This window comes from Halichoerus grypus, chromosome 5 (assembly GCF_964656455.1).
Source record: "Halichoerus grypus chromosome 5, mHalGry1.hap1.1, whole genome shotgun sequence".
Lineage (NCBI taxonomy): Eukaryota > Metazoa > Chordata > Mammalia > Carnivora > Phocidae > Halichoerus > Halichoerus grypus.
The window spans coordinates 34263030-34323977 of NC_135716.1; the positions used below are offsets into that span (position 1 = coordinate 34263030).

General features: G+C 45.9%; 1 long non-coding RNA gene across 1 annotated transcript; it reads right to left on the minus strand.

The window, feature by feature from the left end:
- Positions 1-10851: 10851 nt before the first annotated feature.
- On the minus strand, positions 10852-46085 carry LOC118553146 (uncharacterized). The gene is made up of 4 exons (XR_013447488.1): positions 45992-46085; positions 15152-15645; positions 12916-13002; positions 10852-11481 (listed from the first exon to the last, which is right to left on the minus strand). It is a non-coding gene; the product is annotated as an uncharacterized LOC118553146 (long non-coding RNA).
- Between the last annotated feature and the right edge of the window lie 14863 nt (positions 46086-60948).

Below are 60948 nucleotides of genomic sequence, written 5' to 3' on the forward strand. Positions count from 1 at the left end.
GCTCTTAGGATCAAGTCTAGGTCTCTTAACACGATCTAGAACAGTCCCGTCTAATAGCAATATAATGTGAGCCACATATGTAATTTGAAATTTTCTGGTAGGCACATCAGAAAATTTTTAAATTAATTTTAATATTTTTATTTGACCCAATATACCCAAAGTATTATCATTTCAACATAGAATCAATACAAACATATTAATGAGATACTGTATCTTTTTTTGCACTCATCTTCAAAATCCAGTATCTATTACATGTGCACAGCACATTCGGTTGGAACTAACCCCATTTCAAGTGCTCAGTTGCTTAGGTGGCTCGCAGCTGCTGAAGGCACTGAGCAGAGCTGGAAGACCCCGCACCGCTACGCTTCTCCCGACCTCGCACCACTTTCCACCTTATTCAACACACCAGGTCCAAGATCTGAGCCTTCACATACGCTGTTTCTTCTGCTGGAAATGTTTCCCTGCCCTTTCACTTTGACATTTCTGCTCTAATAATTACACTTTGCCAAAACTGCTTAATGTCTTTTTCCCCTTGACTGTAAAACTCCACAAAGACAAGGACCCTGTGAGTCTTGCTCACTGCTCTATCACCAGCATCTAACAGTGCCTGACACACAGCAGGGGCTCACTAAATTTTGTCAAACTGAAAACTGAACTGAGAGGAGGTCTGTGCAACTTTAGGGAGTGAGAACAATTAAGGAGTTGTTAAATGACATGCAGGGTACAGACAAAGGCGATGAAAAGCTGAACACTGCCTTTTCTTATTCCCATCAATCTCTGCTAGTGTTGGAGGGACCACTCACTACACCTTCTAAGCTCTCAAAGAGTTGCATGGAATTTAGGTTCTTGTCATTGTATTTTTAACTGGGCAGGGAAAAAGTCTGATCAAGATGTACATACGCAAGGGCGCCTGGGTGGCTCAGTTGGTTAAGCGACTGCCTTCGGCTCAGGTCATGATCCTGGAGTCCCGGGATCGAGTCCCACATCGGGCTCCCTGCTCAGCGGGGAGTCTGCTTCTCCCTCTGACCCTCCTCCCTCTCATGCTCTCTGTCTCTCATTCTCTCTCTCGCAAATAAATAAAATCTTTAAAAAAAAAAAAAAAAAGATGCACATACGCAAGGTTCACCAAAGCCCTCTCTGTGAGTCTAATTCCTCAGCCTGGAAGGGCTCAGGTCTCACCCCACCCTTTCTCTTTGGAGGATACTCAGAATGAGGCAAGGTCATAAATGGGGACATTCATTGAGAGCACTGGACAGTCAGCAAAACCTTGGAGTTAAGAGAAATCTTTTGGGAAATGAAGTCAAGGGACACCTTAAGGGAAGCCTTTTTTCTAGAGATGTCCCACTGATTTTGTGTGTGTGCACACATTTGTGTGTGTGTGTGTGTGTGTGTGAATCCAGTTCTGGCACTTTTCTGACTAACTTAAGAACAGTTTGGGAAAAGGCTTAGAGTTGATTCTGAAATAGAAATGCCTCTAATTTTCTACACAGGTAGCTGTGCCCTAGAGAAGGTGTAGGGGAAGAGCACCGGTCAAATTTTAAGACCTCGTGTATTAGGGTTCTCCAGAGAAAGAGAACCAATAAGATTTATATGAACAGATTAATGATAAGGAGTTGCTTCATGCGGTTACGGAGGCTGGCAAGTCCCAAGATCTGCAGTGGGCAAGCTGGAGACCCGGGAGAGCTGATGGTATAGTTCCAGTCCAAATGGAGGCAGTCTCGAGACTCGGGAAGAGCTGATTGATGTTTCATTCTCAGTTTGAAGACTGGAAAAAACTAATGCCCCAGCTCGGAGATAGTCAGATAGCAAGTATTCCTCCTTACTCAGTCTTTTTTGTTGTAGTCAGGCCTTCAACTGATTGGAGGAGGCCAACGCACAGTAGGGAGGGCAATCTGCTTTACTCAGTCCATGGATTCAAATATTAATCTCATATAGAAACAACCAGAATAATGTTTGATCAAATATCTAGATGCTCTGTGGCCCCATCAAGATGACACACAAAATTAACCATCACACCTGAATTCTAGTTCAGGTTATACTGATAACTAGTTTATTCCTTGGAAAAATTGCTTTATCATTCTGGGTCTCAGCATCTACTTTTTTTTTTTTTTTTTAAAGATTTTATTTATTTATTTGACAGAGAGAGAGACAGCGAGAGAGGGAACACAAGCAGGGGGAGTGGGAGAGGGAGAAGCAGGCTTCCCACGGGGCAGGAAGCCCAATGTGGGGCTCGATCCCAGGACCCTGGGATCATGACCTGAGCCAAAGGCAGACGCTTAACGACTGAGCCACCCAGGCGCCCCATCAGCATCTACTTTTAAGAACAGGGCTGAACACACCTGTCTTATTCAGCTCACAGAGCCGCTGGCAAGCTCAAACAAGGTTATGTATACAAAAGCTCTTGGAAAGTATAATACATTTTGCACTTGCTAGCACTGTATAGCACCCATGTCTGGGAACATAGGTACGGCAGTAAGTGGATGGGACTTCCCATGTAGGGTAACCACTCACAGCTGGGAAGATTAGAGAATTTTAATATCCAGGGTTTCCGTACTTCTACCTATGTATCTAATTATCTGGGTTATCCATTTACAGTAATTGTCATTAAATGAGGCCAGTTGAATGGGAAGGAAAACACGAAGAATTAAGGCCATGGCTATTTGCTGAGCATAGCTAAAGCACGGACACTTGTCATTTGATTATAAAGTACAAATTTGGACAGAGTTACCAGAGAACCATCCAGTATATGCACTAATTGCCTTTATGGAGTCCATCAGTTTATGGAGTTTCCTTTGTTTGTCTTTTTCTTTTCTTTCTTTCTTTTTTTTTTTTAAGATTTTATTTATTTATTCAACAGAGAGAGAGATAGCAAGAGCAGGAACACAAGCAGGGGGAGTGGGAGAGGGAGAAGCAGGCTTCCCCCCAAGCAGGGAGCCCGATGTGGGGCTCGATCCCAGGACCCTGGGATCATGACCTGAGCCGAAGGCAGATGCTTAACGACTGAGCCACCCAGGGGCCCCTACTTTGTTCTTCTTGTAGGTACCACACTGTCACAACTCAGATCAATCATGAAGACAGAAAAGGCTCCAAAGTTTCTAACATTAGTTAGAAATTGTGATGGTGTGGTCCCTCTTAGGAGGTCAAATTCCAAATGTCCACAAAAATGTTCACAGTTGGAGGCTAGAAGTCTGAGATCAAGGTCTCAGCAGGGCTGGTTTCTTTTGAGGCCTCTCCCCTTGGCTTATAGATGGCCCTCTTCTTGTATCTTCACATGGTCTTCCTTCTATATCTGCCTGTGTCCTAATCTCTTCTTTCAAGGACACCAGTCATATTGGATTAGGGCCCACTCCAATGACCTCATTAATTTTTTAAAGACCCCATTTCCAAGTACAATCACATTCTGAGGTGCTGAGGATCAGGACTTCAACATATGAATTTTGAGGTGACACAAAGCAACCCATTATATTGGTCAACCTATGTCAGTCTATATTGCTCCGTCTTAATACACAGAGAGCAGTATTTTCTAAACTGATTTTAAGTTCCTATTTCCAGTGTCTCGTAAATTTCCTATGAGAGCTAAGCATCCTCAACCCCCAACCCCATGTCACACAGTGACATCATGCCCAGCGCAATGTGTCACTCCTAGCCATCAGGGAGACATATTTTTCTGTGGTGCACTCAGGTATTTCTTAGTCATGGAATAATCTTTATCCTCAACAAAGTTTTCCTTCACTACATACTTATAAAACATTATTTGTAATGTAATTTGACAATCCCTTCTTTTCTCTTATCTCAAAAGATAAACTTGTTCTGCCACGGATATAATTCAGATTCAGAATTCTCTGCCCAATCCCAACAATATCATGAATGGAATAGGCATTATCATGGTCTTTTGATACCCATGTTTGGATTTGCTCAATTTTATTTTTTTCTAAGAGATTAAATATGCTCTTCCCAAATTTAAATTTAGTTCAAAAAGGAGAATTCAGTCAAGGCTAAAGTCAGCCTTGCTCGTTGGAGATATAACCTAGCCCTGTTGCCTTCCAATCATTTATCACATCCATTCTATTCTTTGTCAGTGTGATTCTAATAGCAGTAATCTTCAAACAGAAATCAAAAAGATTATCTCAAACAGTAATCTTCAAACAGCCTGAGGTGGGTGGGGGGGCGCCTGGGTGGCTCAGTCGGTTGAGTGACTGACTCTTGGTTTCAGCTCAGGTCATGATCTCAGGGTCCTGAGATTGAGCCCTACGTTGGGCTCTGCACTCAGCGCAGATTCTGCTTGTCCCTCTCTCTCTGCTCCCCGCCCGCTCCCCCGCTTTTTCTCTCTGGAATGGATAAATAAAATCTTTAAAAAAGAAATAAAAAAGAAAGGAAGCCTGGGTCCCCATCCCTGTAGGGGTCATAATAGTGAGTTCATTAAATATTTCAGGCTTTCTGCTTTTCAGACACATGCTAGCATTGCACTTCTCCCTTGTGGCTGGACAGGGTCATGCATTCAGGCCTGGTCATGTCAGGTCTGTGAACGGAAATGCTATGTGTCACTTCTTGACCAGAGTATGTAACTGCCCATGTTAGGCCCTCCAGAGCTGTCTTTTCCTCTGTTATGGTGACCAGCCAAATTCCAGCTAGTCAACCTTAGCTCTGGAATGTATAGGACAAAGAGTGAGAACTACCCCTTTGTAGTTTTAAGACATTGTGATTGGGGGGATTATTGGTTGCCAAGGCATAACCTTGACTTACAAATGTATACTGATACAAGCCCTTTTGTCCCATGAGGCTGCTTTGCTCTAAGTGAATTTATTTACCTCTCTCCAGGGATCATTTCACCGTATCATGAGGTATTGAGGGGTATGACTTTAAAGGGAAAAAAGATCTGTTACCCTTCCCCCCCATGACATTGGGTGCCTTATATTTGTGTAACTAAATGGGGCCATGTCCCAGTTCATGGATCCTGAACAAGGAAGCTCCTCCTGTAAGGTGTTTGGTCACATCTAGCTAGTCTACCTAGAGAGAAAAGCAAGCAGCCTTAGTCCTCCCCCATCACACCTGATGAAGACAAAGCAAAGGTTATAAACCACTGCTTGAATAGTACGAGGATACCATCCTAGATAATGCACAAGACATCCTGGAATTAATGCCTTAGTTTTGAGATTCACAAGTATTTAATGGGGACAGTCTATTCCTTTCCCCTGAAGCATCTTGTATGTAAGGAGGAAGGCTGGAGGGTGGAATCCTCTGGGAAGTGCGGAAGCTAACAGTGAAGGGTGAGCAGGTCTCTCCCAGCGTTTTGTTCTCAGCAGCTCTAAGGACTAGGAGAGAACGAGCATAGGGTGGACAACGCAGCTTTGTGTCTGGTTTTGATGGTGAGGATGTTACAGACGCTAAGTGGGTAAAATGCTGATCTTCTTCCCTAAATATTTTAAGAAGGCAGAGTATCCTGATGGCCCAAAGCGTGAGGTCTGGACGGTCCTTGACTTGCAAATCCTAGCTCTACCATGTAATGGCTATGTGACTTAGGGCAAGTTCAGATTAAGTATGAAGATGAAAGGAATTAGCATCTATAAAGCACCAAGAATGCCTGGCACCTAGTGAGCATAACCTTGAAGCGTTGATGAGAATGATGGTATTCTACACTTCAAATGCCCCAGCCACAGGGATCCTGTCCGGTACAAGATTCACCTATTTGAGATCTCTGCTTTCAGGGGAAAAACAAAGGCGGGGGAGGGTTCTAACGGAGAGCTTTATAGGCATTTGGACTAAGGGAAGGCTTTATAGGCATATAGTTTTTGCAGGACACGTGTGCTCTGTAGTTATAGATTCAGGTTAGGCCAGACAGCCGAGTGCCTGATTGTCCCCTACTTTGAGCTGAAGCTGGACCTGCAGGCCAGCCTCTTCTCCCCAGGCCTGTTGCTTGGGTGAAGAGGTGTTTAACCTTTCCCTCTGAATCTGAATGTTTTAGGGATTGTTCAGTTTTGTGTTCAGGCTTTCTTTGGCAGCCGTGAAGTAAACCCTTTTCAGCCGGGGTAAGTGTGGCTCTGCGCTAACCACCCTGCGTCTCTTGGCCAGTGTGCGGGCAGCCTGGGTGGCCTCGGCGCTAGCCACTGCTCACTGCGGGGGAGACTCGGAGCAAGGACCTGGCCCCGGCCTGGCTCCTCTGTTCTGCTTCGGCTGCCTCCACACTGCCTCTGCCCGGTGGCCCAGTCTGGGATGGGGAGAACAGGGAGGAAGACCTCAGGTTGGGCGGGTCCTAGAAGGTTCCGCCCAGCCCCAGGCTATACGGCCCGCAGCGTGATCCTAGGCGGGCCGGGGGATCAGAGGGAGACTTAAGGCCCCAGTTCCACTCTCCTGTGCTTGGAAAGTTGAAAACATTGTGATCTTGGGTTCAGACCATGGTTTTCTCCCTTACCTAATCTTGGGCATATTGTTCAACTTCTCTGAGCCACATTTTTCTCACGTGTCAAATGGACTGATACTAATACTTTACCTTGAACACATTTGTTTTAAGGACGGTTTGACACGGGAGGCCAGGGAGAAACTTCAGCTGGCCTTGTCACCTGCACTCCCGCCTCCCTCCCTGTTGCAAAAGCATCACATCGGTGCTCATTTCTGCTCACGTTACCTCTTTTGTCTCTTGTCTAGAAATCTCTCTCTCCTCTCCACTTTACATACGCAAGTCTCGTCCACTATGAAAGCCCATTTCTGAGCAGGAAAGGGAAGGGCCCATCCAGGAACCAGTTGGATCAAATCTGTATGAGTTTAACCAGGGCTGCCGTAACAAAGTACCACAGACCGGGGGTTGGAGGGGGGGGTGGGCTTAAGCGACAGAAACTGATTGTCTCACAGTTCTGGAAGCCACATGTCTGAGATCAAGGTGTCGGCCGGGTGGTTCCTCCTGGCGGCTTCCATGCCTCTCCCTGGGTGCTGGCGGTTCACTAGTCGTCTTTGGCCATCCTTGGCTTATAGGAGCAGCACCCTGTCTCTGCCTTCTCATGGTGTTCTCCCTGTGCATGTTTCTGGGTCCCAATTACCCCCTTCTATAAGGATGTCAGTCCTGTTGGATTAGGGCCGACCCTAATGACCTCATCTTAACTACATTGGCAACAACCCTATTTCCAAATAAGGTCACGTTCTCAGGTCCTGGGGATTCAGACCTATGAATTGGGCAGGGGGTGGGGGCCACAATTGAACCCATACAGGACCCCCCCCTCTAAACCCTGGGGTTCCTTCTCAGGATTCCCAAGGCTGGCCTCTGGGAACCAGGGACCCCACCTGCTTTCCTCTCCTGGGCCTGCCCCACCCCATTGTCCCTGCTCATTCTGGTGTGGCTGCAGACTGGGACTCTGGGGCTCCCCTTCCCTCCTTCTGTGCTGTCCCCTACAAGAGACTCGCAGGACAGGCTTTCCATGCAACTGAGTACTGAGGAACAGGTGGCTGCTGACAAGTCAGGAAAGACCTGAGCCCCTGGAGCAGCTGGGGATCCCCACAGAAGCACACCGGACCCCTGGATTCCTGATGTCCAGGCTCTCTTCCCTGGGGAGGAAGTAACATATAGGGTGGGTGGTATAGGTAGGAGTTGGCCACCCTGAAAACCACTTTGCTCCAACCCTGAGATTCTTTTGGAAAGGAGAGTCCAGGGTCTCAAACCCAAATGTCTATGGGAAGGGTTGGGTGGATCCTAGAGAGGAACCAAGCCTCACATGTAGAAAACGAGCAGAGATGGCCAAGGTACCAGTGTTGCTATGAGGAAAAGCAATTTTCAGAATAGTCCGATTTTTCAAAAAACCTGGAAATCTGGATTTTTTTTTAAATTGTGGGAAAATCTATGTGACATAAAATTACCGTTTTAACCATTTTAAGCATACAATTCAGTGGCCTTGAGTACATTCATGATGATATGCAATCATCATCACTGTCCATGGAAATCCAGATTTCTATATCAAACATCCTGATTTTTAACTTTTTTAACTTTGGCATCTAATTCATATAAAAATAAACCCTTTATGTTGGCACCGTAGCCAATCTGGAACTTCTAGGCCCACGAAGTGATTATTTGCTATTTTGGCCCTGGGATGGTGACATTGCCTGAATGGTGGGCAAAGGCAGGCCTCAAGCACAGCTTTGGGGGGGGGTCCTTCGGAGGAGCGGGCCCCTCCAAGAGCAGCTGCCACGTTCATGGGCCAGCACTCAGCACAGGTGTTAGGTAGGAGAGCACCGAGGTTTCCTGTGCAGAGTGGAGGAAGGGGGTCCCTGAAAGGATTGACTTCAGGTTTTTCCCCACCTTGGCAAGTAGAAGCTAGAATGGATTGCATTTGATAAAAGGTAACCTTTCTTGCATTCTTAGAGTCCTGGGGATAGTTTGTAGCCATTACAGGTGTGATGTTGGCAGGCGTTCACACTCGGTCTCTCATCTACGGCTCCTGACTCCCCTAGCCCCCTCCTGCTCCCGAGGTGGTCCCTAGCGGCCATTCGAACCTCTGTCCTCTGTGTTTATTTCCAAGAATGGAGCTCATCAGAACTCCCCCCTCTTTGTGTCCTGCCTGGAGAAAAGCCTAGAAGACTAAGCCCCTGATGCAGTCGTGAGGCAGGGGAAGCCGAGGTGTGGTCCAAAGGCGCAGTCTGGGAGTGGCAGCGTGTCTCCCAGAGGGCCTCAGAGGTTGGGGGAGAAAGCCAGCATTACAACTGAGGCAGACCACATTTAGGAACAAGGACTGCAGCAGGAGGTCAGAGTAAAGGAGTACGGAGGTTCTGGGAGGACGATGGGGGTCCAGAGCCCAAGCCTCATGAGCCAGGAAAGGATGGAATCTGAGCAGCTCTGGGTTTCTGTCCAGTGGGTCTTTGTCCCCACGTGGCCGTTTCTGACCTTCCTCCCAGTGGGGCCGGGGGCATCCTGGATGCCCCACCTTCTTGCCATGCTCGTGCTGAGCTCCATCCTTTCCATAGAGTTTTCTTTTTTTTTTTTTAAGATTTTATTTATTTATTCATGAGAGACAGAGAGAGAGGCAGAGGGAGAAGCAGGCTCCCAAGGAGCAGGGAGCCCGATGCGGGACTCGATCCCAGGACCCTGGGATCATGACCTGAGCCGAAGGCAGATGCTTAACCATCTGAGCCACCCAGGCGCCCCATAGAGTTTTCTCAGGAGTCTCTGCCCTCCCCCCACGTTCTCTCTTCCCCGAATGTCCACTGTCCTAAGCTCCTCAGCCCCTGGCTTCACCCTGTCCTGACCTATTGTCATCTAGGCCCATGACCTGTCACCTTCTCTGGGCAGCTTCAGTATCTGATGCAATGTTTATCTCACTCCCTGGGCAGAGCTTTGGGCTGGACATATTTGGTATTGACCCAACCCCACCGAGTTGCCCAGGACTCTCCCTCAACTTACCTCCTTGAGGTGAGGGGTTTATTGCTGGCACAAATGACCCACCAGGACTTCTCTGGACCACAGGCTTCCAAGAACATTCTCAGGCCAGACAAGTGAAGGAAGAGAAGAAAGGACAAAAGAGAGGGGGAAACCAGCAAACAACAAAACCCTGGATTCCAAGGAAATTTCACTGGCCTGAAATCTCGCCGTTAGCTGGGGGGCGGAGCCGCCTGCTGAGTCGGCGGCCGGCTGGCATCCTTCACCAAAGCTGTCCTGCATTCACGGAGCACAAATGGAGGATGATGTGACGTTATCTGTGTGGCTGACGTAGCCTTTTACCCGACATCGGACCCGGCATTTCCGATCCTTACCCTCAGTGACCTCTGTCTTCATGGCTCACTCGGGCCGCGGAACTTCGCATCCAGCCTGCTCTCTGGGGGGCCCACTGGAAACTAGCCATGCACGTAGCGTCTTGCCTTCAGCATCTGGTGGGCCGCGTGCAAGCGTGTGTGTGTGTGTGTGTGTGTGTGTGTGTGTGTGTAAGAGAGACACTGAAATACATTACGTGACGAGCAGTAATACTGCATTTTGCTTTCACTCAGCTACACAAATGTTCACTATGGTCTTACTCTGCAGGCACGGCTCCCAGGTCGGTGTTCTAAAATACAGATCTTACAAAGCACAACTGAGAGTCACCCCATTGTCCACAGAGTGGGGTTCAAACTTCCCTCAGCATTCGGGGGATTTCGCAGTCTGACCTTGGTCTCCTGTTCCAGGGCTGTCCATTACTACTGCTCCATGATCTACAGGAGCCGGGGGACAGAGTGTCCAGCAGAGCATATTCCTGCCATCAGGGAGCTCAGAGCTGGGGTGGGCGGAGGCCCGGTCACACCTCCACAGATCAGGTTTACATGGCCAAGCCCCCCTAGAAAGAGCCATTCATGCTGCACCCCGTGACAAGCCTGGAGGTGGCCAGGGCCCGAGCGGAGGTTCCTGGGCTGCAGCTCCGCATACTCCAGCTCCTTGCCCGCCTTCCTTGGCTCCATTCTTCCTCTCCTGCTCTTCTCAGAAAGAGCCTGCCCTTACTCCCTGCCCTCCTGGCCCTCCTGCTGCTCTTTCCCCACCGCAGGCACCGTGTTTCCACGGGCAGGGGACGGAGGATGTCTCTCAGCGACACACTGTCTCCACCCAGGAGAGGCAGAGATGGGGACTCGCCCTGGCTCACACGTCCTGCCCAGCCTGGCCACCATTCACTCCTGCCCCGTCCAGGAGCAAGCGGGAGGTTTGGGTGGGGTGGGAGAGACCACGCTGATGGCGGGGGCGGGGGGGGTGGTCTGTTAGTTGGTGACTGAGTGCAGACTAGGCCCCTGGCCCCAGGAATAGGGTTTGCTTCTCAGCTTCCCAGTTCTGACAACAGGACTTTCAGTGTATTCATAGATGGTCTGTCTTTCAGTGACAAACTAGAATGATAAACTCCACAAGACCACTGTGCAAACCAGAAGGTCAATTTATTGCTTTACAGGGCAGGGGAGGGGGTAGTTAAGATAGCTCTGGCCGCCGCAACAGATCCATCCAGAAGGGAGGTTTCCTACAGCTAACAGGGCTTCTGCCCCCCAGGTGTTCCTGCTCCCTCAGAACAGTGAGGCAGGAACCCAGGCTCGTCCCTTCGGATCCCTGAGGGTTTGTCTCCATGCCAGCCAGCCAGAGGGCGACGAGCAGGGAAGACTCTGCACGGCTTTAGGGTTTAGGGCCTGGATTAGTGCCTAGGGCTGCCGTAACGAATCACCACAGCCTCATGTCTTAAAACAACAGAAGCTTATTCTCTCACAGTTCTGGAGACCAGAAGTCCAAAATCAAGGTGTCAGCGAATTGATTCTTTCTGGAGGCTCTCAGGGAGAAGCTTTTTCAAGCCTCTCTCCCAGCGTCTGGTGGCTACCAGCAATCCTTGGCATTCCTTGGCTTGTGTGTGCTTCACTCCACTCTCTGCCTCTGTTCACATGGCCTTCTTCCCCGTGGTCTCTCTGTGACTTCTCCTTTGCTGTCTTCTATGGACACTTGTCATTGGCTTTAAGGTCCACTGTAATCCAGGATGATCTCATGGATCCGTCTTCCAAATAAGGTCACTGGGACAAAAAGAGAAATATATATTTGGTCTCCACCCTAGTTCCTGACACAGAGCTCCTGACACCCTTATAATTTCCTGAGTGATAAAGATGTCAGAACATCTTTTGTTCTAATATTTGGTCTTTGACCTTAGTGTCCGAGAGAGCTCCTAAATCTCTAGGAATTTCCTGCGTGACAGGAGCATCTTTTGTTCTAATGAGGTGACTCTTGGTGAACTCCTGGATAGCTTCAGGATGGGGGCTGGTGACCAGAAAGACCACACCATGATTAGAAGCTTGGAACTTTTAGCCCCACCCCCATCCGCTAGGGAGGGGAGAGGGGGTGGAGATGAGTTAATGCCTACGTGATGAGCCTCCATAAAAATCCCTCTGCTACAGGGTTTGGAGAGTTTCCAGGTTGGTGGAGTTTCCATGTGCTGGGAGGATACTGCACTCCAACTCCATGGGGGCAGAAGGTCCTACAGTCAGGACCCTCCTGGACTTTGCCCTCTGTACCTCTTCATCTAGCTGTTTGTTTGTATCCTTTATTATATCCTTTATAATAAACCAGTAAATGTAAGTGAGTGTTTCCCTGAGTTCTGTGAGCATTTCCAACAAATTCTCAAACCTGAAGAGGGGATTGTGGGATTCCCCCAATTTATAGCTGATTGGCCAGAAGTGTGGGTGACAACCCAGGACTTGGGAATGGTATCTGAAGTGGGCTCGGTCTTGTGGGATTGAGCCTTTAACCTGTGGAGTCTGTGCTAACTCCAGGTAGTTAGTGTCAGAACTGAGTTAACTTAAAGGATACCCAGTTGGTGTCCACGGAGAAGTGGAGAATTGTTTGGGGTCAGGAGTATTCTGTAGGTATAGAAAAATCTTTCTTTTGGTCACATCTGAGGTTCTGGGGAGACATGAATTTTGGGGAGACACTGCATCGCACTACAGGGCATACGTGGATATGCTGCACCTCTTGTGCTCACTTTCCATTGGCCAGAAATTAGTCCCATGGATGTACCTAATGATGAGAGACACTGGAAACTATAATCGAGCTGTGCCCAGGACGACTAGGAAACTGATTTGAGGAACGGCTACCAGTTTCTGCCATGTGGGGGAGGGTCCTGGTCCAGGACCAGAAAGCTCAGGCCTCCAGAGGGAGGAAGGACTCTCCCTGAAGCAGAACCAGTGACATACTGACAACATCTCTTATCTAGTCCCCTTGTCTGTGGCAAACACTGGCTGATCTGCCATCAGACATTTTCTCTTTGATTTGCAAGTTTCAAGGTCTGTGGCCGGTGCTTGTAGGAGCTAACGAGCTGGTTGCACCACTTGTCCTGCAGGTGAAATCCTTCAAGGCCCTAGTCCCGGAACACCTGGGTCCACTGCGAATTCTTCCCCACCCTCCGAGACAATCTCTCCCTCCTTTTGTTTATAACTCTTGTCAGGGGAAAATACTTCTTCCTCATTGCAGTTGCTTCCTTCCATGGGACAGGGTTTCCTTGGACCGTGAGCTCCTGGCAACCCCCGTCTACCACTTGCTCCCTGGAAGGAGACAAAACACATCAGGTTGGTGATTGTGGAAGGTGGAACCCACGCTCTTCCTCTTCTTTTTTTTCTCGGGTGCTAGTTTCTAATAAGGAATGCATGTTCTGCTCCTCCAGCTGAGTGGGCAAGCCTGCCTGATTTGAGGCTTCAGAATTAGGAAGCCAATTTGCCTGCAGATATAAGTCAGATTTTTCAATATCAACTTAACAAAGGTGATATTTCTGACCCTAAACACCTTACTCTTTTGTCATATTTCTCATTTGGTTTCGCATCAGGCTGGGAAGATGGGTGCTATTGATTGAAACTTGATATCCCCAACACCTCTGCTGTAGTCTTTTTTTTTACCTCATACTGCTTAGCTGGACATATTTATTTTTAAGGGCCTTGCCCAATGCCTGACACAGTTGGTGTTTGTGTGTGTTGAATGAATGAATGAAAACTGGGAAAATGATATACATTACAAAGAAATATCATCTCTAAAAAAAAAAAACCCAGGCAACGGCAAAAATGGGACATTAAAAATTCCTAGTTTTCTGAAGCATAATTCGGCAACATTTATCAAGAGCCTGGGAAATGTTCATACTTTGAATTCAGGAATTCCACTTCTAGGAATTTAACCTTTGGAAATGGATAGATATGTACAGAATTGTGTCCAGGGATGTCAGCCCCAACATTATTTAAAATGGCAAATGTTGGAACAACCTAAGCATATATTTATCACCCGGAAAACCAGGGAATCAGGCATGGAGGAGGTCAGAAATAACACTCAGAATAAGCCACAGGATGTCTAATGAAGACACCTCTGGGCACAAACACTGAAACTAATGCTGTCAGCACCACAGCTGCTGAATGGCAGGGTTCTGGAACCTCCTGGAACCTGATGGAGCCGTCACCCCTGCCCCACCCTTACCCGACTGGAGGCCTGAAATTCCTGCTTCTTCATATGCTAGTTTCTGGGGCAAATTCATTTCATTAGCGTGGCCTAGGATATGTGACCACATTCTCAAAGCAAGGTAGCCTGGAAAAGTATTCTTTCCAGCTTCCCTTGTGGGAGGCAGGTTCTGTCTCACTGGGTGGAGAGTATCTAGACATAGGAAGAGGGTTCAGATACAAAGTGTACTAAGTGATCCACAAAAATGATGAATATCCATTACAGTGTCCCCTAAGGACTAGTGAGTACATTATGGTACATCCAAATAATTCCATTCTATGGGAGTCTTTTAAAAATCATGCTTTAGGGGAGCCTGGGTGGCTCAGTCATTAAGCGTCTGCCTTCGGCTCAGGTCATGATCCCAGGGTCCTGGGATCGAGTCCCACATCGGGCTCCCTGCTCGGCGGGAAGCCTGCTTCTCCCTCTCCCACTCCCCCTGCTTGTGTTCCCTCTCTCACTGTGTCTCTCTCTGTCAAATAAATAAAATCTTAAAAAAAAAAAAATCATGCTTTAGAAGATGTAATGACCTGAGGAACATAGCATGATATACAAGTTAAAAAAATTTGAGTTATAAAATGGCGTGATCCCAAATATATTTTTTAAAACCCGGCAGACATAAAAATGGAACTATATACAGCAGAATGTTAATAGAAGGACTCCGGGGGGCCGCCTGGGTGGCTCACTCGTTAAGCGTCTGCCTTCGGCTCAGGTCATGATCCCGGAGTCCTGGGATCGAGCCCCGCATCGGGCTCCCTGCTCAGTGGGGAGCCTGCTTCTCCCTCTGCCTCTCACCCCGCTTGTGCTTACTCTCACTCACTCTCTCTCAAATAAATAAATAAATAAATCTTTAAATAAATACCACGGGTGGCCTCTGTGGGGGTGGGTGGCAGGGCCGGTTCTGGGCCCGAGGTTTGGCCGTGGGAAGGGTGTCAATGTCCAAGTGGGACACAGGTGGAAATAAATTGATTGCTCCGATGTGAGCCCCAAGACATTTTTCAACTAGGGAGCCTTTGGTGTGTGAAAGAAAAGGTCAAGCTTTCAGGAGTTTGAAAGACGGGAGAAAACATGTGACAACTGAAGGTGATTTAAAAAAAAACCAAAAAAAAACAAAAAACAGCTAAAAGCAAAAATAGGACAAAATTCAAAATTAGCCTAAGAACATACAGCCAAAGGTTACTGGCATTGAAGAGAAGGAAGAAAGAAACCAACACTTACTTGTTGAGCATTGCCAAAGTACCCAAGAGTACTAAGGGCTTTAGGGTATATTTATCTTCTTTTAGCAGGTTAATTCCTCTGAAGGGGCCTCCAGTGTAGCGTAAGCCAAGGGCTTGAGGGTTTCAGTGACCATTTTTCTTTCAAAGGGCTTCCAAATTCTCACCAATAAAATCATTCACTTTTGTCAAACCACACAAACCAGTGAGATCTCCAGAAGTGTGTTAAAATGCCTCTTGCTGTGTTCACTTCAGTTGGAAGGGCGTATTAAAATGCAGATTCCTAGGGGCACTGAACCCACTTCGTGCTCTGGGGAGGGTCTGGAGATGGGCAAACATGTGAGGGTTGAGAAGCATGTGGCCAGCTGCCTCGCCAGGTCCGCTGGCTGCCCTAAACACAGACCTTAGTCCTCTCAGCGGGTCTGGGACCTCGAGCACTCGATCCACCTCTTTGTCCTGTCAGATACCTGTGTACTTCTTGGAGGACAAAATGAGATCCTAGAGATAACAGAAATGAAAGTGCATTGAAAGCTAACCGCTCTCTGCAAAATGAGGCAGTGTGACCACATCAGATCATTTCATCAACGTAAAAAGTCCAGAACTCAGTGTTGGGGGGGAGGGGCAGGCTGGGGGTGCCGCTGTATTGCCTTAACCAAGTAGAGCTGGCCCAGGAAGGGCAAACCTCGCTCCTGGGAAGGCTGGCTGGCAGCTCTGTGTGGTTTAATGGGGTTAAACCACCAAGAGTTCCTGTGGCCTTCTTCGGGCTGACCCCAGCGCCACCCTCCTGGCTCAGGGTGGTGCGGCTGCCTGCAAATCTGAGGTTAGTTCCTGTTCTGTCAAATTCCAGTGCTGAAAGCCCGACATGGTTGATCTGGCAGTTTGTTGGAGAGAGAAGCGTCTGACTGCAGGGTGGCCTGGCTAGGCCCTGGGCCAGGGCTGGGGCTGCTCAGATGCGGCTGAGCCACAGGGCAGGGCAAAAGAAGGCAAAAGGGCCAGAGACGCCAGGCCCTGTGTGAGAGTCCAGGAGGCCTGGCCTTGGCCTAGGCAAGCCTGAGCCCCCCAGGAGACCCTTCTTCTTCGAGCTAACTCCCACCGCAAATGATGGGGAAATAGCTCCCGGTATTCATTCATCCATCCGCTAAATAATTGCCGATCACTTACCTGTGCCAGGCTCCAAGAAAACCACAGCAGACAACACACCATTTCTGTTTCAAATTGCTTACAGTTTAGTGGTTCTTACTCTTGGGCTTGCATCTAAACCCCTAGAGAGCTTGTTAAAAAGGCTGATGCCTGAGCCCCAGCCCCAAGATTCTGACTCAGCAGGGCTGGAAGGGGGATGAAGCATCTCTTGTGATTATGCTGGGGGTAGTGGTGGGGGAGAGAGGTGGGGGTCTTCCCACCAGGCTTGGAGAAACACTGCTCTAGCCCAAAACTTTGGGGAAGAACGAGGTGAGATGCAGCCTTGAGAATGTTGCCCGTTCCGTGGGGACCACACATAGGGTCAGCTTTGGAGGGGGAAGGAGAGGGTACACTTTGGTGAACAAGGCTGATTGTTGGAAGCTGGAGAAGCACTTTTTCTGGATTCGGTTACCCACCTTCCACCAGGCAAGCTCCCTTGCCAGCCAGCCTCCTTCTTCCTCGAATTTTCAGCACCCTGTGTGGTGAGATGTTTTGCCTGGCTGGAGGCTCACTTGGCCTGGATTCCCCTGGGCTTTGTAATTGTCTGCAGCTGGCCCGGCTGGTGCTTTTCAGGTTATTTTCTGGATACCTTGCCCCTTGATTATTTTCCATTCTGGTTTTCTGGCAAACTGTGAGTCTGGGTAACTTTCTACTTCTCATGCATTCTAGAATCTTATACATGTCTGGATTCGGACTCAGAAAACTACTGTAATTAACCCAACCCACCCTCAAATCTATTTTAATACAGAATCTGGATTAGGAGGCCTATTACATGCACACAGTGAAGACTCTATTCCCTGACCACCACCCACCCCCTCCCACAAGTTTACAAATTTTTATTATCAAAACTAGAACACTTCTTTAAAAGGAAAATAACCAGGTTTAAGAAAAATTTTAGTTTGGGGTGCCTGGGTGGCTCAGTCGGTTAAGCATCAGACTCTTGATTTCGGCTCAGGTCATAATCTCAGGTCCGTGAGATGGAGCCCCAAGTCGGCTCTGTGATCAGTGGGGAGTCTGTTTCTGTCCTTCTCCCTTTGCCCCTCCCCGTACTTGAGCGCACTTACTCTTTCTCTCTCAAAAATAAGTAAATAAATCATTTTAAAAGAAATTTATTTGCTTGAGAGGATACATCTTTTTTTAAAATTATTTATTTATTTGAGAGGAGAGAGAGAGAGCGCACATGTGCACGAGCAAGAGAGTCTGCAAGGGGCAGAGGGAGAGGGAGAAGCAGACTCCTGGCTGAGCAGGAAACCTGATGTGGGCTTGATCCCAGGACCTGAGATCATGATCTGAGCCCAAGGCAGATGCTTAACCGGCTGAGCCAAACAGGTGCCCCTAAATAAATCTTTAAAAAAAGAAAAAAGAAGAGAAGAGAAAAGAAAAGAAAAGAAAAATTTAGTCTTGAGGAAAACAGATTAGGGTCTTGAGTTTTATGTCCAGAATACATTTGTATAAGATTTTTGCTGTGTCTGGGCACGGGTCTCCAAGGATCTCAGTTCCAATTATTTTTAAGAGTTTTTCTAATACTTAATAAAGGGAGGGGGGCAGTCTCTCAAAAGTTTCTAGAAAAGAAAATGAAAGAAAAGAATGAAAAAACAAAAAGTAAAGTTTCCATATTCTAGAAATGTTTAGATGGTTTGCTGTATCATTGGAAAAATAGCACCACTGTTAACTGCAGTGATTTGGAAAGGATGGAAAACAAACCAGAGTGGTTCTATGCCTGGGCTCCCCTCAGGCTCCACCAATTACTACATCACAAGCTTCCTAATTTCTGAAAAACTCAGCTTCCTGACTGGTAAAATGAGGACATGAGGACCAGCTTATAAGTGGATTAAATGAGATAATTTGTGTAAAGTGTTTCGTGCAGTGCCTGACACAGAGAAGTAACAAATAAATGCCTACCATCCTCATCACCATCCTCATCCTCATCACCATCACCATGCTCATCACCATCCTCATCCTCATCACCATCACCATCCTTATAACCATCCTCACCTTCATTACCATCCTTATCCTCATCACCATCTTCATCCTATTACCATCACCATCACCATCCTCACCCTCATTACCATCCTCATCCTCATCACCATCCTCACCCTCATTACCATCCTCATCCTCATCACCATCCTCATCCTCATCACCATCACCATCCTTATAACTATCCTCACCTTCATTACCATCCTTATCCTCATCACCATCTTCATCCTATTACCATCACCATCACCATCCTCATCACCATCCTCACCCTCATTACCATCCTCATCCTCATCACCATCAGCATCCTCATCGCCATCACCATCCTCATCTTCATTACCATCCTCATCCTCATCCTCATTACCATCCTCATCACCATCATCTCTCATGTTAGAGAGTCCACCAGTTTGCTTCTATAGTAAAATGTAGCCACTTTAAGGGATATGGTTTTCGCTCATCCTTAAGGTAGTAGCCCATTTAGTTCTGTCATTGAGCTAAGCTTTTGGGGTTTTTTTTTTCCCAAAGTGACATTTATTGACTAGTGTAATGCCAGGTTCTGAACTAGGCACTTTACATGCCATTTCTCTTTTCATTCTCTCACCAGTCTTACACAGTTAAGTTCTCCTGTTATTAACATTTAGTATGGACCGGGAAATTGAGTCAGAGAGAGGATAACAATTGTCAAGGTCACACAGCTACTAAGCAGCAAAGCTAGCTCTTTAATTTGGGTCTACTTTTATTATTTTGCTTGAGGAAATACTTCACCGCTGTCCACATCAAGCAAGTCTTCATCTATATAGAAAAATATAGGATCGTTGTTAAGAGCAACTTATGAATGATCAATAAATTATTCAAAAATTGAAATTACCCATTTCATCTTGAAAATGTGGGATTGTTATGAGATTTAAATGAGAAGGCATATTTTTATAAAGCATCTAGCATATTATAGTCATTTAAGAAATGTCGAAGTCCTCTTATTTATACCTTAGTATACCACCCCATCATCTATCACCCCAAAGGACCTACCATGGTGTATGAGGAGCAAGTGTTCAATATTTATTTCTTCACTGAATGAACTTGAGCTTCTTGAGGAGCCTTGTAACTGAGAAAGTGTCCTCCGATTCTTGGTTGTCTGCCCTGTCCCACAGCATACCCCCGGGATGGCAGGGCCCTGGGCACTGCTGGTCCCCTCTGTTCTGTGGGGTCTCTTGCCAGAAGACTACAGGAGAAAATGAGGAGTGACAAAGAATATTGGGAGGGTTGAGCAGGGGTTGGAGGAGGGGAAACTTTAGAGGGAACAGAGGGAGAAAACCAAGGAGACATAGAAGGAAGGTGAGAACCGTGGCCTGAGAAACAGGGCACCCTCCCCTCTTTCGGCTAATGCACTGGCTTGCTCCGGGTCCTGCTGGGACGACTTCATGCTCTCAGTCGGGATCCTGCCCATTGCACCCTCTCTTCCATCTTCCCTCTGTCTGTCCCAGTGGCCTCACTCTTCAGGTCCCATTTACCAGCTAGTGCTCGAGTAGCCTGCCTACTGCGTTACCTAGGACACAGGCTGGGCTGCTGTGACAAGGGACTGGGGTTTAGTTTCCTCACAGAACGGTTCTGGTCAGCACTCTGGGGTTGCTGTGGGCGGGACAGTGTCAGAGGCCCGGGCTCCCCCATCCCGCTGTCCTCCTCCCAGGGGCTGCCTTCCCTGCACGAACATGGCTCAGCACCAATCCACAGCCCATGAGGAGAGAGGAAAGTGCATGATCTGAAAGTTACACATGCTTGCCCTCGGCTGCCTGCTGACCACGGGGATTTGGTATTAGTTTGCAAGGGCTGTCATAACAAAGTCCTACAGACTGGGGGGGAGCCTAAACCATGGAAAGTTATTTTCTCCCACTTCTGGAGGCTGGAAGTCCAAGATCAAGGGGTCACCATGTTTGGTTTCTCCCGAGGCCTCTGTCCTGGGCTTGTGGATGGCCCACGTTCTTGCTGTGTCTTCACATGGTCTTTCCTCTGTGCATATCACTAAAACCCCTCTGTGTCCAAATTTCCTCTTCTTATAACAATGCCAGTCAGACTGGACTAGAGCCTAACCTAAGGGCCTCATTTTAATTCCATCACCTCTTTAAAGGTCCTATCTCAGTCAGTTTCTGAGGCACTGGGAGTTAGGACTTCAACGTAGGAATTTGGGGAGTACACAATTCACATCAGGGGCCCACAGCAGGGGCCCCATGTCCAGCTGAACTAGAGAAGGGAGCATTCACTGAGGAACAACCAGTAGTCCCTACCACACCCCTGTTTCCCCAACTCCAGCCTCTTCCTTCCAAAGCATATCTCTTAGGGACTATCTAAATCACAGCTCTAACAAGCTGGCCCCCTCCTTCCTGCCTGCACCCTGGGCTTTCTGCCTCCACACCTTTGCTTAGGCAGTCTGTTTCCCTGAGGATGTCTTCCTCCCACACCTAAGCCTTGCAATGGTCCCCAACTCCTCCCACAGGTTCTTCAGGGTCCTAAGTGCCATGTCCTTGATAAAAGTCCCCATAAAATGTCATTCCATTTCCTCAATCATGCATTCAATCAACAAACTCCTGCGACATCCCACTGTGCTCAGGGCTGGATGAGATGCTGGGTGCCCAAGGGAAATGAAAGTCCCTGCCCTTCAGTGCTCACAGTCTGGTCACAAAGTCTTGACCCCTCTGCTTTCCTCAGCATACTTTATTGATCCCGCTTAGGTTCTGAAGGACCACTCTTGTGTCTCCTCTACTCTCCATGCTCTACTGCGGCATCCTTCTCTTCTTACACACATCAAGCAATCCATAACCACCGCCATAACCAACCACCGCTGGGGGTCCTGCAATTTAACTCGATTCTGATGCTATCTACCTGGAAATAGCGTCAGGTCCCTCGGGTTAAGGGCTTAGTCCACAAGTCTGCCTTGCCCCTCATGTCAGACACTTGCCAGGGGTCCAGATTGTCCCTTGTGCTTCTGACCCACTGGCTGTAAGTCCCAGGGTTCCATGACCCCCTCCTCACGTTCGATTAATTGGCTAGTCTGGCTCACAGAACTCAGAAAAGGTTCACTTACTACACTACTAGTTTGTTATTAAAGGATGTAACTCAGGAACAGCCAGACAGAGGAGATGTATGCGCTGAGGTATGTGAGAAGGGGCACAGAGCTCCCATGCTCTCTGAGCGGCCACTCTCCCAGCACCTCTGATGTTCAGGCATCCTGTCCTTTTGGGGTTTTGTGGAGGCTTCATTCCATAGGATGATTGATTAAGACATTGACCATTGGTGACTGATTCAACCTTCAGCCCCCCTCTCCTCCCCAGAGGTGGGATTGAAAGTTCCAACCCTCTAATCAAGGTTGGTGCCCCTGGCAACCAGTCCCATCCTTACATTACTAAGGGCTTTACAAAAGTCACCTCCTTAACATAAGTTGTGGTTGAAAGGGGCTCGTTATGAACAACAAAATAACAAAAGATCCCCATTTCACCCTCATGGCTCTGGAGCCACTTCAGGAACTAGGAAAAAGAGATGCCTCCTTAGCTCATATCACTTAGGAAATTAAAAAGGTTTTAGGAGCTAGTTCCAGGACAGAGGACCAAATACTATGTTTCTTATTCTAAATCACAATATCACAGATGCCTATGCCACACTTTGCTGTGTGAGGCTGCTATTTATACACTGGCTTTATCTCTTGTTCCGGAGTGGAAGTGCAAGGTCCAAGGATAAGCATGCATCACGAGCCGTCTGAGTCAATAACATTTAATTTTAAAAAGTAAACCTGATCCACTTCTGGGTATAAACCCAAAAGAATTTAAAGCAGAACTCAAATAGATATTTGTACGTCCATGTTCCTAGCAGTATTCACAATAGCCAAAAGGTGGAAACAACCCAAATGTCTGTGGATGGATGAATGGATATCTAAAAACTGGTCTATTCATACAATGGAATAGAAGCCTTAAAACGAGAGGAAATTCTGACACGTGCTACCACGGATACACCTTGAATCCATTATGCTAAATGAAATAAGCTAGTCACAAAAGAGTAAGTACTGCATGATTCCACTTACATGAGGCACCTAGAGTAGCTAAATTCCTAGATACAGAAAGTAACACAGAGGTTCCCAAGGGCGGGGGTGGGGGTGGGGGGGTGGATGGGTGAGGACAGGGAGATCAGAGAGCTATTGTTTAATGGGAACTGTTTTCAGTTCAAAACAAGAAAGTTCTGGAGATGGATGGTGATGACAGATGTACAACAGTGGGAATGTATGTAACGTCAATGAATTGTACACTCAAAAGTGGTTAAAATGGTGAACTTCGTTATGTATATCTTACCTCCCCCCCCCCAAGAAAAAGTAAACCCGGTAAGGTGGGCAGCTTGGGAAGCACCCTTCTCCTCTGGCCAGCCCAAGCCTGCTTTTCGTCAGAGCACGGTGGGAGGTTTCTACCTGCACAGTTCAGTTGGATGTCAGGCCTTGGAGAATCAGGGATTATGATGGAGGAGTGGAGAATGAACAGGTGCTTCCTGTTAGCCTGGGGACATGGATGACCCGCTATAACCCCCATTCTCAGAAAGCAGGAAAAAAAAGACAGGAGCTTAAATCGTTGCAGGAAAATTTACTCCTTTTTTTCCCTAGCACTGTAATTTTTTTCTTTAACAACTAGAACAATCAGTCATCATCAAAGACGCAGAGTTTCTATTGTTAGGAAGGACAGAGTCGCCATTCTGTCTCAGAGCGTCCTGGTCCCCGTGTCAGACTGGATGCAGGGCCTTCTTGGAGTCCTGAGGCCCGTCTGTCAATCACCTTGTGGCTCCGCCCGCCCACTCCCTCCGGAAAGATCGGTGATGGACAACGATCCTCCCCTGTTCTTCTACCCACACCTCCCGTGTCACAGGAAGGACCAAACTTTGAACCCAACTAGTTATGTGGTGGGCAGGGAGGGCACTTATTTGAATAAGTTTTAAAGAAACACGGGCACCCTTTCTGGACTCCTTGCTGACCCCCCCAGCGAGGGCTTTGGCCGCCCCAGAGTTGTTTCGTGAGCTTTAATAAACCTCTGATGCAGCATTGACTTGCAGAGCTGGCCTGGCCCAGCTATTTTTAGAAGGAGAACTTCTGATCCTGGTCTAGATAGGAAAGGGTGTCTGTCAGCCCCCTGCTGGCTAGGCGTGGAGATAACTAATGCTCCCGTCCCCTTTTCACCCCCTGTTGCTCTGCCTGGGATGCTTCTTAGTGCCAGAAACCCAGGATGAGCTCGTCCTGTCAGAGCTTCTCCTGGATGTTGTGGGCACACTCCTGTGCCCACCGGGCTAGCTGAGGAGCTCTCTTTGGCTTGATCCCTCACTGTTCCCAAACTTCCAGGTTCCTGGAACCCGAAGTATGTGGAAATTAGGGATTTCCTGTATCTATTGGAAGTAGCCATTATGGAAGGCATCCTGATCTTATTGTAAAGGAACGTATTATTAATGAAAACTAATATACCATGTATGGTCCCACACATGGTGAGGTTTAGAATTTTCTTCCTGGGTTTAAACCCCAGTAGTGTCACTTACTGTGTGACCTTGGGCAAGTTATTTGACCTCTTTAGCCTCATTCTCTGTATCTGTAAAATGGGACTACTAGGTAGGTAGTCCCTCACAATACCTCACTGAGATATTAGGAGGATTAAATGAGATATTACATATAAAGTGCTTAGCAGAGGGTCTAGAATAGGATATGTTCATTATTGTAATTGTCATTTTGACATTCAAGCAGAAGAATATATTCATACATAACTTTCATCCGTGACCTTTTCTAAGACATGTTCATGCTCATTCTATATCTCTTTTCAGTAATCAATATGCAGCAAAAAGCAGAAAAACATATGAGAGCATGAGAGTGTAGAACACCGTGAAGTGCTTTGCAGTATCACAGCTCTCCAAACACCTGGCTGCCCAGCCGGCTCAAATGTGGCTTTAACACCTGGAAGCCTTTGAGCATTTCCAGGCAGATTCCACATCCCTGATTTTCAGGTATCATAGAAGGAGAAAGAATGTCAGAGATGCACTTGATTTTTCACTGTCCAAATAAGCAGTAACTAAATGCAGTTGCGTGGCACTGAGTTGCATGTCTGAGGAGGCAGCTAGAGGCAGAGAGCTTGGAGTTCTGAACCTTGCCCTCCAAAGAACACAGATCTAACCCAGGGCTCGCACCACCACACCGCTCTGGGAGACCAGGCCGGAGTGCTCCATATTCCTTAACCTGTTTTACATGGCTCATCTTTAAAGACAAGACAGAATTTTGCTGGGGATCCAACCCCAGAATGAATCCAAGTCATGTCATTGTGAACAAGAGCCTTCTTTGCTCGTGCCTGGAGCAGGTTTAACAGAATGCAGGGATGTTTGTCATGCTCTGGTTGTATACAAAGGCCAAAGTTTGGGATCCTGGTGTGAGATATTCACATAATATAGAGCAGTACAGAGAAGACCATTTCCATTGATGGGACCAAATCATTTCAGCCATTGGCTTTTACTCTGAAACCATGAATAACAGTGCTAGTTAAAGCTGTTGCTTGGTGACATGCCCACGGGTCCATGTGGCTACTACCAACTTTATAGGACTTCTTTTTCTTCTTCTTCATCCTCTTCATCTGGTAAGATTAATGCACATTTAGCAATAGGTTGATCTCCTTATGTAAGCATCACCTCGAAAATCTTCCCAAACATTCACACCTCTCATCATTTTCCACAAATGAAGTATGTAGTTTGTAGGACCAAATGTAGTAGTTAAATAGAAGGGGACTTTGGACCTCATTTTGATGTTTCTGATGTTGGGAATTCCCTCTAAACATCAAACCAGACAGTCTGATTAATGTCCAACATTACACCTTACAGATTGTTAAGTATTACAAATCCTAATTGAATGTAATTTTGCCAGTATGGTTTCCCATAGCATCCTCAGTTCCCCTTTCCCTTTGTGGGAGTCAATTATTACTATATATCTAGGTGATGCTACTGAACCCTTGCCTCTTTAGAAGGCCCTTCCTATACTCTAAACATACACTAAATTGCCCTCCTCCCATCAAGAGTAATGGTGAATTTGCCCTGAACCACATCGATCTCATGCTTGTATCCAATGGCATTCATTTCACAAATTGGGAGTGTCGTGGGGATTTGTCACATTTGCTTGCTCTGAATTCATTTAAATTTTTTAAAAAGCATTGGATTTTCCTTAGGAAACCACGTATTCCCCACTCTGAGTGCATGTGGTTGGAGTGGCTGAATCCACAAGCCCACTTCCAATGCCCTCTCCCCTCTGCTCCATGGGCCACCATGCGGTGCGAGCCCCAAGTGGCGGTATAACCTACCCCCAGGTGCAGAGGTGGTGCAGCAATGAGCGCTTGCTCCAGATGGCCCAATTAGACTTAGTGTAGGGAAGTTTACTGGAACACTTGTAAAAAGAATCTCTGTTTCGGGGCGGGGGGCGGCTCCAGATCGACTGGAATGTGAGCCTGGAATAGCTGGTGGCCCTTTCACCTGAGTGGGAGGAGCCTGTTTAAAATGAAATCAACACAGAGAAAGCAGAGCCAAGGGACAGAGAGAGAGAGAGAGAGACCAAGTCCGAAGGACATCACTGGAGCCCCTGCAGATTCCCCAAATTTTCCTCTGGGCTTTGGTTATAGGTACTAATAATTGAACCTTTTTTTTTTCCACTTAAGTCAATTTGAGTTGTGTTCACTGAATCAGTGAATGGATGGGTGAATGAATGAATGAATCTGGCCACGCACCAACAAACACCAAGAATACCTGCTACCATCCCAGTCGGTTTCTGTGCCACGGCCTTGTAGACCATTCTACCATCGAATCACAGTGAGGCATTCCCATGTGCGGCAGTCATTGTTAGTTAACAGGGCAGCCAGGTTCTAGCCTGCAGGGATAACTCATAATTGATCTCTAGTGTGTGACCTCAACAGACCGCACATGACAAGACTTTTAGGAGAGCTGGTCCCCACTCATTAAATGACAGTAGCCATTGCTGACACCTAAAAATGCCCTCCCCACTCTCCACTGTCCTCCCCCACATTTTCATACTCCTGTTACTCCTTTTTGCCAAATATTCATTTTCCCAAATTTTCTTATTTCTTCGTAAGAAATAAGAGGAGTAAGGTTGTGCTAATAAAAAAATAAAGTTCTTTCTGGCCCCCACTCTCTTTCTTTCTACTTTGAATACAAGGGTGTGAGGATGTGATATTTGGTGAGGCAGTAGCCATATTTAGACCGTAAGTGTATTTGTTTTCTAGAGGTGCTATAGCAAATTACCACAAACTCAGTGACCTAAAACAACAGAAATTTATTTTCTCATCACTTTGGAGGCCAGAAATCTGAAGTCAAGATGTCAGCAGGGTTGGTTTCTTCCAGAACCTCTGAGTGAGAATCCATTCTGTGCCTCTGTCTTAGCCTCGGCCAGCAATCTCTGAAGCTCCTCATGGACACATTGCTCTGATCTCTTCCTCTCTCTTCACAGTGCCTCCTCCTGTTCTCTTCTAAGGACACTTGTCATTGGATTTAGGGTCCATCCTAATTCAGGATGATCAAATCTTGAGATTAATTATATCTGCAAAGACTCTTGACTCTTGATCCAAATGGGGTCACGCTCACAGGTTCTGGGTGGACATCTCTTTTGTGAGGCTGCCATTTCACCCACCACAATGAGGTAACAAGTCCAGGATGGAAAGTCAACGTGTGCGAATACCAGAGAAGAATGTTAGAAAGATCCAGGGTTCTCAGTGAGATTATCCACTCATGGAATGTTCTTGAGCCACTCGTTCAAGCCTAGAGTTTGTCACCTCCAAGGCTTGTGTCAATGAATCAAGAAGTCTTAGAGCAGTCCTTCCTCAGACAGGTCTCTGACTCGAGATTTCACTGTAGTTCATTTGTGGCTTTCATCTAACAGTCAATTTAGTGGAACCTGGCAGATTCAGCAATAAGACAGGGAAATTCAATTTAATTTAAATTACCCCTTTCGGTGGATTAGGAATGATGTGAGAAACAGGAAAAATAAGGGCCCTGTATCATTCAGTGTTGATTTATTTTGACTGGGAATGTTTAATTTCAATTATTCATGGTAAAATTTTGTAGGCAAGCAGCTAATGTGTTCTAGGAAGCTATGTTAAGGGAACACATGAAGCCAAACTACAGCTTATGAGCTCACAGTCCTCCGCGCAAAACCCTTCCCTGGGGTAAGATCTGGAAGAAAGGAGGGAAGAATTAAGTCCTTCTTGCAGTCAGGCAGCTGGCATTTTTTTGTTTTGATTCTTTTAAAATCACCCAAGTAGCATGTATATTCTCTTTGTCTTTTTAATTTTTAAATTTAATTTCTTTATATATGCCTTAACGTATGCAAAATTTTCTCCGGATGCATAAATGCACTTGCATGTGGTTCCTCTTTGTTTTCCTTTTGCTTTTATTATTGGCTCCCCCCGCTTCCCTCTCTGGTCTTCTGGTCCCCCCTTCACTACATGGTCCCTACCCCCACCTACTCACCCCTGTAACCCCCGATTATGACTATGTGTCTGTCCCTCTCATTCCCCATCTACACACATACCGTGTGAAGCTGTAGCCAGGTCTGCCCACAGAAAGCTCCTCCGTGGCCATGAATTGTAAAGTCCTGGATCCTGCAAATGCAGACACAGATAACGGGAAGCCACATGAGGACCTGAGACTCAGGCACCACAAAGGGGAGTCACTCAGTGTGGACGAGCCAGCAAGGGTCAGCTCTCAGGCCCTGGATGGTGGGCCTGGCCAGCAAGGTTTGCAGAGCACCAGTGATATGTGCTTGCTGAGTGATGTGTGATGTAACGAGATGCTGGCAGGGCCTTTTGGGGGGAGGGGGCAGTGGAAGGCAAAAGCCCAGGAAGCCTCTATTTGGGGTGGCCTCCTCCTCTGGCAATCCCTAGAACCGCCCTCTCTCAGATGTACTCTGTGTGCTGTTCTCATATACTTTTTAGACTCCATGGAGCTTGTGAGTAGGACTGAGCCAGACTCAAGGGCTTCCTCTGTGCCATCTTTGAAGCCAGTTCAGGTCTTCTCAGATTCTGGTATAAGGCCTCAATACAGAGGAGTGTCTTTAAAATGAGTTTGTAGATCAAAACTTGGATTCAAATATTTTTTGCATTCTTCTGTATCTTCCCTTTTTCTTGCTCAAGGAATTCCCTTCTGTGTAACTGGCGTGGTGCTCAGGCATTCTTCAGTAGTTGTGTGATATTCCATTCCCTTTCCAGGTAATGAGCAGCCGTGGCGCTTCCGGTTTTTTTCTTTCTCTTCCTTTTTTTTCTCTCTTTTTTCTTACTGTTGTGAAAATTTCTGCCAGAAACGTTCTTGAACATATGTCCTGAGGCACGGGTGCTTTTATTGCTATGGAATGGACTCACAAGAATAAGATTATTGCAACATGGATGAACCTTGAACATATGATACTATGTGAGAGAAGCCGATTATAAATAATCCCATTTATTTTTTTTAAGATTTTATTGATTTATTTGAGAGAGAGAGAACAAGAGAGAGCACAAGCAGGGTGAAGGGCAAAGGGAGAAGCAGACTCCCCCCTGAGCAGGGAGCCCGATACAGGACTCGATCCCAGGACCCTGAGATCATGACCTGAGCCAAAGGCAGACGCTTCACCAACTGAGCCACCCAGGTCCCAAACAATCCCATTTGTATGAAATATTCAGGGTAGGCAAATCCAAAGAGACAGAAATAGGTTGTTGGTGGTTGCCTAGGGGTGGGTGGAAGGAGAGGAGAATTGGGAGTGATTGCTAATGGATGCAGGGCAGGGTTGGGTTCCTTTGGAGTGATGAAAATGTTCTAAAATTGGTTGTGGTAACAGTTGCACAACTCTGCATATACAAAAACCCATAGGATTGTATACCTTATATGGGTGAAATGTATGGCACATGAATTTTAGCAAGAGAGCTGTTAATTAAAAAAAAAAAAAAAAGGAGATCACTGGATCAAAATGTATATGTATTTTTATTTTTATTTTTATTTTTTTTAAGATTTTATTTATTTATTTGAGAGAGAGAGCACAAGAGGGGGGAGCGGGAGAGGGAGAAGCAGACTCCCTGCTGAGCAGGGAGCCCGATGTGGGACTCGATCCCGGGACTCCAGGATCATGACCTGAGCCGAAGGCAGTCGCTTAACCAACTGAGCCACCCAGGCGCCCTGTATTTTTATTTTAATAGATGCCACCAGACTAGTCCCCAAAGAAGCTGTAGCTCTTCCCATTTCCAGAAGCACTGAATGAGAACGCCTTCTCCCCACAGCCCACCATCCGCAGGCCTTAACACTTTTTTCCAGTTTCGCCAATCTGGTATAGATAAAGTGATTTCTCATTTTTACTTTAATTTTTTTTTCCTGGGTGGATGTTCCAATAATACTTAGACAAAGTAATAAATACAAGTTTCCTCTCACCTCCTATGTCACCCCTGAAGTAACCATTCTCAACAGTTGGGTTTCCAGGCCCCTTTGAATGCATTTATAAACTAACGCACATACACATTTATCATTTTATGATTAATAAATAGAATCACACTCTAATGCTCTATGACTTGTTTTTTTCATATAACTGTATGTTTTTGAGATCTTTCCAAGTTAGTACATACAGTTCTAGCTCACTCTTTTTAATGGCTATATGATATACCATGGTATGGATTGACCCTAATTTATTTAATATTGGTGGATATTAAATTGTATCCAGTGTTTTGCTTTTCCCCAAACCATGTCTCAGTGAACAACCTCTCAGTGAACAACAACCTCAGTGAACAGTGTGGATATATTTTCTTTACTGAGGTGCAATTCACATGACATTAAATTAACCATTTTAAAGTGAACAATCCAGTGGCATTTAGTACACCCACAATGTTGTGCAATCATATCCTCTATGTAGGTCAAAAACATTTTTATCACCCCAAAAGAAAATCTCTTACCTTAAGCAGTCACTCCCCGTTCTCCCCTTTCCCGAGCCCCTGGCAACCACCAATCTGTTTCTGTCTCTATGAATTTACTTATTCTGAATATTTCATATAAATAGAATCATACACTATATGACCTTCTGTGCCTGGCTTTTTTCACTTAGCACTATATTTTTGAGATTTATCACCATTGTAGCACATATTAGTACTTCATTCCATTTTATGGTTCAGTAATATTTCATTGTATGAATAGACCACAATTTGCTTATCCACTTATTCATTAATGGGTTGTTCATACATCTTTGAGCTCATTGAACTAATGCTCATTAATTATGTATCTGGAACTGTTCTATTGTTTTAAATGTAGAAACTCATTTAATCCTACAGCAGTCCTATAAGGTAGGTCCCTTATTCTACCTTATATCCCCGGTCCCAGACATCACTGAACCACTAAATTCACCAACTCTCAATTTGCCTACCTCCTGACTTCCTATGCTATATAATATAGCTCTCAGTGCTCAAAACACTTTGAATGAATTATTCCGTTACTTGGAGCCAGAAGCACCCTAGTTTGTCTAGAGTCACTACCTGCCTCCCATCCAGCCCCACCTAGACTCCAGGTTCCATGAGAGCAAAGACTGTGTCATTTGAGTTCATCGGCTCTTGGCCCAGTGCCTGGCACATCAGAGTTGCTTCACCAATATTTGTTGAATGGTGAATGAATAAAGTGCTTTGAAATTGAAGCTAAGGAAACAACAGTTTTTGGGTTGAGTACTGAGAGTCATCCTCATTATCATCGGAGATGGAATCTAAAAGACAAGTGGGAGTCCATTGGATGAGGAAGGCCCTCCTGCAGAAGGAAAAGTCTAAGCAAGCCCTGGAGCTGTGAGCCTGTGTAGCATGGGTCTAGCACCAGGGAGAGGGCTTCTGTAAGTTGAAGAAACGGTAAAGGCAGGAGATGAGGTCGGAAATGTTGGCTCAGACACCAGAGTCTAAGGAATGCCATGCTAAAGAATTTGGATGTTCTCCTCAATGGCTGGGAGTCATTGAAGAGTTCTGGGCCTGAAGACGTGTGTGTATCCAGACCAGCAGTATAGAAAAATCCATCTGGAAGCTGGTCAGAGGATGGAGTGGAGGCTGGCAAGCCTGAAGGCAGGAAGACCAATTAGGAGATACATTTATCAGGTCCTTTTTTGTTGCATTTAGCAAAAATCCAGTTCAAATGGCTAAAAGTGGACTGTATTAACTCACTGACCACAGGAAGGGCAGATGTATTATTGGGCTTCAGGAACACCTAGAACCTGGGTCTGGATCACTGCCAGGCCTCCCCTTGGCTGTCCTGGTCTCAGTCAGAACTACAAGTTTCATCTGCTCCCTGGAGACAAGTTCCAAATGGGAAAGGCTTGAAGCTTCCCTCTAGCCGAAGGTGAGGTTGTTGCCCTGGGCAGGAAGAGAAGCCCAGTTTCCACACGGCTGCTACCCCCAAATGGCAGCCTCCCAAAGAAATACTAGTTGGAGGGACGCCTGGGTGGCTCAGTCATTAAGCGTCTGCCTTCAGCTCAGGTCATGATCCCAGGGTCCTGGGATCGAGCCCCACATCGGGCTCCTTGCTTGGCAGAGAGCCTGCTTCTCCCTCTCCCACTTCCCCTGCTTGTGTTCCCTCTCTCGCTGTGTCTCTCTCTGTCAAATAAATAAAATCTTAAAAAAAAAAAAAAAAAGAAATACTAGTTGGAACTTTCCACATGGCCTTGACTTTGGGTGGAAAGAAGGCTGGGGGAACAGAGATGATAGTGTCCCTCCTGGTTGACAGGAGGGTGACGTGGTTGTCCTCAGCTCACCCTGTTGTGGCTACTGGCTGAAGGTGTCTGGCAGGCTGGCCGGGGCTGAGGGGTGGGAAGGGGCCCTCCGCCAGGAGAACTCACGGGGCCCGGGGTCTCTGCCCACTGTCTGCTAGCAGAAGCAGCTCGTTGTGAGCTCAGCAGTTCCAGCCCAGGCCCGGCAAGCCAAGGGAGGGGCCGGACCTACGGCACTCCACCAGCCCCACAGGGAGGGAGAAAGCCAGAGGCCTTCTCCAGACCTGGGCCAAGAGAGGCTCTCTACTGGGAGAGGAAAGGCCCCGACAGTTTAGGGGAAAGTGAGGTGAAGTTGGCAGGGCTGGGAGCTGGCAGTGGGGGGGGGAGGGGGGGTTAAAGCATGGACCTGAGCTGCCAACAAAAGCTTACCCTACCTGGAAGATCCAAGGAGGCTCTCAGTGGGTCAGACCTTTGGGTTATTTTTAACTCTGGATCGGGTTACAGAAAGCATTTAGCCCACAGTCCGCACAGCTCTGGAAGGCAGACCACTGTGCTGGCGGGAGCCAGCAGGAGAGGCCCCGCAGCTGATTCTTAGGTCACGCTCACGGGCCCGCCAGAAGTGCAAAACCACAGCGACCCGAACCTCAGGGACGACCTACGCCCAGCTCGCTCCACGGGGCCTCTTCCCCTCAGGAAGTTTTGCACTTTAGTAAGAAAGTGGTCAGAGAGCTAGATTTGCAGCAGGAAGAAGGATCGGACACCACCCATCCTGCATGTAGGGCAGGGAGTGTGCCCAGGGACAGAGCTCACGGCTATCCCTCAGGGACAAGTCATCTGGGCGCATCGAGGCAGGTGGGGTCAAGGGCCAAACAAGAGTTTATAAGCAAAGGGCTACAAACGCAGAGAAGTATGGGTGTCAGGGATGGGGGTGGGGTGGGAGCCGGGACTCAAGGCTAGGACACAGGAGGAGGCGGCATTCCCCCCACCCCCGACCCCGCCGGACCTTGGAGGATGGGGGGGATTTGCCAGGCACATGGGGAATTGGGGGGTGGGAGAAAGCCGCAGAAGAAACAGCCTGAGCCAGAAACAGGAGGGTTCTGGGCCCACTGGGGAATGGTGAGATGTTCTTCCACCCATAGTTTATGACTCTGGGAGTCCAGGAGAAAATCCTGGAAGGGTAAATTGTAACTGCCTGTCAAGGAGTTCCAACTTTCAGCCATAGGTGGCCGGAGTCAGGAAGAATTTGAACAGGGAGTAATGTGGTCTGAGTTACACTTTACAAATGCTTCTTGGATGGCTGTGGGTAAGGCCGGGCTGGCAGGGGAGAGCCTGGAGGAGGAGAGGCTCAGTGGGAGGCTCGTATAGCAGCTCAGGGAGTGGGAAGAAAGAAACAGGAAATGGACAGGAGCCCTTATCTGGGGGTTACAGTAATGTGGGGACACAAGGCACCAAGGCACAGGGAAGGGAGTTGAAGATGCTACCAGATTTGGGGCCTAAGGGACCAGGAGTGTGGGTGGCTCCTCAAGAGGACAGGGAAGGCAGAGGGAAGTTGCAGGGAGAGCCCGCAGGTTGATCTGGGTGTGGGATGCAGTCAGGCTAGAGCCTTGGGGGTCACTGTGTGGAGAACAGAACTCCTGCCAGATGGGGCGAGGTGCCCAGGGAGAGAAGAGAGGAAAAGAAGACAGGGAGGCTGGCAGAGACTGCTCACTGTTGCCAGGACCCATTGTCCCTAGTTTGAGCTGGGCACCTGGCCACCCAGCTCGAGATGCTGATTCCCAGTTTCCCCCACAGCTTGCTGTGGCCTCGTGACCAGGTTCTGGCCAGCAGGAAGTGAGTGGGAGTGGTGACATGTGCAGCTCCTAGGTCATTCCTTTTAAAAAGGAAACAGTTTCCTTTCTGCCATTCTCTTTCCCCATGTCAGCAGGCTGGGACACTGGGAGGCAACTCTGAACATGGAAACATGGATACCCCGGGGCGCCTGGGTGGCTCTGTCGGTGAAGCATCTGCCTTCGGCTCAGGTCATGATCCCAGGGTCCTGGGATCGAGTCCCGCGTCGGGCTTCCTGCTCCGCGGGGAGTCTGCTTCTCCCCCTGCCCTGGCTCATGCTTTCTTTCTCTGTCTCTCTCTCTCTCAAATAAATAAATAAAATCTTGGAAAGAAGGGAGGGAGGGAGGGGGGAAGGAAGGAAGGAAGGGAGGGGGGAAGGAAGGAAGGAAGGAAAGGAGGGAGGGAGGGAGGGGGGAAGGAAGGAAGGAAGGGAGGGAGGGAGGGAGGGGGGAAGGAAGGAAGGGAGGGAGGGAGGGGGGAAGGAAGGAAGGAAGGGAGGGAAGGGGGAAGGAAGGAAGGAAGGGAGGGAGGGAGGGGGGAAGGAAGGAAGGAAGAAAGGAAGGAAGGAAACATGGATACCCCTCCTAGGAATGGTAGAAGAGCAAGACAGAAAGAACCCCGGCTCCTGGATGTTCTGCCAATCCCGGACGGCCTCGGCGGCTCCAGGCTAACGAGTGAGGGGGAAACCCACTTCTCTCATGTTGGGGCTGCTGTTGGGGCTTAGTCTGGAGGGAGAGAGCGGCTTTTTGTTACAGCAGCTAAGCCTGTATCCTAAGTACCACTAAGTTTTTATTCTGTAGAGAATTAAACTCTGAGAGATGCCGACGCTGGTGAGGTACCAGTGCGGAAAGTGGGACAAAAAAGACAAGAGGAAAACCAAAGAAGTAAACTGTTATAGAATCCAAAGGAAGGAGATGAAGAAGCAGAGGGCAAATAGGGTGAAACGCACCTGGAAAGGCCACAAAAACAAGGGTGATCAAGAGACTGACGTGGCGAGTGGTTCACCAGATTGGTGGGGGCTTCCGTTAGACATGGGAGTTGACACCAGGATGGAGAGAAGAAGAGTATTTTGCCCATTTCTGGGCAGACTTTTTGTAAACGTGCCATCCATTTGGACATTTTTAGTTAAATGTTTAATTAAATCAAAAATGGACATTGTTGATTAAAAAAAAAAATCAGGGCCATGCATGCTTGTGCTCATGAAATTATCCAAGTGTGTATACTGGTGCTTATCTGTATGAATCATGATTTCTGTGGTATCATATGCTGCCAAAACAAAATTTTTAAATATTCAAGTGTTTATATTCATCAAAGAATGCTCATTTTTCTCATCAGTTGACTTTATAATGGTAAAAAGTTAGGCTGAATTATAAAGTTGATGAACTGAGCTGTACTAGCTAGGGCTTTTTTTATCGCAAGTGAAAGATAACTCAAACCAAACTTTTTTAAAACAGAAAGATAATTCACTAGCTCACCAAACTGAAAAGGTCAGGAGTAGGTCTGGAGTTTCAGGCATGGTTTGATCAGGGGCTCCCATTTTTTTACTGAGATTCAGGTTCTTTCTTTCTTTCCCTCAGTCTTGTGATGGCTTCATTCCTAAAGAAGCTTCCTCCCTGTGGTCACCAGATGGCTGTACCCCACTTCAAGTGCAGGGAAGAACAAAAGTCTCTTAAGGAGAGGCCCCAGCAATTCCATCTAGGCTCTTATTTGGGCATAGGTACAACGCTGAACCAATCATACCAGTCAGAGGAAAATAAAGTAGCTGTGCATCTTGGGCAAGTGACTTAACTTCTCTATTTCTTAGTTTTCTTCTTTGTAAAATGGGAAAAATAGTACTTATCTGATAGGGTTATTATGAGACTTAAGTAAGTTAACATTTAAAAAGTACTTAGAAGAGTGCCTAGCTCAGCATAAGCACCATATAAGTGTTTGTTGAACAGATCTGTTGACCAGGCCCGGAGTCACAAGTCCCCATCACAACCCCCTTAGACCATAGTGACCGTGTGGGAAGAATGGCACAAAGGGGAAATGGATCCCAGGGAACGCAAGTGACTCATGTTCTCTAGAGGGCTGGAATGGCAGGAGTAGAAGAACTCATGGCTGGATGAGGTGGAAGGATAGATTCGGGAAGGTAGGAGATTCTAATCAGGGAGGGGAGTTTCAGGGTCGGAGGCTTTAACAAACAATGCTACAATTCTGTGATGAAGGGGATCCACGAGTGGTTGAGTTTTGGGGTTACTGATGTAGAAGTGAAAGGTAAAGACAAGTATAAGGCCAAGTTATCTGAAAATTTAGCTGTGAAAATCCTTGGAGACCTTTATCAACTCAATTGGGCTGAATTTTGTTCTAAAAATTATATTTTTAAAGAATGTTGGTGTTTAACATTCTAGGTTCTATACCTAAATATTTTAGGCTAGGTTTTAAATAGCCCAAAGCCAAAAGCATCTTTGTTTCTTTTGTGGGTTTTTTTGTTGTTGTTGTTGTTTTTTGTTTTTTGGGTTTTTTTTTTGTAGGAGATCTGCCCTTATTCCTTTTTCTAGTCTATCTTTTTTCCTTTGAATCAATTTCACAGGATTTTAGGCCCAAAGAGATGTACAAGGTCACCACCAGCCCAGCTCCTTCGGGCCTTGAGGGTAAAGGGATTTAACCTGAAATCAAAGGGTGGCGGGAGGGCTTATTGAGGGATAGAGGGCCCCCATCCCTAAATGCCCTGCCCCTCCTCTCCCTCTCCCTCTCCCTCTCCTGGGCTTTGTCAAATAGACAGGAGGAACCACAGTAGTGAAGCCAAGCATGGGTTTTGTTGCTAGTGCAATTAGATCAAACAACACAGGACACTTGGGATGGAAACGGGCCTTCTTTTCCTTCCCTCTCAGGGTTGAGCTGCCCAGACTTTGGCCAGCATGAGTGCCCCAGCCCAGGCCTGCCGGTAGGTGCATGGCTCTAGGCTGTATCCGAGGCCAGGCTGGAACGAGGAACGTGGAGGCCTGGGGAGCAGTCAGCGCAGCCCTTCCTCCCCAAGGGGAGGTGGAGGGAAGGGAGAAGGGTCTGAGTTTGCTGGCTCAAGTATCCCACTTGAAGAGAGTCCTCTGAGAACCTAGATATTCTGCCGAAGCATGGAATCCTTCTTGCATTTTCGTTTAGAAATCCAATTTGGGGGACTCCACCCTCCTTCCTACCCTGATTCCTACTGTTTTCTCTTTTCTCTCTTCATGTTAAATCGTGCTTAATGGGGCAGTGTGAGGGGTGGGACGTTAGAAGGACATCACACAGACCTGGACTGACTCCCAGCCGCCCCCTAGCCATGTGACTTTTAGGAGAGACAGTAGACCTCTCTGGACATCAGCTCCCTTTCTGTAAAATGGCACATTGGCACACACACACAATGGCAGTTACTTCGGGGGCCTGTACAGGGAGTGGAGGTGGGGGGTTACACGGAATAATGTTTGTAAAGTGCCCTGCCCATTCCTGGAACACAGTAACATATCAGTAAATGTGGGTGATTGTCTTACTTCCTAGAAATCGGTGAGAGATTTGCATAGAAGGCTCGACTGGTTATGGCCTCACACCCTGTCCTCGCTGGCGGGCTCGCCCCTCAAACAGGAGTCTTTGTTTTGAAGAGTCTCAGCGGTGTAGTCTCCTGGGGGCTCAAAATTGCTTTGTAGCCTCGAAATCACTTCCACAGCAATCTTGTTTGCCCATCATTAATCCTGTTTTTAAGCAGTTTCCTCTGGCGATTAAAAAAGAAAAAACTGATACAAGTCAAGTGGGAAAGTGTGCACCACCCTGAAAGCTGTGTTGAGAGGCAGGGTTGCCTTTTTATAAGTATTTTTATTGTTCGTTTCATAATAAGCAAGGATTTGATAGTGGGATCGTATTAATATAATAAAATACATTTCTATGTTTGTGAAATGAAAGTATAATCCCCATAAGCTAGTGTCTATGTAATTTTCACAACACAAACGCACTTAGAACCTAAAAATAGAAACATTTAGAAGTCTATTTTTATTGCTTGCTTTCATTTTTAGTCTGTCAAACCTGAATTTTATTTTAGCCTTTACCTTGTTTAAAATATATTTTTTAAAGATTTTATTTATTTGACAGAAAGAGAGAGAAAGCACGAACGGGGGTGGGGGGGGTGGGGACGTGGGGGGCGGGGCAGAGGGAGAGGGAGAAGCAGGCTTCCCACTAAGCAGGGAGCCCGACTCCGGGCTCGATCCCAGGACCCTGGGATCATGACCAGTCGTTTAACGACTGAGCCACCCAGGCGCCCCCAAAATAGTTTTTTACAAAGCTGTAGATATTTAAATTTTATATTGTGAGGCTTCGGATGGAAGCCAAAGAGAGATAATAATCTTCTGTGAGCAGATTATTAGGGAGACAGCTGTATTTTACTTGGGTATTTTTCTATGGCTACAAACTTAAATCCAGGAGCTGGGCTCCATGTTCTAAAAACCAGGTAGTCTTCCTAGTTACTTTATCTTTGAACTCAAACTACTTAACTTTTATACCAATGGGAAAAAATAGTTCAAGAAGCAACTCCTAAAAAAAAAAAAAAGAAGCAACTCCTGTCCTTTAGCATTGCATAACAGCAATTAACATGCAATTTACAGCTGTAGGTAAAAAGAGAAATCAATCCCTCCCTCAAATATGAAGAGCCAGGTCCCTTATGTTACAGGCGAAATTCAACACCATTTCACTCTATTGTATTTTTTGCTGCTTATAAAATGATCTCACCTTTTTCTGACACAGAATCAGTGCTTTTCAGGCAACTTGAAAAACAGCATTACCTTTTGGGCTAATCCTAAGTTTTGAAATAATTTACCTTTTAGAGATCTTTCCTTCAAAGTCGACGACATATGATGTGACTCAGAAAGCAATAATTAGAAATACAGGTAGAGATTTCATACAGAGATGTTGTTTCATCACAGTGAGATGATGTAACAAACAGTTTTCATTTATTACAGGGAAAAATTACCAGCCATCCGGATGGTAGGGAAAGGTCATCTATTCCTACAGACTAAAGTGTAGCTATTACAAATACTAGATTGTGTAGCATCTTTCCCTTTTATTTTCATTATTGGCTCCTTTTTATTTATACATTAACTCAGTACACAGTGTGCTGATGGAAAAGCTTCACAGCACAAACACTACACGGGAAGGCCTGATTTTTAAGGACTTTACTCCTAATCCAACGGTACTCAAAAAAAGGAAAAACGTAAAATTCAACATGCAACTTGATCTCAGTCACATGTATTCAGCTGTGGCAAAAGACCATAATAATGCAGGCTGCCTCTGGCTGGTGGAATTCAGATCATTTTTTCCTTTCCTCTCTTTCTTTTACTTTTCAGCATATTCCAGAATCTCTGTAATAAGCATGTAAACTTTTAGAATCAAAGCTAATAAAAGGTAAAAATTTGAAAAGAAAAATATCTAGTAGAAATGAAAAAGACAGAAGATACAAAGGCCAAAGCATTTTTTGGGTTGCACAACCAATGCATGTGTTTTGGGCTGTTTCATCCGAATGAACCTCAGCCCAGGGATGGTTTCCGATGTCATTAACAAGCTTTGTTCCACCAGTAAATGTGCTCACGTGTCAGCCTGGCTGCTGACATGTGGCTGGGCTCTGGGCAAGCCATTTCATCTTCAGGGCCTTACTTCACCCTTCTGAAGGATGAGGTCCGCCCAGTGTCAAAGTCCCAAGATTCAATTTCATATAATCTAATGTGTATTTTTCTAAAACCATCTATTGAAAAATATTCCACTTTGGCTAAGAAGGGTGAATTCTATTGGACACATTTGCTGTCTGCCAGGCCCTAGGATGAATTGGACATAGTCACGCAAGGAACAATCCCAGCTTCAAAGGCTTTTACCATCTGATGAGAGGGCAGGTAGGAACAGTCGGTGGGGATATGTTAAAAGTAGGTGCGGAGAGCTGAGAGCACAGAGATGGGCATTTAGACCAGTCCTGGGCTTGGAGATGTTCTGCCCGAAGAGATGACATTCAAGCTGAGTTGCAGAGAAAAAATAAGGTAGCCCGACCCGGGAAGGTGCAAATGGCCTTTCTCTTTGCAGTGCGCTCGGCAGTGCTTGGGGAGTGAGAGTGATCAGTTTTAAAATTCAAGGAATTCAAGGCCAAAAGACTTTCTAGTGGTTACTCAATAAAGCCAGTGAGTAGTGAGCACCAAGTAGATGGTGTCATCCACTGTGATGCCCCTCAACATCTGGGAGGACAGGAGCCACTCTTTCTTTCTCTTAATTAACATACAGTGTTATATTAGTTTCAGGTGGACAATAGAATAATTCAACAATTCTGTACATTTCTCAGTGCTCACCATGATAAGTGCGCTCTTAATCCTCTTTATCCGTTTCACCCATCCCCCCCACCCACCTCCCCTCTGGCAACCACAGGTCTGTTCTCCGTATTTAAGAGTCTGGTTTTTTTGTTTCTTTTTTCTTTGTTCATTTGTTTTGCTTCTTAAATTCCACATATAAGTGAAATCATATGGTATTTGCCTTTCTCAGTCTGACTTATTTCACTTAGCGTAATGCCCTCCAGCCATCCATGTTGTTACAAATGGCAAGGTCTGGTTTTTTATGGTTGAGTAATATTCCATTGTCTACGTATACCACTTTTTCTTTATCCACTCATCTATCGATGGACACTTGGGTTGCTTCAATATCTTGGCTATTATAAATAATGTTGCTATAAACATAGGGGTGCATGTATCTTTTCGAATTAGTGTTTTCATATTCTTGTGTAGATACCCAGTAGTAGAATTACTGGATCATATGGTAATTCTATTTTTTTTTTTTTCTATTTTTAATTTAATTTAATTTACTGCCTTCCAGAGTGGCTGCACCAATTTGCATTCCCACCAACAGTGTACGAGGCTTCCTCTTTCTCCACATCCTTGCCAATATTTGTTGTTTCTTACCTTTTTGATTCTAGCCATTCTAACAGGTGTGAGGTAATATCTCATTGTGGTTTTGATTTGCATTTCCCTGATGGTTAGTGATGCTGAGCATCTTTTCATGTGACTGTTGGCCATCTGGTTGTCTTTGGAGAAATGTCTACTCAGTTCCTTGCCCATTTGTAAATTGGATTATTTGGTTTTTTGGTGTTGAGTTGTATGAGTTCTTTATATATTTTGGATCTTAACCCCTTCTTGGATATATCATTCACAAATATTTTCTCCCATTCAGTAGCGGCCTTGTTGTTCTGTTGATGATTTCCTTTGCTGTGCAAAAGCTTTTTATTTTAGTGTAGTCCCAATCATTTATTTTTGCTTTTGTTTCCCTTGCCTGAGGAGACATATCTAGAAGAATGTTTCTATGGTTGCTGTCAAAGAAATTACAGCAAGAGGGGCGCCTGGGTGGCTCAGTCAGTTAAGTGGCTGCCTTCAGCTCCAGTCGTGATTGAGGGTCCTGGGATCGAGCCCCACATTGGGCTCCCTGCTCAGTGGGGAGCCTGCTTCTCCCTCTGCCCCTCCATTCCCGCTCCCCCAGCTTGTGCTTGCTCTCTCCCTTCCCTGCTGTGTCAAATAAATAAATAAATAAAATCTTTAAAAAGAAAAAAAGAAATTACTGCAAGAGACACTATTATTAACAGGAAAAAAAAAATCTGACTTCGAGGGTAGTCCTTAACTTTTCCCATGGAAGCATTTTAAAATTCCTGAGAGAGCACCTCCCTTTGGAGTCTTGGATTCTCTGATGTCCTCCCCATTACCTTTCTCCCTGCCCCTGCTACCACCATCACCACGGTCTGTAAGACAGCCTAGCCTTCCTCTTGCTAAACTAGACCTCTTGGAACGCAACTTGCACGAACTGGGCCACAAAGAGGGGCTGTGAGCCTGCCGTGTATCTTCGGACACATGCCTAAGGCCCTTGCCCTTTTCCCCATTGATAAGATATAGAGAGAACAGTAATAAAAGCTGGATACTATAACCAGGCCGAGACACTCACCACTGGGCCTGTGTCCTGCTCGGAGAGACTAGTGGCCAATTAGTTATGCAGAGCCCGCAGCAGGCCCTGGCGGGGAGGCCAGGCTTACCTTGGAGCGCTCCGTGCATTTCCCTCCGCTTTCACTGCCCTAGCCCACTCCAAATGGAAACAAGGATTGTGCACAGCCTCTGACCTGAGTGTGAGTCCTGCAAGCTTGCAGGAGAGCTGCTCGGCTCCCAGAGAACCGTTCGGACTAGGGCTGTGCGAAAGGAGGGCAACAGCGGGGGCAGAGCCAGGGATGGAGAGGCTGATGCTTTTGCAATCGGGGCGGCTGAGAGGGCCCCGTCGCGTCCAAGACAAGTGGAAAGAAGGAAATGGTCTCAGAGATGAACTGCCCTTGACTGCGGTCCCCTCAGGGATCCCTGCTGAGGGGACAGCTGTACTACTCGGGCTCATGCTAGCGGCTGGCACGATTTCCAGTGTGCATGCCAGAGCTTGATTCCTTGCTCCCGTGACAGCTCCTCACTGGGATTCCTGAGCAGGGACAGCTTTGCTGGGACAGACACTGCATCTGCAGGCTACAGGGAGCTTCGGCTGCCGGGTCTAGGAGGCCTTCGGAGGGGAGGAATGAACAGGATGGGACTGAACAGCCATCCTCTGGTCCCTCTGTGAAGGGGGCTGTGCCTCCCCTTCCCAAACCTAGTTCTCGTGGGTGGAGTGCCGGCATCCCAGCTCTGTCACTTGCTGGCTGCGCCTCTGGGGGCCATTTACTCTCTGAACCTTGGCCCCTCCCTTGACAAACGAGGATGCTAACACCTCACACTGTTGTTTTGAGGACGAAGCGATGTTTAGAACATTGACATCAATACATGGTCTTCCTCTAAGCAGGGCCCCTTGCCTGGCTCTTGAATGGCTCTTGATGCTCAAAGGAATCCAGAGAAATGGTGTTAGGGTCACTGCCACCTAGAAGAAAGGAAAGCGGAATTTCCTGCCTCTTTCCTCACCCCCAAATAAATCCAAGATTCCTCTTATTATCTTGGAGTGGATGCCTTTCTGAGGATGATTCAAAAGCCAGAAACTGTGAAAGAAAGCAATGGTCAATCTAACTATAGAAAGATTAAAAATATATATATATATATCCGCCAGGGGAAAAAATAAACGTACTGAAAGAGAGATGACAAATTGTGAACATTTGCTACCCTATCCAGATGAGCTAATTTCCTTAATAAATAAATAATTCCCATAAATCAGTAAGAAGAAAGCTAACAACCAATTCAAAATGGTCAAAGGCTACAAACAGTTCCCAGAGAAGAAATACAAACGGCCTTTAAAAGTTGAAAAGATGCCCAACCTCCCTCCTAATAATATAAATGTAAATTAAGACTACAATTAGATACCAACTTAAAACCTTTCAGACTGGCAAAGATCAAAATGTTTGGTAACATCGTTAGTGAAGGCGTAAGGAAACAGACCTTTATATATATTGCTGATAGGAGTAGAAACTGATCCACTCTTTTATGATCCACTAATTTGGTAATTCTGTCAACATTTAAATTTCATATACACTTTGATTTAGCAATGCTACTTTATGGATTTATCTTGTAGATACATAGATATAAATTACTTGAAGATTGGCAGCAACCTAAATATCCATAAATGGAAAAGTTTTTAATTAGAATATGATAATGGCATATAAGTGAGTGCAGGGTTAACCCTATATGTGATAAGATGCAGACTTTTCCAAAGTGGAAAAGGATTAGAAAAGTGTAGGGTGTATTTGCAGTGTGCTCTCATTCAGGTTTTGAGAAAGTAGTATCATCCTCATTTTACAGATGAAGAAAGTAAGGCTCAGAGGGAATTAGGCAGCTAGCCCTGAGTCATCACATAGTCTGTGGTTGAACAACAGAAGCTGCCCAGGTGCAGGGCTATCTGGTCTCGCTGGTAATAAAATCCAGGTTCTTCACACCATCCTTTAGGGCCTTCCCTAACCTCGTAAGCAGGGAACTTTCCTATCCAGTTTCCTACTTCTTTCCTTCATACACTTCCACAAACAAGACTGACCTTTTCTGCATTTCTCCACACACGTCCTTCTTTTTACTTTCCCACACATCTCTGCGTCTTTGTTCATGCTGCTTAGAGTTCTGGGTCAAACAGATCAAATGCTTCCTCCTCCAGGAAGGCTTCATTGATTGTCCCAGACAAAATTAATCTTTGCCTCTTCTAAAACCTTGAGCACTTTATCCCGTTCAGAAATCTTTGGAGGGTGGGTTCTAGAGGGAATAGGAGAACAGAAGGGAGAAAATAAACGAGTAGTTATTGCGAGCCTACTTTGTGCCAGGAACGATGCCAACGCTTCCACACGAGTCTTCTCATCTAGTATGTTAAGTATTTATGATTGGGCCATAAAATCACTGAGGGTAGGTTCCATGTCTGATTGATCTGGGCATCTCTCCAAGGGCCTAGCACGGCTCCATTCCTTCAATGCAAACAATGCTTGCAATTCTACGACATGTCAGGGACCGTGTTGGGTGCTGGGGAAACCAAAATGAATAGGATGAGCAGGGCGGAGTGTCAGCCTTCCAGCTGCCGGACTAGTGGGGGAGGCACTAAATCATATTTGAACATTGTTAATAAGGGGGTTTGTTGGCTGGATGGATGCGGGCATCTGATTGCATCTGTCTCATGCCTACCTTCACTTCAAAACTCGCACAGTTCATCATGAATCCAATCCTGTGACTGCCCATTTCACGCGCAGTGCTGGAGTTACAAAGGTCTCCCTCTCACATTGTCTAGAACTACATTGTCTGATGCTGTCGCCAATAGCCACAGGTGGGTATTTAAATTTAAGTGACTTACAACCTCAAAGAGGTGGGAAAAGCTGAGAGTCAGGAGGCAGCATCCAACATACCCCAGAGTCACGGATAACTAGCTGCTTCCCTGCGAAAGCAAGCACCCCCTCTGCGTGGAGTCTCTCTAATCCTTCCTACGACCACTTCAACAGGCAGCAGATACAGACTCTTACATGCAGGGCTTGCCAGCAACCCAGCCGGGCCACACCGCGAACGCCGGCCGTGGGACCACGGAGGACTCTCAGCTCTCATGGCCCGCCCACCGGGGGTGCAGCCAGGCGAGGGGCATCCCGAGGCCACGGTGCTCCCCTTCCTTCCGCGCACAGGACAGAACCACAAGGCAGGAGTGGCTTCCACGCTGGCTCCCCGTGCAGGTGCCGGCCCTCCTGCCATCCCCAGGCTGGGGCCTCCTGGGGGGCTGCCCGGAGTCCGGAGGAGCTCCTACAGCTGCCAGCAACAGGGCCTGTTTTCCTGCCCGGGAGTGGGTAGTGGGGCAGAAGAGCCTGGCCCCCCCGTGGGAGTGATTTTCCTCCCTCCCTCTGCTGCACAGCCTGGAGACCTTCTCAGGCTCCCCTCCCCACGGACGCCTGCTCTGCGCCGTTGTTGGCCCCGCCCCTCGGCAGTTTCAACCTGGCCAGAGCCAGCCACTAGAGGGTAGTGAAAACCCTCTTTTTCACCCTGAATAAAGTGGGGGAGAAGGACAGCTCCCAGGGTGCTCGATGCTCCCCAGCCCCGCAGAAGCGAAAATAAAACAGAAAACATTTCAGAGCGAAATTCATGCAAACTCTATTTTCATGTTTTACATGAATTTCCAGGTAGATGGGAATCCGAAGAAATCCCCCAGGAAGTCAAATAAGAAACCGCCCAAAGCAAGAGGTTTCGCGTCCACTTATTATTGTGGAATCTGTATTAATAAATCCCTCTAGGGCGCCTGGGTGGCTCAGTTGGTTAAGCGACTGCCTTCAGCTCAGGTCATGATCCTGGAGTCCCGGGATCGAGTCCCGCATCGGGCTCCCTGCTCGGCGGGGAGTCTGCTTCTCCCTCTGACCCTCCCCCCTCTCATGCTCTCTCTCTCTCATTCTCTCTCTCAAATAAATAAATAAAATCTTTAAAAAAAAAAAATAAATAAATAAATCCCTCTAATAACATGCTCTGCACAGCGCTGACAAGCTAACAGCATTGCAGTAGAATACTGCTTGTTCTCCAGGAGCGATTTTCCAAGGGAAGGACCAATATGTAGGTTTCCCTCCCTCCCTTGGCATTCTGCAGTCTCTTTTTATTATATTTGTCACATGGCTTAAGAACTAAATTTAGAAATGAGACGAAAATTCAATACCTGCCTCCGCTTAGTTCTTGACAATTAGCTGTGTTCTGTCTTTCCTTCTGTCCACAAGGAAAGCAGAGTCACTTTGCGGTCAGGCCCCTTTCGTTTCCACACACCGACGCCCCCTAGTGGTGACACCGAAGTCTGGCCACAGACATCCCCTTTCGCTTTTGACCCAGCAAGCTGGGGGTTAATTAACAAGAGAACTGAAAAACTTCCCAAACTGCTTTTCTGTCTGCCTTTCGGATCATAATCTGTATTGCCATGTACTATTTTTTATCTCCAATGTGCTTGCCTATCTTTAGAGAGAAGTATATTCCATTCCTCCTTATGAGGCTGTTGCATTTTTTTCTCGACAGGCAAAAACAGCACAGAAAAATTCTTGTTGTGTAAATCCTAAGAGCTAGATTGCACCGTGGCATTTTCAAAACAGCCCTGAAAGGTACGTATTACTCTCCCTATATTGTGGGTGAAGAAATAGGAAGTGTCCGTAGAAGTGTCTCAGCCAAAGCCACACAGCCATTCCCCCATGAAGCCAGGATTTGAAACCTGACTGCTTTGTTCTCCCCTCTGATGAACTACTGGAGGACAGGAAATGTGTTGGGTCAGAGTCTCTGAAACCTGCTGGCCCCTGGCCTCGCAACTGGCACATCCTAGACTCTCAGAGCCTGTGGAGTAAGAAGAGGGTATGGAATACACAGAATGAGAGTGGGGTAAAAAGAATCAACAGGCCCAAAATGGAGTCCCTTGTGCTAGACCCACATCACCAAACTGGGACTTAATACCTCACCTAATTGCAGTTTCCAACCTTCCCAGGAATGTAATCTTAACTGGTCAGTCTGGAATTGCCTGGTTAGCCCAGGTAAGAGAATTCACCTATTAAGGAAGGCCTTTTTGTCCCCCAGAGAGAGGTGATTTTGCCCAAAATAATCTTTTTTTTTTTTTAATGACTTCCTTGTCTTGCTTTTAAAAACCTTTCCCTACCTGTAGCCCTTTGGAGCTTCTTTCGATTTGCTAGATGGGATGCTGGCCTGATTCATGAATCATTCAGTAAAGCCAATTATTATCTTTAAAATTTACTCAGTTGAATTTTTATTATTTAACAGGAGAGAGATCAAGAAATTACCAGACCCCTGGGATCCGAGGGATAGATTGTGCTTTAGTGAGCTTGCTGGGGGCTGGGGGGTAGAATACAAGGTCTGTTGGCCTCTCATTCCTGCCCTTTCCTTGCTGATTCCATTTTGCAATCCTCAGCTCAAGCCCAGGCCACAGAGAATGGAGGCCATGAGCTGATGGGACTAGGTGGGGGCAGGGAGGCAGAGAGAAATCCAGGGACGTGCCTAGACTTGCCTGGGCCGATGCCAGCCCTGCTCTACCTGGAGCCAGGTGGGTTTCTTACCTTAAACTACCTAAGGTAGTTTATTGAAGACCTACTTTGTGCCTTTGATACTTGGCAGAGTTATTTTATTTAGTGCTCTCAAAACACAGCAAGGCTGTATCCTTGTACGGTAAGAAAAAGAAGCCTCAGAGAAACTGGTTACTTGTCCAGGGAACAAAAAACCTTTTTTTTACCTTCCTTTGTATACATATTTCCCAATTTAAATGTGTGTGTGTGTGTTTTTAAAATGAATGTAGGGCAATGAAGTGGAGAAAATGTGGAAATTTTACTGGGAACTGTGGTTGAAGGGGGCAGGGGGTAGAGAAAGGGTTTGCTTTGCTTTGCTTTGCTTTGTTAGAGAAGAGCCGTGTATTGGTGTGTGGCTGGGGAGGCTCTAACAGAGAGAGGAACTGATCTTACCGGAGAAGGAGGGCAGGTTTGGGGCGGCAGCCTTGGGAGTTGGAGAGCGGCAACAGAGCTGAAGTGCCTGGAAAGGTCTCATGGTGGCAGGGACCACTTCATCTGGCTTGCTCCCAGCTTATGGCACCGGCTAGCCTCATGAGGGTGCAGACAGGAAACCACTTATTCTTTCTCCATCTCTAGGGGTATTTTACCCACTCGGGGTGCCCCCTCCCACTTTCTGCTTACCATCTTCCAAGTCAGTGCAGGCCATGGGCCAGCAGCCCAGGTGTCACCTATCCAAAATGGAGAACTTAGGATCCCCTCACCTGTTGAATCAGAATCTACAAGTTAACAAGAGGCCCAGGTGACGTGATAAGCAGTCACGTTTAAGGAGCTTTTTCCTCTGCCCATCTTTGGTTCTTTGGCTGGGGGCCTGGAAATTAGACTGACAAAAGACAGAATAATAACAGAAAACAAATAGAAGTTTAGTAACGTACATTTGCATGGGGAGCACTCAGCCATGAGTAACTCAAAGGGGTGGTTAGAACTTAGGCTTATACAGCATGACAAAAGAACAAGAAAGTTTTAGAGAAGTGACGAGACAAAGGAAAAGAACTTTGAGCTCCCAGCGATGGCAAATTGTGGGAAAGCAAATATATGGGGAAATAAAGGCTACTTTTAGCAAGGTTTGTTACATAGATTCCTTTGGTGCTTATAAGAGTCTAGAGTTATCTCCAGTGATTAACTTCTGTCCTTCCTGGTAGAGAGGGCAGGGGGAAAACCTTTACAAATGTCCTGCTTTTAGGCAAATAGGGGGAGGGCAGGGAGCTTTTCTTGTATCTGCTTCTTCTCAATTGCCTTTAGCTCAAAATAATCCTTATACCAAAGTGGCATATTGGGGGTGGCATGGTCTGCTACTCTTCAGATGCTCACCTCTTGCCCTCTCAGATCTGCAGCCTGGTAGAGCCACCCTCAAGAGAGTCACCCTCCCTTTTAGAGTTCCCAGGTAGGGTCAGATACCAGCCACTCTTCCCCGCCCAGACCCAGAGGACACACTTCAGACTCTCCAAGTGTTCTCTCAAAGCTTCTGTAGGGAAGGAAAATGTTTTCCTTGACCCTCTTAGGGTACCAGCTAGGTCTGAAAATTAAACTGACAAAGACACGAACAGGAGAAAAACATACAGATTTATTTGTGGTGAGTTTTACATGACATAGGAGCCTTCATAAGGAAATGAAGACCTGTGTATTTTTATGCCACATCTGATGAAGAGTGGGATAGATGAAATTGTGTAGAAATATGATAGATTGAGGAGTATGAAGTAAGTGTCATGAACTGGTGGGTGAGGCCTGTTTATTAGAGTTCTTGTTGGTGTTGAAGGGGAGCAGATTTTGCCACCCAAGATATGCTTCTTTGACATATTATTTTAAGCTGGTTGTTTTTAAGAAACTGCAGACACAGAAGAAGCTTTGAAAACTGAGACATTTCCCTTTCATAAGGGACATTTAGATTTAGAAGAGGCATGTCCATTAGTAAGGGCGCCTCCCTGTCTGTAAGATGGAGAGCAGGATAACTAAATGTTTAGAAATTCTTATTGATGAGGAAGGTGATAGATTAAATCTGCATAGCAACCTTATCCTTGTTCATTGTGCTTTTCCTGGAAATCTCCCATAACAGACTCCCTGCCTCAACATCTTCCTTGGTCTTTAGCTTGAGATGGTAATTAAGGTGATGGCTTCAGCCATTTTGGAGAGTTCCCTCATTTTCCTGGGTCTCTCCCACGTATACTGGAGGTACACATGTTATTAAACTTTTGTTTGTTTTCCTCTTGTTAATCTGTCTTATGTCAATTTAATTATTAGGGCAGCCAAGGAGTTGTAGTAGGGAAGAAGGGAAAATTTGCAGCCACTACAGTGTCCTATTGTCTTCAGATACTAGGATGCTCCTTTCCTCCGGTTGTAGGGAGGGCACCTCTCACAGGACGGCTTTAGGACCAATTCAGAGAAGGGCAGGGGCAGGTCAAAGTGAACTTGCAGCTTCTGCTGTTTTCTCATACACCTCCAGCTTAAAATATCCAATATGCTGTTTAAAAAAAGTTAACCTTAAGAATAAAAATACCAGTTATTTTACCAGCAAAAATGAGTTTTGTCGGGAATAGCAGAAGTCTGCAATCCAGGACAAATAAGCTAAGGCAAAACCATTGGCAAGTCCAGAGAACAAAGGTGAGGAATGCTCTTTTATGGAGGAAAGGAGAAACTGGATGGCTGGTATAAACAAAAAGTCCATTGAGTAAACTGGGAGTTTGAAGTGCAGTGGCTTTTTGTTGGGACAGTGTCTCATTGGCTGGGCTGTTGCTGGGGAGGAGGAAAGGCTTTCTTACTCTTGCTGGGAGAGTAAAGGGGTATCCAGGTGCCAAGGTTAGGGGATCGCCTTCTGTTGGGTCTGTGACTGACCCTGTGGAATGGTAGGGTGTGAGGGCTCCCCCTGCTGGCCTCCCGGCTCCATTCTAAATGAGGTTTCCTTTTATTGTCACTCCAAAAAAACCCCCAAAAACAAAACAAACAAAATTCAACTGAGTAAATCTGAAGATCTAATTGACTTTATTCTATGATTTGCAAATTGGGCAGCATCCCACCTAGCAAACAGAAAAGAGCTTCAAGCAGCTGTACTAGACAGAAGGTTTTTTTTAAAGGCAGAGCAGAGGTGGGACAAAGAAGTCGTAAACAACAACAAAAGGATTATTTTGGGCAAAGTCACCTCCCTCTAGCAGAGCGGCACTAGATGTTGGGAGAGAGGGGTTCTTATCAGGTGGATCACCTCACGTGCCGATCAGGAAATTCCAGACTGACTGGTTAAGATTACATTCCTGGGAAAGGTTGAAACAGCAATTACATTCGTCATTAAGCTGTGGTTTGGTGGTATGGTCCTAGCACCAGTGACTCCATTTTGGACCTGTGGTTTTCTTCTTAACAATGCCAAGGTGCCATATTTTGGGGTAGCATGTCCTGAACCCCATCACTTCCCACACTAGTTAAGGTGAGGTGAATGTATTCCTTCCCTTCCTTAACAGGGGGTGCACAGCTCAGCACACTGACATACATCTCTCTTTATGGAAAGCCTCACCACCACCTGCTTCCATGACCAGTGAACCCCCAGCCTTCTTGGAGATGCTTGGAGGGGTGGGTTATGAGCAGAGCCAGCGTCACAGTCTCTTAGAAAGTCTCACCTAGGTGTTTGTATTTGTTATCCATTTCTGTGTACCAAATTACCCCAAATTTTAGCACTTAAAACAATAAACATTTATTATCTCACAGTTACTGTGTGTTAAGGATTGAGCTGTGTCCCTCCAAAATTCATATGTCGAAACCCTACCCCTCCAGTACTTTGGAAGGTAATTGGATTTGGAGATAGTGTCTTTAAAGAGGTAGGTAAGATTAAACGAGGTCATAAGGTGGGCCATGATCCAGTATGACTGGCATCCTTATAAGAAGTGGGATAGGTACCAGGGGTTGTTGAGTACAGAGGAGAGGCCATGTGAGGACACAGGGGGAAGGTGGCCATCTGCAAGCCCAGGACAGAGGCTTCGGAAGAAACCAAACCTGCCAACACTTTGATCTTAGACTTCCAGCCCCCAGAACTGTGAGAAAAGAAACATAACGTCTGTTGTCTAAGCCACCCAGTCTGTGGGACTTTGTTATGGCGACCCCGGCAAACTGATATACTGTGAGTCAGCAAAGCACAGTTTAGCTGGATGCCTTAGGCTCAGGCTCTCTCCCAAGGCTGCAATCAAGATGTCGTTTCAGGCTGTGGTCATTTCAAGGCTTGACTGGGGAGGGTCCACTTCCAAGCTCACTTTCATGGCTGTTGGCAGGCCTCGGGTCCTCACTGACTGTTGGCCAGAGACGTCAGTTCTTTGCCAGGTGGGCCTCTTCCTAGGGCAGCTCACAACATGGCAGCTGGATTAACCCAGAATGAGCAAGGGAGCCCAACGGAGGCTGCAGTCTAATAACCTAATCTCATAATGACATCCGTCACTTGTACGGTATTCTATTCATGAGGAGTGAATCACTAGGCTTAGTCCACACTCAAGAGGAGGCAACTACAGAAATGCAGGAGTCCCAGGAGATGAGGCCCGTGAGGAGTTATGCTAGGGGCTGCCTTCCACTGTAGACTAGTCCTCCACTTTAGGACTGAGGAGTACTTAGCGCCTATGGCATTGTTTTTTGTCTCTGTCTTCCATCAAAATGTGGACAACAAGGAAAGGACCATGTGACATCCTGTTACACTCGGGACAAGAGAGAAGGCAGAGAGTGTGGATACATATCCCGGTGGATTTGGTGGTAGGAAGATAAGGAAAGATTGGAATGGTTCTATTTTCCAGAGAAGTAGGAAGTGTGGTTATTAGCTAGAACTGGGGCTGTGGAAGGTGTGACAACCGTGGCTACTCGTACAGCAAAGACTCACGCTCCCTCACATTCCCCTTCCGTATTATAGTGTTGCCCAGCTGGGAACTACATATCCCAGACTCCCCTGCATCTAGAGGGGACCACGTGACTAGTTGCCAATCGACGATGAGTAGAAGCAGTTTGTGGCATTTCCTGGTGAAGGAACTTATGCATTTCTCCATTTTCTCTCTCATATATATGCACAAGCCATTGGGTGGGTCTGGAGAACTTTAAGGCTCTTGGAGAGAGGAGCCACCAGATGAAAGGCCCCTGGTTCCTGAAAGCCATCTGCCAACCAGAGAATTCCCGTCCCGGACTTTTATGTGAGCACGAGATAAACTTATTTTCCAAGCTACTGAAAATTTGGAATTTGATAGTTGCATTATTCTAGGTAGCATTACTCTAATTCTGGTGTGTAGGTTTGAGAATTGGGAAGCAGTATGAAATACTGGTGTTGGTGAGCAGGATAGAGGCAGCAGATGGTCTCAGTGGGACAGCCCACCACATGGCAGGACACCGGACATGGGTGACCCACTCAGATGCCTCGATCGTCGGAGATGGGCCGAGGAAGGGCAAAGCTGCACAACAGAGGCTGCAGGCCAAAAGACTGCTCAACCCTCTGTGCCCCGGGCCCTAGCACAACCCTAAGAGGAGGGTGCCCTCAAAATGACTGAAAATGGACTTCCCACCGCCCACATGAAAAAGAAGTATGAAAGTGCAATGACTCGTACTCCATAAATATGGGTGTGCCAGAGACAAAACACTTTGTTTTTACTTTGTTTGCATCAAATTCAGTTTCCAAGCCTCCACCCTGCCAAACTGGGTGGAAGGTCAATTCCAGGCATTATTGGTGTTCCAACCCTCTCCCTAATGTTGCATAGTATGCAGGAGACCAGCATGGTGTTCCAACAAGGCAAGGCCTATCGTCTTTGATTCAGGATGATCAGTGCTGATAGTCTTTTTTTTTTTTTTTAAGATTTTATTTATTTATTTGACAGAGAGAGAGCGAGAGCAGGAACACAAGCAGGGGAGTGGGAGAGGGAGAAGCAGGCTTCCCGCTGAGCAGGGAGCCCGATGCGGGACTCGATCCCAGGACCCTGGGATCATGACCTGAGCCGAAGGCAGACACTTAACGCCTGAGCCACCCAGGCGCCCAGTGCTGATATTCTTAAAGGGAGCACCCAGGGTCCTTTGCAGCCCTGCTATATTCTCTGGGCAGTTATAAGAATAGGACCAGGTCTATTAATACTTAGAAAGCCACCAATCTCAGGAATCTTGTCCTATCTCTTTCTACTGCCCAGGACCCAGTCTTTTCCTCCTGCCATCTTTCCCTTGGAGCAGCTCTATTACATGTCTTTGTCCTCTGCTTTCCATGGTCCTTGATCTTGTCATCACGAAAAACAAGCTGAGTGAAAGTTTCAGGCAAGTCGTAGAAAAAATTTAAATTCTTCCTGTTAGTTACTGTCCTCACTAAATAAGAGGTGCCACCACTCCAAGAATGATGTCGTTTCCATAGTCCAAGCATAGACATTAGGCTTAGTTCACAAACACTTGCGGACAAAACTGAGGATGCCAGCGGTGGCCATGAGAGGGCATCACTCATACCCAACTGCAGGGAGCGCAACTGACCAACAACCGCAGAGGCGAGCTCTGAAATCTTTCACGTGTTCACACTAAGACCACGCCTCCCAAGGATGCTTCCAGCCAGTGAGGGAGCAGGCTCATCGCCAGGGGGCGTGGTCTCCTCTACTTGGTGCCTGGTTTGGGAACTCCCTCACAGGCATGCAATCCTTCCTTAGATTGCCAGGCAATCTTAGTCAGTACCCCCCCCCATGCCCCGCAGAGTGCCCTCCTTCCGTCTCTCCATCACTTACTGCCGGACCCACATTATGGTCTGAAGGCAGGCTCCCCCAGCCTCTTCCGGCTCCCTCTCGGGTTTTCTCTCACAGATGTTTCTCCTAATAAATTTCTCGCACCTTTCATCATCTCACACCTGCTTTGGGAGGACCCAGCCTAATCTGTTGTCCCCATTCGATACACTCACTTTGCTTTTTATAAGTATATCATGTATTTAGATAGCAAATATTAAATGTACTTCCTGTATTTCAACTGTGAAATGCTACATACAAGGATAAATGTTTTAAGTATAACTGTTAAGATTTCTTCCTACCTTAAAGAGTTAACTCTTGTTTCAACTGCATTTTAACATTGATTTTTTCTAAATTTGGCAACTGCTACTATTCAGTCTGAGCTTTAAAATCTCAAGTGGCTGTTGAGTTCCCTCATGGCCCTTAACTCTCCCTAGAAACTCTGAACTACTTAAAAACAAAAAAGTCAATGGCATTGGAAATACATAAAAGCAATGTAACATCATTCAGAGTAGTATAGAGATACAGGAAGGGGATTTCCCATAATGCCATCATCCTAACACAAGAGCTGCCATTTTCTGGATCCGTGTCTCTCCCACTACCTCCCCTTCTCTCCCGAGCCTCCTCCTCTCTAGATGGTTGTTCACAGAACTGCCTGTGTTCAGCAGAAGCCTCAGGTTCTCAGACCTGGAGGTACATCAGAATCATCTCTGGAGATTTTTAAAATGACCAAGCCCTGGGGTGCCTGGGTGGCTCAGTTGGTTAAGCGGCTAACTCTTGGTTTCTGCTCAGGTCATGATCTCATGGGTTGTGGGATTGAGCCCAGCTCTGGCTCCTCGCTGAGTCTGCTTGGGATTCTCTCTCCCTCTCCCTCTCTCTCTACCCCTGCCACTCAGACTCTCTCTCTCTTTCTCCCTCTCTAAAACAAACAAATAAATCTTAAAACAAAAAAATGACCAAGCCCCAGGCCTGAGCTGGATCTCATTGACCTAAATCCTCTCTTCTGTTTTGGAGCCCAGGTGCTCAACTGAATTGGTCAGACTCTGTCATGTGTACCATTTTACCAGCACCGGGTTATTCACAGAGCCTTGATTTTTATTTCCTTCGACCTCTTGGTCCCTGATCCCTACTCTCACCCCCCTCCCCAAGGGTACCCCATGGGCTTTATATATGTTCTTAAGTGTGCATATATGCCTATAAATGTGTAATGTTCTTTGGTTCTTTGTGTTCTTAATGTAGATTCATAAATTTCATTGTTTTTCACCTTTCTCCCCTCAGTACTATGTTTTAAGGTTGTCTTTATTGACACATGAATATCTATTCATGGCTTCTCCTTTCTGCACAGTATCTCTCACACTTTGCTTTTCATCTCCTAGAGATGGACACCTGTATTGCCTCTAGCTGTTCTCCTGCCCCAGCAGTTCTGCAGTGAAGCGTCCTCATGCATGTCCCCCCGTGAGCCTGGGTGAGAGCCTCCCGCCCCCTGGAGAGGAGTGTTCTAAGTGTCCTCAGCTGATTCTGATCTGCTGCATAGCCAGGGTTGAGGACCACTGCCATCCTCAACAAACTTTATGATCTTTGAAGATTTTCTTCACACTTCTCTCCTATGGGACTGACTCCTCCCCGGCTGAAATCTGAGATACTTGGGGTACTTTCTTTTTTTAAGGTTTCCTTTCTCTCTTTCTCTCTTTCTCTCTTTCTTTCTTTCTTTCTTTCTTTCTTTCAGAGGGAGAGAGTGCGTGTGAGCAGGGGGAGGAGCAGAGGGGGAGGGGGCAAGAGAGAATCTCCAGCAGACTCTGCACTAAAAGCAATGGGCTACTTTTTTTTTTAACCCCATAAAAATCTTCCTTTAGGAACTCAAAATACTAAAGTAAAAGTGATGGATATCTTAAATGTGACCCTGTATTTATTTCTTCTTGTCGCTCTAACAAAGTACCACAGTCTCAGTGGTTTAAAACAGCACAAATGTATGTGCTTACAATTCTGGAGATCAGAAATCCTAAAAATAAGATGTCAGCATGAATGTGTTCCTTCTGTAGACTCTGGGGGAGAATTCATTTCCTTGCTTCTCTGAGCTTCCAGAGGCCATCTGCGTTCCTTGGCTGGTGGCCCCTTGGCTTGCATCACTACAACCTCTGCTCTGTCCTACTCTGGATGGGACCCTTCTGCCTGCTTCTTCGAGGGACCCTTGTGATCACATTGGACTCACTTGGAAAATCTAGGATACTCCCCCCATTTTAAAATATTTACTCACACTTGCAAATGTCACTTGAAACTTTTTGCCATGTAAAGTAACATATCCTCAGGTTCCAGGGATTAAGATTGGGTATCCTGGGTGGGTGGGGAAAGCACTCTGCCTCCTATGTGACCATTAAATTTTTCCATTCAAATTTTATTAAATTTCTTAAAATTAAAAAGTAACACATACTTGTTTTGTATTCTAAACAATACAGAGCGGTATAAGGAAAAAGATGATGGCTCAGCCCACCCTTCCCTGACACTCTTGTGGATAAACACCACTGCATCCATACCTAACCTCACACACACAAATCTGTATATTGTGTTGTCGTGTGGAATGGAACCAGGGCCATAAACATGAATCTGCAACTTCTTCCTCTTCATCTCTCATGGAATCCCTCCAGACCAATCCATAGGGACCTTACCCATCATTTATTTTAACTAGCTAAATCTTCTGCAGGATGGGTAAACTGTAACTGATTCAGCTATTCTCTTCTGATTTCCACATCTTCCAATCAGGCTTCAAAAAGTGTCCTTTTGTTTGCATGCACCAGCGCTATTATTTCGGGAAGAGTCCCTGAGGTGGAATACGGCCTCCAAAGTTAAGTGCATTTTTAGTAGACAGTCCCAGATTATTTTCCAAAAGTTTTAGGAATTTACACTTTTACCAGCAAGAAATGAGTGTGTCCACTTTACTGCAAAACTGCCTCTCAGCCAGAGTAAAATAGCATCGCTCTCTATAGTTTACGCTAATTTCATGTGTGAAAAAGAGTAAGCCATTGTTGTTTTGTCCACATTTCTATGAAGACCCCAGGGGTTGGGATATTTTTTCCATGTTTATTGACTACTCGCATATTCTTGTCTACAAATTGCCTATTTGTATTCTTGCCTATCATTTAAAAAATTTTTATTTTATCTTATTATTTTATAAAGCACTTTATTTTAACAACAGTTTTAGTTTTGCAGAAAAATTATGAAATTGGTACAGATTCCATACAGGCCCATATAGGAATACAAATTCCCATATAGGCCAAACCCAGTTTCCCCTATTAATAACATCTCACATTACTACTGTACATTTGTTACAACTAATGAACTAATACATTTGTTACCATGAATGAACTAATATCAATACATTTTTATTAAAGTCCACACTTTATCCAGATTTCCTTAGTTTTTACCTAATGTCCTTTTTCTGTTCCAGGATCCCATGCAGGATCCCACTTTACAGTTAGTTGTTTCATCTCCTTAGGCTCCCCTTGGCTTTGACAGCTTCTCAGACTTTCCTTGTTTTTGATGACCTTTGCAGTTTTGAGGAGTACTAGTCAGGCATTTTTTAAAATGTCCCTGTACTGAGATTTGTCTGATCTTTTTCTCACGACCAGATGGGTGTTAGAGCACATACCATCAACATGATTTATCACTTTTGTTATTGACCTTGATCACCTGGCTGAGGTTGTGTCTGTCAGATTTCTCCACTACAAAGTTATTCTTCCCTGCCACTTTTCCATACTGTACTCTTTGGAAGGAAGTCACTAGGAACAGCCCACACGTAAGGAGTGGGGAGTTATGCTCCACGTCCTTGAGGGCAGAGACTTCGTAAATTATTTGGAGTTCTTCTGCATGAGGGATTTGTCTCCTCTCCCTCATTTAATTATTTAATCATTCATTTATATCCATAGAGATGCATGGATATTTACACTCTGGGTTTAATCCAATACTACTTTATTTTCATTGTTCATATTGTTCCAGGTTTCACCATTGGGATCTCTTTCAATTGGCTTCCATGTCCCTTTGACATATCCCCATCAAGGTGGTTTTTGTTTTTTTGTTTTTATAAGTATTTCCTTACTTTCTTTTTTTTTTTTTAAGATTTTATTTATTTATTTGAGAGAGAGAGAGCACAAGTGGGGGAGAGGGAGAAGAAGACTCCCCACTGAGCAGGGAGCCTGATGTGGGGCTCGATCCCAGGACCCCAGGACCATGACCTGAGCCAAAGGCAGACACTTAACCAACTGAGCCACCCAGGTGTCCCAAGATTTTATTTATTTATTTGAGAGAGAGAAAGAGAATGGGGGGGTGGTGCAGAGGGACAAGCAGACTCCCCGCTGAGCACAAAGCCAGCATGGAGCTGGCACGGGACTCGATCCCAGGACCCTGAGATCATGACCTGAGCCGAAGTCAGACGCCCAGACGACTGAGCCACCCAGGTGCCCGAGTACTTCCTTACTTTCTGGCACTACAAGATCCTCCTGGTTTCTCTTGTATATTCCTTGCCCTTATGCTAGAATCAGCTGCTTCTCCAAGGAGTCTTGGTTTCTTTATTAGAGAATGGTATTAGCAACCAAGGTCAGAGCATAAGATATGCTCATTGTTAGTTGGGTGTTGCTGCTTCTAGGTCCTCTCAGCTGACAAAGCAAGGAAATATATGTGTGCCACAAGCCAGGGTACATATACATGTCTATAAATAGTTCTATATGAACAGGATTTCATTTCTGTGTCTGCAACTCTAGTCCACAACCACATGGATCATTCTAGTCTCCTCCCTTTGCTTATTGGTAAATGACCACTCCAACAGTGAGAAGCCTGGCTCCCACCATCCACCAATATTTACTCAATTGTTCATTTCCAGCATAGGGGTATAGTCAACAGTATTGTAATAACTTTGTAAGGTGACAGATGGTGACTACACTTATGGTGAACATTTCATGATGTATAAAAATCTCAGTATCAGAATAATAAATATAAAATATATTTTATATTTTATATATCAGAATATAAAATATATATATTATATATCAGAATATAAAAAACAGTATCAGAATTGTTAACCCCATCACCTGATGGAAAACAACTTCATCAACAAGAATACAGTTTTCTGTGCAATTCTTTTTGCGTTTAGTTTTACAATTCCACTCGTTTCCTAAGCTACTTAGGTCACCATGTTTTCCCCCACCTACTTCAGGAAGATGTTTTAATACATTTGTAATACAGATTATTTTGTGACAGTCTACATTCTATCCTGGTATCCCTTGACCTCCTAAATGATTTTTCTTTAATTTGTGTATACTGGTTTACCCTTTGTGCTTTAAAGTTCTATGGGTTTTGATAAATGTATAGTGTCCTGTACCTATAGTCACAGTACAATATAGAATAGTCTCACCACCCTAAAAAGTCCCTCTTCATCTGTCCAAGCCTCTACCCCCTCCTATCAACCCCCGACAATCACTCTTCTTACTGTCTCTCTAGTTTGGCTTTACCAGATCTCATATCACTGGAATCCTAAAGTATGTCGCCTTTTCAAATTGCCTTCTTCATTGAGCAATATGTATTTAAGTTCTATTGTCTTTTTGTGACTTGATACTTTTTTTTTTTTTTTAAGTTGGCTCCATGCCCAGCATGGAGCCCAACATGGGGCTTGACCTCATGACCCTGAGTTCAAGACCCGAGCTGAGATCAAGAGTTGGATGCTTAACTGGCTGAGCCTGTGACTTAATACTTTTAAAAATATATGTATCTATCCCAGAATTATATCCTATTCTTTGGATGTACTACAGTTTGTTTATCCATTTGATGTCCGATTGAAGGACATCGTAGCTGCCTCCAGTTTGGGGAGATTGTAAATAAAGCTGCTATGAGCATTCTTCTTTGTCCATTTTTGAGTTGCTTGTCTTGTGCTTTTCAAATTGTCTATTAAGGATATATACCTTGTCAAGTGTCAGCTATTTTTTTCCTAGCCTATTATTTTTCTATTGAGTTTATGATCTTTGCCTCAATATTTAAAAATGTAACTGAATATATCTGTATTTTTTGTTATGGCTTCTGGATACCCGGTCTTTTTTTCTTCTTTTTTTGAGGTATTATCAGATTATTTTTTAAAAAATTAAATATAAAAGTACAGTTCACATACATATTAGTCTCAGGTTACAACATAGTGATTTGAGATTTTTATACATCATGAAATGTTCACCATAAGTGTAGTCACCATCTGTCACCTTACAAAGTTATTACAATACTGTTGACTATATCCCCATGCGGTACTTTCCATCACCGTGACTTACTTATTTTATAACTGGAAGTCTGTAGCTCTCAATCGCCTTCACCTATTTTGCCCATTCTCCCCACCCCCACCTCTGGCAACTACCAGTTTGTTCTCTGTATTTATGAGTCTGCTTCTGTTCTGTTTTCTTTGTTCATTTGTTTCTTAGAGTCTACGTATAAGTGAAATCATATGGAATTTGTCTTTGTCTTTCTCTGACTTATTTCACTTAGCATAATACTTTCTAGGTCCAACCATGCTGTAGCAAATGGCAGGATTTCATTCTTTTTTGGCTGAATAATATTCCGTTGTATATATACACCTCTTCTTTATCCATTCATCTACCAATAGACACTTAGGTTGCTTCCCTATCTTGGCTATTGTAGATAATGCTGCAATAAACATAGGGGTGCACATATCTTTTTGAATTCGTGTTTTCATTTTCTTTGGGTAAATACCCAGAAGTGGAATTTCTAGGTTATATTGTATTTCAATTTTTATTTTTTATGTTTTTTAAGTTTATTTATTTGTTTTTAGTAATCTCTACACCCAACGTGGGGCTCAAACCCATGATCCCGAGACCAAGAGTTGCACACTCCTC